A 72,089-nucleotide genomic window follows, 5' to 3' on the forward strand; every position below is an offset into this window, starting at 1 on the left:
TCACATTCAGGGGGCTCCCTGATGACAGAGGGGTTAAAGACACAGCACTATCAAGCTATTGCCAGCCACTACAACATGAGTTGGAACCCCGGCCAGGGAGCCGACCCACATAGTGCAGGAGGCCTCTCCTGTCTTGCCAGCTGCTCCCCTCAGCAGTGTATTTCAGTAGATCCACCTGTTCTGCTCCCCACTCTGTCTCTGATGAATCCTCTCACCTTCCCCCTACCCACACTATTGGCCTAAACCCCAGTTCTTATGTGCATAAATAAGTAAAAATAAAAATATTTTTAAAAAATCCAAGTCACCTTCAGGAAGCCATGGGAAAGGGGTCCTGAAAAAGGTCCAAGAACGTTGGCAAAAAAGGAGATATCACGTCAAGATAATGGTTGTAATTGTAAGCCTTAACATGTGTCTCTCACCTAATTTCTCTTTCAAATGTCAATCCATATCTTTCCTCCATGTGTCCCCTTCCATGTCTCCTTCCCAGCAGTACTAGGGTGCAAGTTGGGCCATGAGAATAAGAGTTCTCTTCTTCCTTTTCTTACCCAGAGACTACCTGCCTTCCACATTAGATAGCTGCTGAGCACTGCCGCTAGTTCCCAGTGGCAAGTCCAAGGTGGCTGTCTTGAGTGAGGGTGAGGAATATGGTATCTTCCCCTTTTATGAAGATACATCTGTAACAAAAATATTCCATACTTTCTCTCTGTATCTACAACTCTTGAGTATGTTAATATAGAAAAGACTCAGTCAAAACAAAAGTTAATAATTAGAAAATGGGTTAATGAATACTATTGGTTGAAAATAAAACAAGAAATAAAATTATGAGACTTCAGGAAGTGAAAAAATTCTTCATGATAACACGTATTGCAATCACTCCACAGTTCAGATAATTGGAAGAACCTGACTACAGAGGACATATTCATGCAAGGCTGTATTAACTAAAGAATGTGGAACAACAGGGAAACGAAAGAACAAACAACAGTAGAAAAGTTCAAATATTTCCAAACACAGCCCCCCACGGTCCTTTCTCCATAACACAGATCCTTGGTTTTGGTATATGAACCACCAAGTGATGTACAATATTCAATATTTAATCTAGAATCAGTTCGAGAGAAGACTATACAGGTGTTTATGGTAGAATATTTTATATCACACTTGTCACTTGACTAAAGTCAAACTCTGCATCTTTTAGCCAGGAGTAATTAGGAATAAATGATTAAGTTCCCTAAATAATGAAGATGTGTGGGTCGATCTTCCTAAAGGAATCAGACAGATTTTCTCAATACGCTAAGAGTAGGCCATTTCCAATGTGTCACATTGGTATGAGGGACTAGAGGTCATCTGAGATCCTGTATGCCTCTGAATATTACCATTACTTAAGTTGAAAGCACTGAGATCCCTGAACTCTGGGAGAAGCATCTGTCCTTGCCAAAGTTCTTCTCCTTCCCCTAGTGGAAGAAGAGGTCATGTCCTAAACTTTGCCTTTCACCTAATCAAAAAAGGAATTACTGCTCCTCCTTTTAGGATCTAGAAGAATATAGTTTGGGGAACTCATTGTTGTAAGTTTATTAGTGACATGTCCTTTCTTATAATTACATCTTTACTTTCTGAGTAAGGATTAAGTAACCCCTTTCTTGAATGTCATATGAAGTTTCCTCTTCTCTAATGTTGATGCCCCAAGTCCACAAACACAGTATAAATATCCCAACTCTGTTTCATATTGTAAATATTCATAATAATGTTGTTGAATTGTTATTCTTTGTTTAACCCATCCAATGTTGTTTTGGTCACAAGTACAAATGTTGAAGAACCCGGAGGATTAAATCATTCAGTAGCACAGCTCATTCTTCTCTGATCCAGTGGTCAGTGTCAGACTTACAGGCTTCCCCAGATACAAACATGAAACTGCTTCAGTCCAGCTCCAAATTAACTCTATACTTAATAATGTGATGCTGGAAGAATAATCTAAGCCTGAATCTCAGGATGGCAATTATTGTAGGTCCCATTATCCCTACTATGTTAATGCTGAGAGCACCTAAGAAATCAAAGCTAACCATTATATACAGGTAACATAGAAAACAGGCAAGTAATATTTATCTACAAATTCACAGCAGGTTTAGTATGCCTACATCTATTAAAATATTTACTGACAACCATGGTATTATTAATAAATAGTATCTACAAGCTAGTACAAACCACTTCAAAATTCCTCAGACCCATGATTACAAAGCAACACTACTAATCAGTGTTTCATTCCTTGATTAGGAGTCAATATTTTGGCATTCTTTCAACAAAACAGTTCAAGCCAATTGCAGATGTATTGAAATTAATCTTCACAGCACACAATTCATGAGGTAACGGACTTAACAATTAAAATAAATTATATTGAAATCACTGACTATATATGAAATGTATCAAATATCTACCACTTCTATGATCCTATGGTAAGCACTTTGCATTAATCTTTCCTTTAAATTTATTGCAACACTACATCTCTCCACTTTTCTGCTCAGCTTGCTAAAGTATAACCACATACAATGAAATTCAACAATTTTAAGTGTTCAGTTTGATGAATTTTGGAAATTGTTCTTTTGTCACATAACCATTCACAACTGAAATATCAGCATTTTCTCCACCGTGGAGAGTTTCTTTTTTGCATTCCTACTAAACTCCAGGATAAATAATGGATGATCTCATTTCTGCTATTAAAACTTTATCTTCTCTAGAATTTTATGCAGTGACTTTCATAGAGAAGTTTGTCTTTCAATGTCAGATTCTTTACATTTAGTGTAGTATTTTTGAGATTCATTCATGTACCTGTACTAGAAGTTCCTTCTGTTGTATTGCTGAGCAGCATTCATTTTATAGATAAACAGTCATGCATCTCTATATGAAATGATACATTATGAAAAATTAACCACTAGGGGATTTCTGCCTCTGAACTCAACATGGATTTTGTATGATTAAGGGCCATACTAAACAAAATTTCACAAGATAAATCAAGCACAAGGGAATAAATGCTATCAAGAAACTTGGTAAGCAGGAGATGTATGAGGCTGCTGCTGGTGTTAAATGTACATGTATGCAATAGTTATGTCATCATAAGGCAGTGAGAATTCTAGACTAGCACTGTATGTGCAATCTGTCCTTAGCCAGAATGTCATTATGTGGCACTTCACTATAATACAATATATTTGCCATCTGATGGACTTCAGGATATTTTTCAGTTCAGTCATACATCCAAATATAAATCAGAAATATAAAAACCAGAATATATTTCAAATTAACATTACAAAACTGAATAATTTTTTAAAATTTATTATTTCTACAAAGGTTCTGGAGTAAAATAAATAGAACTACAATGTATTCATTAAGATGCTCAAATTAACTAATGGACATGAACTTTGCACTTTAATTTAAGTCTCTGACTTTGAGACAATGTTTAAACTGTAGTAATAATAACATATATAAGTTAAAGTTCTCCAGAACTTGTGTGTGTGTGTGTATGTGTGTGCATGAGAGAGAGACAGATAGACAGACACATACTGAAAGGGAATGTCTGCACTATTGTTATTTCCAGAAATACTGTCAGAAATAAAATAAAATTCTACTGAGTCAAATACAAAAATTAAATTAAACCTTAATTGCTTTCATTAATTTTGCATAAAAATGTGGTTAAGCTTGGACAACAAAACAGTATTGAGTAATTTCTTAAGAATACTTTTAATATTTGAGAAATATATTTAATATACCCAATTGATAGGGTGAAAGAGCTATTTATGAAAAATTTAAAGCATTTCAAGCAAATTCTTAATTTAAGAGGATTAACTAGTTTGGAGGTTGAAGTGATGTTTTCAAAATTAAATATGGTGATTTGTAATGGAAAAATTAATGTTTCATAAAATATTCTATTACTGATTCTATGCACACAAAATCTTCAGTACACAATCTATAAAAAGTCTTCATTCTTTCATGCTGTGGCCTCATTTTCAAATGCATTAACTGCACATTTATAGTGAAGGATATTGTCTATCTCTTTTTGGGTGGGTGTGGGCTTGATGGGTATAAAGGACACCATATGATATCTTAGTTATGTTAATGAGACATAAGCAGGCTTAATTTGTATTAGATAAGATACAGTAAGTTTCTAGGAAAATTCTTAATATAAAACATTGAATTTATATAATTATTTTTAAATAATTTCAATCTTATCACTCATCATCGATTCCTTTATTTAGCACCTGACAATATATAAAATTAATTAAAAGTAAATATATATTTGACATCTGGAGAAGTTACTTTTTTAAATGTCACTGTAAGGTATAGAAAATCACTATTTTAAGAGCTTCTGTTATTAAAAAATATTTATTAAGGCATACTTTGGGGAAGTGTCTTCATTTTATTTTATATGATAAAGCATGTATTTTTTTATTTAGAAAGTAAAAACACTCTTACTTAGCAATATACTAAAGAACATTAAATGGAGTAATCTTGGCAAGTTTTCCTCCAGCAGTTACAGGTTTCATTTCCTTAAATTAAAACCATGACCAAAGTTAAAGTTTTATTCCATATTTATTAATCTGCCAATGTGGACTGTATCCAGAATCATGTAAAAACTTGGAAATAAACCTCAGATTCTTTAAAAAAAAAAGGTAAATTATATGTTTAAAAATCAATGAACAAGAATCATACACTTGAAAAAATTTACCTGATTTCATATGCTCAGCATATAAAAACAGTTATTTAGAAAGGGTAAGAAAACACTACTAGAGATAGACCTGTTTTTCAGCAACAAAAGTAACACTTGAGATACTGAAAAATAATTTTCATTGCACAGAAAACAGTTATTAGAACCCCATGTGTAGCATTTTCAGTGTAGAGAATAAATAGTGTAAATATGACTATTATCCAGATAAATATTTTATTCAGTATTATTGTAATATAATATTTTCTAGAATAATCATGCTATTTAAATTTAATCATGCTATTTGCTAGTACTTAGATGAAGTACAATTACAATATAAACCAGAAGAAACTGTTTCTTCCTTTTAAAAATGAACAAATTCAGTCATTTTCTTATTCACCTGGGAATTGACTAGTCATTCATCTGTGTTGAAGGCTCTAATTTGCATACATTTGCATTGTAAGTTTGGAAAAAATGTTCAAAGAGATTGTGAAACACTGGCAATACACATTGTTGGGAAATACTCACATGATGAATACTTTTTGTCTGTGGAAAGTGATGGACCATGATCTACTAGGGTTGGTGAAACCATACTAAAAAATAAAATGTGAAAACAGGTTTTTTGCAATGCACAACTATCTCTATTAATGCATAGTTCTTCACCACATCTAACCTTATATTTACGATTTTCCCCTATTCAAGTCCTTTTTTTGCAACATTTAGCATATATTTCACTCATACTTTTTAAAAATGTTAATTCTTTTCATCTTCACAGTTCTCCGAGGTTAGTACCTTTATTGTATCAATCTCAAAAATATGTAAGCTGTAGTACAAGGATAAAAAACTAGACCAAACAGTAAATTAGAAAATGGTAGCGTGATGTATAAACACAAACAGTGACCTTGGAATTTGTATACTTAACCTGAAAAATAGACTAAGTCCATCCTTAAAATGTTAACCTGTCTTAGAAATTATAGCCTTAATGTCAAGTGAGACAAGTACCAAATAAACAAATAAGCAAACAAATAATTTGAAAATATATATATATATATTTAGAAATTTGTATGATATGTTATAAATAGCACATTTTAAAAAATCTCTCTGACATAAATATAAATCTACAGTAGAAATTAATAGAAAATCTTTTTTTCAACTTTCTTATAATTTTAAGTTTTCTGGGTTTTTTTGATCTAAACATTTTTATGATAGAGCAAAATGAAATATTATTACATGTCATGTGCTAGGAATCCAGATATATGAGGGCATTGTCTAAGGCCATCATCTATTTTATCCACAGGCCCTCATTGGATTATGGACCAAGTTGAAAGAATGGCAAGGGAAGTAAAGACAATTTACTAGTTGTTGAGCTTTGAGTAATGTGGCAATCCAGATCTAGGGTACCATAGACTGAAGCATAACAGCAACGAACTGCATATCCTGCTTCCCAAGCTCCAATTTGAATCATAAAATTTTACAAGGCTTCAGATATCCGTGGAGGAGAAAGTGTCTGATCTCGTTCAAGGAAGGAGAACATCATACCCAGCTAATTTCTGGGAAAAGAGCCCGCAAATATTTCACATTCATAGTCCTGGAAAATGATCAATTTAGTTAAAAGTCTGGGAAAAACACAACAAAACACACTCCTCTCCCATCTTTGCAGCTTGGATGTAAGTTGAGTCACGCTCCCAATATTTTTTTTTTTAATATTTATTTATGCATACAAGAGCTGGGGCACAGGCCAGAAGTGCAGGGGGGTGAGAGGATCCACCAGAGACAGAGTGGGGAACAGAACAGTCAGACTGACCAAAGTACAATGCCGAGGGGAGCAGCGGGTGAGCCAGGAGAGGTCTGCTGCGCCATGTGGGCTGCTCCCTGGCCAGCCAGGGATAGAACTCGTGCTGCAGAGGCCATGGACAGCTTCACAGACTGCTTCTTAACAAAAACCCCTGCGCCACAAGGGAGGCCTACGCTCCCACTATTAAGACAGGCTACCTACACCTCTGTCTCAGCTTTCACCACCTGGAACCCCACAGACCAGAGATTCCTACAGATGCAAGCCCAGAGTATTTCATGTGGATACAGCTGATTATGGGCATGCTTGTTATATTACATTTTCTCTGTGTACAAGACAGTCCTGAGCCTACATTCCCCCAAGAAACTTTTCCTCAACCTCCTTCTTCTTGGCCTTCTGGATCTGTCTGCTGCATCTCCTGTACACTGCCCCTCACCTTAGTTTATGTTTTTAATCTTTTAACAGATGCCAGAAATTCACCCCAGCATAGAGCAGGAGGGAAAAATGTCATTCTCTGCACTGGGTCTAATGGGAATGTTTTTAACCATGTAAAGTAACATTCACAGGTTCTGGGGATTAGGATCTGGTTATCTTTGGGAGCCATATATTCAGTTGTGGGCAAGGCAATCAAGAGAACTGACAGCCTCTTTGATCTGAGAGCTGGACCAGGGCAACCAGAGGCTTCTCATCCTCCCCCTCTCACCTTTCCCATTGAAGTGTGCAATTCCAGAAGCCAGTCTAAGGGGACAGTCTTGAGAAAATGTGTTACAATGAAATGTGTTGTTGATACTATCTGGGCTTGGATATGTGACTGAACACAGCTGAAGCCTCTACTAAACATTTTCTGAGATTTGATAGTATGGTGGTGGTGGTAGTGGGGGGTGTGCGTGTGTGTGTGTGCGTGTGTACTTGAATTAATTAAGAGGTTACCTAATTGTGGACACTGGATGTCTGTTGAGATCTTTCTGACTAAAAACAAGGGTTCATAGTGAACATGAATTAGAATGTGCTCTATAAGCTAGGTTGCTTAATATTTTCTGCTCTTGTGTTTCCTGTTAATCTTCTACCTCTGATTTCATGGTTATGTAACTGACATCTTTGTCTTTTATAATTTGAAGTACCATTCTTACATGAAAGATGACACGATTGTAATTTTCCGTTTTATTCATTGAGTTTAAAATAAATTGTAGCAATTTAAAATTAATAAGAAATTATAAGAGTAAACTCTGAACTCAAATTGTTGGAACTGACAAACATTTTTCTCTCATTGTTCTGGAAGTTAAAATATAGTAAAAATATAGATGTTCTATGAGTCTTTCTTAACTCCATTGTACTGATTTTTCTCCTTCGTTAAAAGACAAGTATTCAATTTTAAGCACTGTACTTAATACTGATATCATAGACATATCATCATTTGCCAATTTTAGGAATTCTATCATGTAAAGAAAACACTATACAATTTATACATTGAAAAATGAAATACCTCGGGGTGTTCAAACACTAAAATAGAATATATGATTATAATGTTAATGACACCCACAGAAATATTCTGAACTACAGTATATATATTTTAGCATAAAGAGAAAATTTGAAAAATTTTCTGATCATTCAGGAAAAACAATGCAGTAGGTAAAATGTAATTGATTAAAATCTGAGCTTACCAACTTAAAAAGTCTAAGACTATGGACAAATTATACCATCTCTTTTATATTTTTTTCTAACCTATATTTAAGGAAAATACCTAAAATATAGACCTAAAATTAGAAGAGAAAGATCTGTGTAGAAGGACATGTGTTTAAACAATTCTGAAATAATTTTATGGATACTTCCCATCTCCTCACCCTTCTGTTTCTTCACATCCTGCTCTGTTTCAGAGGAAACTGACCTCCAAGGCCCACTTCAGTGTTTTCCTTGCACTCTGACTTTTGGTTAAAATTAAGCAATGAAAGGTGCCAGCTGAGAACTGGAATGAAGGAGAGGTTATACTGGCAACCTTTTCCTCTTTCCCTGTCAGATTTAACAGTGTTAGCCGTGTCATTCCACCAAAAGACACAACTTCTTTCCTACAATCATTCTCTCCATGTATTTGAGTAAGGCTTCCCTTCCACTGGTCCTACTTTTCAAGAGATAGTAATGGCTCCCACATTTTTCTAGTTCTCTGTTTCTACTTTGCCATCTCTTGACGTTCTTACCCCTGCCTATCTATCTATCTGTCTATCTATCTCTCTAATTTATATATATATACATAATTTCATCATTAAATCTTTTCAATCATTAGAGTGACTATGTACCATAGTTAGCTCAGGAAAGCTTCAGTTTATGCCTCTTGTTCTCATGTTTTTATACAGGGCAGACTGCTGGCAGGTTCACCTGTGAACAACCTCACTGAACGAGTATGGCATCTCTTTCCTGATGTGACCCTGATACAGGTCATTTCAAAAATACAAATTTTATTGAATAATTATTTAGTAAACAGTATGTGAAATATGAGTATTTTAGGTGATGATAAGCCGCTCACTAATAAGTTATATTTCCAGAAGTCACTGAGAAATTAAATCTGAGTTTTACATTCAATTTGGTATCTAAAATGACGAGAGGTCAAATTTAACTATTTTTTTTCAGACTTAACTACAAATAGGAGATGTTCTATGAATTACTTCAGCTCATGAAGTAACCTTATTACTGCCTACTTAATGAATTTTTATATTCTTTTATAGTCAGATTTTCTAGTAGAAAAATTATTAAATATTTTTATTAATATTATTATATATAATATATAAAGCTATTAAATGCATTATTTATCTTATGTTTCCACCATGGATTATAGAATGATCAGAATAACTCATGACAGGGTACCTGGTTTTATGGTTAGAAAATATTCAAAGATATTTATTTTTATCTTCACAATTTAAAAAGCAGAATCAATGGATTTGCTGATGTCCCCACATTATTCATCCAGTTGTGAACAGGACTTGCCTAGAAGACATAAGAATATAGTCTGTTTGTTCTACCTTTTAGGAGGCTGGCCTTGGCTTATTTTTACCAATACTTTTTGTTGCTTTGCGTTGCCTACTGTGACTTGGTTCCCTGGAGTTAATCATTTCACACATCAGAAATTTATAAGCTATTAATTTTTATAAATTAAACTATTTTCCAAAGTCTCTGTGTTTGTACTTTCCTTCATATTACAAACGACATGTTGGTTATTAGTTGTATTTTGTCCTCATTCAAAAAGGTGTGTTGGAGTCCTAACCACAAGGACCTCAGTCTATTACTTTATTTCTATTACTTTAATCAAATTACTGGCCATTAAGGTGCGCTCTAATCCAATATGACTGGTATCCTTATTAAAAAAGGGGAGATTTAGACACAGAGACAGATCATATAGAGTGATTGATATAAATGTCTCAAAGATAAAAATAGATTAACTGATGGCTCTTATATTCTTTCCATCTTTAAATGTCTATGTTTGTGGTCTTCCTACCACACTATTTGCAGAATTGGGTACACTGAGGCTGACATCTAACTTCTTCCTTAATTCTATGAAATTTAAAAATGATATTTTTTTTGGCCACGTTATTCAAGAGCAAGTAAATGACACATCAATGAATTTCTATTTTGCACATGTAATTGCTCTTTTTAAAAATTTAAATGTTAGGGAAACTAGAAATGCTAAGAGACAGGAAATACATGAATGCATACAACATACTTTTAGGATATTAAGAGTTCTATACCATTTAAATATTAGGGGACTTGGCAAAAAAAAGGCTTGTCACCACAAGAAGAAACAGGAAACAGTTATAAAATTTTCCCTATAATTTGTGTTTACTGACCTTAGAGTATTTATACTTATAGATTTAATAGTCTATAATATTTACTATAGTAAATTTGATATATATCTCCTTTAGTTACGTATAGTTTACTTTCCTTTTTTGCTAAGCCATATTTTGTTTTTATATTAAACAATTCCAATTTAATTGTACTTCAGCATTTATAGAGAATATTTAATATCTGTAGATCACCAATATACTGTAAATAAGCATAGTAATCAGAAAACAATATTCAAATCTATTCAAAACAATATTCAAACCAATACGTAAAAAAATTTTTTCATAAGCCACTTCCACTCATACCTTAATTTTCCTAACACCAAAGCAACATGAAGTTGCTATATAATGTCAGAATTTGATAACATATCAGCTCAAGTTTGATTATAAAACACAATGAAGTAAAGGTGCATAACTTTAATTTTAATCTTCAGATAAGAATCACAAATTTCGTGCCTCCTTGGTGGTGCAAGGGGTTAAGCACAGCACTTTGAAGCAATCACAGCCTTGGCAGCACAAGTCAGATCCCCAGCCAGCCAGGGAGCAACCCACATGGCGCAGCAGACTTCTGACTCGTCCGCTGCTCCCCTCAGCAGTGTATTTCAGTCAGTCTGCCTGTTCTGTTCCCCACTCTGTCTCTGGTGAATCATCTCACCCCCAACACCTCTGGCCAGTACCCCAGCTCTTGTATACATAAATAAATCTTTAAAAAAAATTGTAAGTTTCAAAACTAGTTCTGGAGGAGTTAAGCACTTTGGAAACTGCCAGTACCCTCTAGTGTACATTATCAATAAAAACCTCAAATAAAATGAACAACATTGCCTTTTTCTTTAACGATTACCATTTCTCTATACTCTGCTTGTTTGTTTTAATACTTCCAAGCATGCAATCAAACAACGATTACCTGAGGGAAAAATGATGAAACATGCTGATTATAAATATTTCTTAGCCATAGTGTAATACATAGGAATCTATTTCTTGGTTAAGGATTGTAATTCCTGTTCATGTTCATGTCAGTTGAAAATTTATATTGATGGGAGAATTAGACCTCAAAGTGGTTCTTATTCTCAAACTCTGTCATGGTTATTGATTTAACTGACATTTAAACTATCATAGTGTATCACAAACATACACAAATTCTTACATATCTGTCAAAGTCAATGAAAATGCAGGTACAGAAAGAAAAGGTTTCTAAAAAGTGAAGTGGAATATTACATTAAGTTAGCTGCTTTTAGGAATCATCTGGATTAACCAGAATTCCTATTATTTCTGGCATAAAGCCTGGAAGCTTAATTGTGCACAGTGGGACATCCTTGACATCACCCAGATGCTACAGCTAGTACATAATAAAATATTTTCCAAGCCATTGTTCTCAAATTTACACTGGCTCTCCTATATATACAGTAGCATAAGAAAAATCAAATAATATACAGCACATACCCATTTGGAATCATATGAAAAGATAGATGAAATCCAAACAGAAACCTCACTTCTCTAATTTATTGTAAGAGCCAATGACATTGGTGTTGAGTTCCTTATTTTAGAAAAAAAAATCCCAATAATGTCTGCATAGTTACCAGTTAATGTGCTCAGCTATTTGTCCTTTACTGTAACAATTACATTTTGTGGTTATTATGTAGGGTAATACTTCAAAAGCAAATTGGTTGTCAGAGGAAATTAAGTATTCCTAAAAATGTAGATTTATCACCTGAAAGAAATGGCTGTTTATTTCTTGCATATAAACAGATAACTATACAGTAGAGTGCTTTCATACAAGAAACCCTAAGCCATTTATCTTTTTTTTTTTTTGAGAAATTAATGCATTTTAAAAAGAAAACTCATGATACATTAACTATTATTCAAAGACTATAGCAATACAGATTGAATTGAATAAAAAAGTACTTTGATCACAAAAGTACATCAGTACAGAGTCTGGATCTTTTAAATAAGGAAAAGCTAAAATGAAATATCAAGGTTATATTGTGGTTCTCATTTAAGCAACTTTCCTGTACAGGATAAGGTTTGAAGGAAAATAATAATACATTTTATATCAGCTCTATTATGTCTAATTATAACTTCCTCATATATTCTTTCCTTTTATTCTGTTTTTCTTTCATACCCTCCATTGTTTTTTAAGTTCCATCAGCATTGCCAGAGATGTTGCCCTGAATTCCCTTTCTTTCTTGCTCCACAATTCTGCTGAGTTGAGACTGCCTTTGGGTCTTATTTTACCCTGGCATTTGTGATGTGTTCACATCAATTTTTTATAGATTTTAACAGAGATAGATTTTCAACTGCTGTATTTTCACTTGGAATAATGCGGGACTGATATCAGTGAGAAGTAATAGCTATAAAAGAGGACCTGGCTAGTGGACACCAAAGGATCACCTTTTCTAGACTCCGAAATTTGAACTTCCTGTGGTGCTGTGGTGCCAGAGTTGTGTGGTGCGGATCCAGTGTGATTCCCTTCTCCAGGTTAGCTTCTGGGTCTGTGTCACTTCCAGTCTCCTGTCCACTTCCACTCTAGGCAATTTTCAAGCACTTAGATGCAGTGCGGACATGGATTGATTGCAGTTGACATGGGGTCACAGGCTAAGAGCTGTTCTCTTTTCCTCCCCAACATGAAGTCTAATCCTGAGCACTACACTCCCACTCTTGATAGATGCTCCAACTCTGGTTTGTTCAGTGTTTCTTTGTGGGTTTGATGGGTGGTTGGATATCCCAGCCTGGGCTTCAAGCAGCAGCCTCTCCTATAGGGAAGTCCAGGCGCCCTGACTCAGTGAGGTGACACTGTTTTATGTTAGAGCCTCAGACTGAAGCCAGGAGTCCCTGCCCTGTGCCCTCACCTCTGCAGCTCGCCAGCAATGCTTGCTCTCTCTCTCTCTCTCTCTCTCTCTCTCTCTCTCTCTCTCTCTCTCTCTCTCGGCCTACTCATACACCCTTTATCCAGGGTAGGGCTGAGTCTTAGTGCCTGAATGTGCTCCCATCCACTGCTGTAAGGGACTACAGAGCAGCCCCTCCTCTCTCTTGTGGGCTGCACTGTCTCTGCCTCATTATCACTCTAAACAAAGTTCTCTTAAAGTTTTTCCAATATCTTTCCTCAGGACGAATGCTACTATTGTGTGCTGTAGTCATCAGTTTTCCCCTCAGCAGTGTTTTGACTTTGTTATACAAAAGTATTTATGTGAGTATCTGGAGGAGAGGAGCTGGGCTTCTTTACTGTGCCACAGTCTTGTTGGACCTCAAAATAATATAACATTTTAAAAATTGTAGCAATATAAGCTCAAGGCTTAAGTGAACATAAACACACAAACATGTACATGCACATACACAAGAAGCATTCCAGCTCCTAATCCTCATGGTAGCCAGAGAGGAAAAGTCACTGAAGAATTAGAAGAAGGGACAATAGGAAAATGGAAAATCTCTAGTTTTCTCTAAAGAAATGCTAATATTAACTGAACTTTACACACGTAATAGTGGATATACAGGGTAAAAGTCCATATCTGTCGGAAGTATTCAGTGATTTCCACACTTTTTATGATCATAGGACTCTGTAAAATTATATATTTAATAGTATAAGGAAATATCAGTTCCTATCCTATATTGAAGACATGGATCCAAATAATATTTTTTGGGGAAAAAATTGTACCAAATATGTTAATGCACTCAAATAATTAAACCTCAACACTGGAGAAGAAATTGAATTGATGAACTTTTGTTGATGATACTTAAAAGCTACCCTTCTTATTTTTTGTTTTGATTTTACTATTATTTGGAAAATGTAGTAAATGGTTAGACAGAATTTTTCTTTGTTTGGTTTCTGATTTCACCTTATAAAGAAGTACATGAAAGTTAATTTCAGTTATGTTGATTTGAACCATATAAAATTGTTAATGTTTAATATATTTGACCATTAAAATAGCAATATTACATAGCTCAATCTCATAATCAATAAAACATGTAAAATGGAAAATTATTATCATGCATGCTTTTTTCCTAGTGTGCTGATAATATATTTAGCGACTAAACTAAAAATGATAATTATTTGCTCTAAGAATTCTATGTCTGTACTGCTGGAACAGTCATTTGAAGGTGCAAATTACATCTTCTCTGCTGGATGCCTGCGGCTGCTTCTACAAAGATTACAACCTTTGCACCTTCCCAGACACAGGTCTTCTCCACAGTTTAGGGTGAACTGAATGGACCTCAGGGAGTCAAGAGGCGAAGTGACATTTGGTTAGGAGAGTTCTTCCTTCAGTTCAAGAATAAAAATAGATTATTTTCAAAAAAGTTAAGAGATGCATTATTTATAGCTATGTCCTTTATCTTCTTCCTTTTTACAATTCTTCTAGAATTGCTTATTGCTTTTAAAATCGAGAACCAAGCCTAACTGCAAACATTAAAAAGGTAAATATATTTTCTTATATTTTAAATTATATTTTGGCTGCTAAACATTCAAGATAATTAAAAACATCTTTTATCCTGAGCTGCCAGGATATGAGAGCTGTCAGAACCCTATATGTTGCTTTTGACAGGCTTTAAATATTTTATAATTTGTTTCTTCAAAAACGTGGAAAGAATTATCATTCCAGAGCATCTCAGAACAAAGAGAATGAAAATGTAATGTGAAGGTGGTTAATTATACTAAAATAAACTAATGTATTAAAAATAAAATTTGGATAGCTGTACTTAGAATCTAATATAAAAGGCTATAGATAGCATATGATGATATTTATAATTCAAAAAAATTAAAACTAATATTAATTAAGGAAATAAGTATTTCAAGTGATTATTATATTATTACTAATAAAATATTGAACAAGTTATCATCTTGTTAGGCAATTCATGTAGAAATTATGATCAGTATATGCAGTATATTTTGTGAAAGTCACAAGGTCTTAGTGAAGTGAAATTAGACATAATTAGAAAAGTGGTTGCAGTGATAAAGATATCCCAGTGCAACTAACACCTGCAAAAACCCTCACATTAAAGCAACCAAATCAACATGGGCTAAATTTGACCCTGTTTTGTTTACTAGCCTGTGAGTTAAGAATTTTTTTTCATTTCTTATATTTTGTAAGATTGCTAAAAGAAGAAGTAAGAGTAGGAGCAGGTTGTGGTCGGAGGAGGAGGGGGAGGGGAATAAGGAGGAAGGAGGGAATGTGATGGGGGGGGAGTAGAGGGGCAGGAGGAGGAGAGGGAGAAGGAGGGTGTTTGTGATCTACAAAACCTAGAACATGTTCTACTTGAACTTGACCCTTTACAGAACAGGCTGTAGTTTCCTATTCCAATTATATCAAACATTAAATAGTAATGCAATAGGAGAAAGACTAGTTGATATGCTTTGATAATCGTCTTACAAAAGGGCTTTGTCAATGTAAACAATTTGAATACTTCTTAAGCAGCAAAAGATTTGAATTTTCCCTGGAAGGGTTAAATTTATGAAGGGCATCTATGATGGACCAATTGGATTTACATGTTTAATGTGATCACTTAAATCTCAGGCATATATGAGATTTATATATTTAGATATAGAATATATCTATCTATCTATCTATCTATCTATCTATATATATATATATATATATAGAGAGAGAGAGAGAGAGAGAGAGAGATTCTACCAATATATATATTGGTCAGAAACATCAATAAAAAGTTGAGGTTCTTTTAGGCAGATAAAATTTTATCTGCCTAAAGCTAGGTGTCTGTCTCAAATTGTAAAACCTTGATTTTTTTTTAAAGATTTATTTATTTATGCATACAAGAGCTGGGGTACAGGCCATATCTGTTGGGGGTGAGAGGATTCACCAAAGACAGAGTAGGGAACAGAACAGGCGGATTGACTGAAACACACTGCTGAGGGGAGCAGCGGGCGAGACAGGAGAGATCTGCTGTACCATGTGGGTAGCTCCCTGACCTACAAGGGATCGAACTTGTGCTACAGAGGCTGTGTATTGCTTCATAGCACAGTGCTTAACCCCTTGCGCCACCAGGGAGGCCCTGAAAAACTTTGATTTTATAAGGTGAGTTTATTGCTGAAATGATAAATTATTTTCAAGAATGTCAACATTATATTTGGTAGAGGCTCTGCCAAAGGTCTAGACTCATAAACTCTGCAATAGCAAATTGTCACTTCTCTAGGAAAACTTGTAAGTTTCAAAGACAAGCAAGAGGAAATCTTAAATGGACTACTGAATAAGCCACACAGAAATGCGTTTTGCTCATAATGCTTTATACAATTATTTAATCTTCAGAGCAACTGGATTATAAAAATTGCAGGAGAAGCCCTGAAGCTTAGCTGTCAGAATGAACATTACAGATTCTGGGATATAGGTTTTCACAGCTCAGCCACTTATTGTAAGAGAAAGCATGGGATGAATGTCACTGGCATATTCTAAATATTTGGCATTTAGCCTTAAGATAACTTTTATGCTTTTATGGGCAGATATTTCATACTTATATATTTAATCTTTTTCTATAACACATAGTATTTATTGTGAATAAATATATAAACAACAGAATAATTTAAATTGTTTTTTGAGGGGTGATATCTGGTTAACCTCTCAAGTATAATTTCCTTCTAAGATTAAATGTGTAAGGGATTTGTTTTGTTCTGTTTTTTTAGGTGTCAATATTTACTTTTCTGAAACAAAGCAATTTATTGATATTTCCTGCATAAATGTGAGGATGACAAGTCTGGGTTTACAGTTAAGCACTTTAAACAGGCAATATATGGATATAAAGATAGAGATATACAGAAGGTGAAAATTCAGCAAGGAGGAGGCCTAAGCAGCAATTATCACAAATGACTAAATTTCTAAACTATTGTGATAACTATGAAGATGGAAGATAGGGTATGGACCATAATAAAAACAACAATAATCATTTTGTCAGAGAGAGTGTTTCAATATTAAATAGAGCTTTTAATCAACTGATATGAAATATATAAACATGCACACAAAAGAAATATTTTAAAATATTAAAAAAATGATGGTATATTTTGGAAGAATTTGTCATTTTTTAGTAGTGCCACATTCTGAAAGTTTTATTTCTAAGAATATTTTTATCTCAATTTTTTTAAACTTTTTAACTCTTTGACTCATTTACCTTTGAAAACCAGACAGAAATTCTCTTCTCTTAATAATCAAATCTTTGTATCATTAGGTATATGCTGTAATAATACTTGATTAGGTTTTATTTAACATTACTTTATGATCTTGGTACTACTGAAGGGACCCCTGAACTTGCTATTTGCCAAAACTAGATTTTCAAGCCATAGTAATTAAGTGATCACTAATCAACCTTATAAGAGGACAAAAAGTTTGGAGGGTAAAATACAGGTCAAAAAAGAAATGTCAGCAAATACTGAGGAAAATCAGTAAAATAATTGTCAAAAATATCGGGAGAATAACTCACTGGTAATTTTATCCAACAAAATTAACAGACAGACACAGTCTCAATAATATGTCCTATTACTAAGGTTCAAGGTACTCAGGAAAGTTGACAGTTGCCTTTAGCCTCGTGAAAAATTTAAGATTCAATCAAGACTCAGTTCTGATTACTAACATGAACTGGAATTTCAGCAAATGTCCTGTCAAAATCATGCAAAAGGATGAGATAATTTGAGACAGGTGAAATTTGAGAGGGTAGGCAAAAGCAAAATAAAGCATGCAAGTGGCAGAAATGAAAGTTTGGGTTAAGCTGTAAAGAGATTAAAAAGCCAGGGGGGAGAAAAAGAAAAAAAAATGTGAGAATATAGAAATGAACTAATTTTAGTTGGGAAAGAAATAGAATCCTGAGATTAGAGCTGGTTATATTTCCAAACAGTAGACTGGAATAAAGATTACAAGGGAGAATCTAGTTGTCCCCTCTCCTGGGCTGGTATATACTGCTGTGCAGGAATAGATGCAAGCCTCATACAGTATTCTATGGTATACACTGGAAACCAGATGGCTACTTCAATTATGGGATTATGTTGCCCACTACTGAATGGTTCATTTGAAATCAAATGACCTCACTTCAGGCATCTCTTATATCCCTTATTTATGTAACAGTAAGTGACAAAGATAACAACCAAATTAATTTAATCAAACAGAGGCTTCTTGAGTCATGTAATGAGCATAATGAAAATGAAAACTGTGGCTGATGCAGATGCCCAGACAATGTGGCTACTTTCATCTTGGCTCACGGACTCTCAGCGAAATGCTTGTAATAATTCCAGCTTGCCCTTAAGTTCATCTACAATAAGGGAGAGCACTTCATTCTCTTCCAGAAGTCCAAGACAAATCTTACAGCTCTTTATTGACTCCGAGGGGAAATAGACCCTGTATGAATGTGATGCACAGATGGGCTTTAGCTTCTATCACATGCTCATCACTCCTAAGGATCCTCTCTTACCTGAAAATGCTTTACTCAGCATTGAGAAGGCAGAGAGGAGTTGCCAAATCAAACATACTGGTCTTTTCCACATGAAATAGATTTTATATTGAAAAGGCAGATATAAAGAGGCCAATGCTGTCTCATTGGTAAGTCTGGAAATGGGAGATTAATTAACATTAACTCAAATTTTACTTAGCAAATTTGCCATAAGATAGCACTAGTTATTAGAGTTTATTGTAAAGGATTATATCACAGTTAATTGCTCAAGCACTAGAACTGAACTCAAATGATACATACTCCAATTCCTAACGATTTGACATTTAGCAAGTTATTAACATAAAGCATTCTTTTCTGTAAAATAGGGATCTACATAGTACTTATTTGATGGGGTCTGGTGATAAATGAAAAATGCATGAAAGCTCTTTATACAGAATCTAGCACATTGTTAGCATTTTATTAATAGGAGACAATATGAAGAAGGAATCATTTAAATTCAAAGATCATAGAGAAATCCTGGTGGGAGGTAAACATGTAAAAATAGTTTGAAAAAGCATATAAAGTGAAAACATCAGGTGCAAAGTGCTATTTCTAAATAATCTCATCACAAAAGGATGAAAAGAAAAAATATTGAGTTGGTTTGTTCATGTTAAAACAAAATAGCAGGGAAACAGATTTTATAGTCATACCTTGGATAGATAAAAAATTAAATTCTCTATTTTATGCTCATGCTTAGCCCTATACTCCCAATCCATTGAGCAATACAAACAAATTAGATTCTAGCCATTTCATGATTAACTCATTATTTCTTTGTTTCCTTGGGTTTTTTGGATTTGCGAAATCATTTCAATTTTTAATGCATTTAATTTGACTTTGAGGTCATGGTTTACATCACTGTATATGATTCAGAGTAATCACTTCACACCTCTTCAAATGCACATCACCCACCCACCCACCCCAGACTGCCCATATTCCTTTCTCATATATCACTGGGCACCCTCCCTCTTTCTTGCCATCCCACCATCTCCTTCTAGTAGCTTCACTTATATAGTCATATTTCTAGACTTTGTTCAGGTTTAGCTTATATCAGCTCCTTTGTTATTTTTTTTTCTTTCTAGCCCACATATGAGTAAAATCATCTATTTATTATACTTCAGCATAATCTCCAATTCTATCCATATTTTCACAAATGGCAGGGGTTCACGTGTGTGTGTGTGTGTGTGTGTGTCTGAATAATAACACCATTGTGTGTATATACCATAACTTCTTAATTCAGTCATCTAAGCCATTGGCACTTAGGTTGTTTTCATAAATTGGATATTGTATAGTGCTTCAATGAACATAATAGTGTGTATATCCCTTCAAATGGCCCAATTAACTTCAGTTAAGATTTTTAAAACTTTTCAAAACACTGTAAAGCTTGGGCAATGTCTGCAAGCAACCTGGTTGTACACAGGTGATGACTATTAGATCCCCTCTTCCCATTTACCAGGTTAGCCATCGGAGCTCTATAGGTTTGATGCTGTGTTGGATGTTCGTTTCTCTACCAGGACTTCTCCACCAGGATTTCAGCATGTAATGCTGGTAAGTGCTTGCATTCTAATCTGTTTCAGGGGGTTTTCCAGTGCATAATTGAGTATTCTGACAAAAATCTAATCAAAGTGGGCCTCCCTGGTGGTGCAAGGGGTTAAGACACAACCTATGCAGCTATCTGCAGCCACTGCTGCACGAATTTGATCCCTGGCCAGGGAGCTACCCACATGGTACAGCAGACCCTCCCTTACTCGCCTGCTGCTTCCCTCAGCAGTGTATTTCAGTCAGCCTGCCTCTTTTGCTCCTCACTCTGTCTCTAGTGAATCCTCTCAACCCCTGCCCCGATACCTCTGGCCTGTACCCCAGTTCTTGTATGCATAAATAAATCTTTTAAAAAATCTAATCAAAGCAAAAACAGTTCTTTGGGGCTCTTATGTTGTCTATATTTATCCACTTCTTTCCCTCAGTTATCTTTTCGCTTTTGTACTAGTATGTAATATAATTTAGTTCATTTAGCTCATGTGAACTGTTACTAAGTTGTGTTAAGTTATTAAAACTTCTTAAATGAACAGAATTTGGTCCACAAAACTTTAACTCAGAAATTTGGATTTTTTTCCACTAATTTCAGAATACTAGTATATAATTTTCTATAATTTCAGTCAATATTTTTAGAGTCATCCCTGTGTCCTGAATGCAGAGAAATAGTACAAAAAGAGAAAAAAGCAATACAATGATTTCACATCTGCAATTTAAAGCATCCTTTTTTTAAAAGATTTATTTATTTATTTATACAAGCACTGGGTACAGTCAGAAGAGCGGGAGGGTGAGAGAATTCACCAGAGCCAGAGTGGGGAGCAGAACAGCCAGACTGACGAAATACACCGCTGAGGGGAGCAGCGGGCGGCAGGAGAGGTCTGCGTGCCATGTGGGACCCTCACCCAGTGGCCAGGCATCTAACTGGCGCTGCAGAGGCTACAGGCAGCTTTGCAACCCAGCGCTCAACCGCTGCGCCACCGGGGAGGCCCTAAAGCACCCTTTTTTATATATCAAGCTCAAGGGGGAAAAGAGGAGCTACATTTCAAGATTAGATTTTCATCACATGTAACAGATGCTCCTAATCTAACTACTCTAACAGAAGTTAACATTATCAGAAAAGCTGCATCCTCCTACTTGTTGGAACTGGAGATCACTTCAAATTTCTTCTGTGTCATTTGGTTGTTCATCAGGAATTTTCATCTCTTAACATCTATCGATTTTATCTTCTCTTGCTCTAGTTCCTTTTGGTTAATTCTAGATATTATAGAGACTTGCAATTCAAAGTTTGATCCATAGAATAGCAATATCAGTATCATTTAGAAATGTTTCTCAAATGCAAATCTCCGGCCCAACCTCAGATCTCCTGACTCACAATCTTTAATTTTAATAAGAGCTGCAGGTGATTCACACACAGTTAAAGTTTTCAAAGAAATGGACTACATGATAAAAATGGGAATATGATGTCAATGACTAATTTACTGCCACTAATTTAATAAGAGGTGTATGCTGCTACCTACCACACCACTTCCTACCCGTGTTCACACTGAAGTTGCTCAGGTTCAGTGTCAACAGTGCTGATATTAACTTCTACGACAGTGTTGCCACTCTAGGGCAACAACAACACTGTCTCCTGCCACTCTTTAACACTGTTTATATCAATGTTATCAATGTGATGTGTTAAAGTAATATTTGTGTGTTTGCTAGTGTAGATTCTATTACTGAAGCAACTCTACTCTAGAACTGAAAAACATGAATCCAAAATGGCTTAGAGCATAATCTGAGTGCCAGAAATTGTACTTTATTTAGAATTATTTCCCATCTCAGATATTGAACAATCAAATGTACTCTTAATTCTATAGAAGATTTCTTTGTTTAGAAAGAACCCTGGTATTTAAAACAGTGTCCAATCCTACAGATATGCCCTGTCATACCTAAATTCTAAATTGATAAATATTACCTGAACCTAAGATCTTCGAGTATCTTAAAAATCTGAACTCGATATGCAGATTCACTAAATTGTTTACTTTTTATTTTGTCTTAAGGAGACATTGTTTTGCAGATTGATGAAAAACATTAAGTGTCAGAATACTAGTGTATAATTTTCTACAATTTGGGTAAGTGGCCTTTCTTTAAGAAAAAAGAATCTGCTATTAAATAGAAGTTTTAAAACTGTTACATTGGCAATTATATCAAAATAAATTAACATATTTTGGCACAGATAAGAACTTATTACATACTTTCAGTCTTTTAGGAATAAAGGTTGAATCAATATGTAAATTTGACAAGAATGATATGCCTTACAATGACAGATACGTACTTTATAATGACAAAACTCTTGAACATAAAAGGAAGTGATATAAATTTTAAGAAGAATATTGATTACACTTTAAAAGGTATTATATTTGATTATTAGAGAAATGAAAATGCATTTAGAATGGAAAGGGCTTTATTTTTATTTTGGTGCTAGTTTTCTAAAACCTTGGTTTAAACAGAGATGTTACTTCTCCATTGTCTCAATTTCTTTAGATTCTCTCTTTGTTGACACACTGCCACAATAGCAACTATTAGTTTTTAAAATGTGTTAAAATTCTAGAATATCTGATATAGTAATGATTTAAAGAAATTTTAATAATTGAAGAGACATCAATATTTTTGAACTCCTGGGGTAGCCTGGCTTCATTTCAAATAGAAAATTACAGTCCATCGATATTTCCTAGTATTTTCGTTTATTTGACTTGACAGTTTCTTTAAAAGCAAAATAAAGGCAAATGAAATAAAACACAAAGTACAACATTGTGCTGTAACAGTTATGCACAGAATCTTTTTCTATAACATTATCTTTGACCCGACAATGAATGTGTAACCTGTGCTGAACATGTACATATTAATATAAGACTTACTAAGTGGTTACTTTGATAGTCTTGAAACACTGATTTCATTTAAATAGGGAAATTGGGGTTTTATGATTCAGTTTAAGAACAGCTGTCTCTGTATATTTTTCTAAGACTAGAGAAAAAAAGCACAGAATGAATTAAACATTATGTAAAGTCAGCACTAGGATATACGAAGAGCCTGTCATTTAGCTCTTAGAAGCATATGCCTGACACCAAAATCATTCTTTCAACTCCCACCTGCACAGCTCATGTTATATATAATATTTTAGAATCAACTCTACAAACAGAAAGAAGCAAAGATTAGTTCTAGTGATAAACACTGAGGAAGAGTTTATTTTTGATAATCTCATATTACTTTCTTTTTATTTGTTGTTGTGTGCAAGCATTTCAACCAAAAAATACTAGCATTATACTCAATGTTAATGTTTTAATAGGAGGGAAAATATATTCATGTTATATCTTTATCAAATTGCTAAATATTCAAATACTGTTTTACTGTATTCACTCTTAATAAGAGATAATCTTCAAAATCAAGGACAGTTGAGAAGATTCTTTATATAATCATATATATAAAAAGGAATTTAATTAATCTAACTTCATTTGTGAATGTTTCCATGATTTCTAAGTTAATGAAATATCAGCAAAATATAAAGGGTTATTTGGGAAACCTCAAGCCATGGTGCGAGATTGTTTCTCTATTAGGAAATAATGACTCGAATGTTTGCACATCATGTGGAAAAAAGCAGGAAGTGGATGTGCTTTTACTTTATGACAATACAGCCTAGTATCTCTTTCATTGTGTTTGAGGAATTATTTTAAGAGATATTTCACTGAGCTATGAGATGTAGGCTATATTATCTTTCTGTTGAAAAGATGAGGGATAGTGAAACTGGAAGGTTAAATGGTTTGCTCACCATCTCATGCTAAGTTATTGGCAAAGGAAATATAGGAGAATAGCCTCTGGACTTTAAATCTGTTGCTTAGCTACTGATCCACAAAAGCTCCCAATTGACTTGAACTACACAGTACTACAGAATTTGAAGATTCAAAAAAGATCATGTCTCCACTGAATGAAAAGTGGAAAATTCTATCAACAGCTGTTCTAAATACAAACCATTTGATCACTCTCATCAAATACATTCTTATATTTGTAATTTCAATGAATTTTTGAATTTTTATATTGTTATAAGTAAATTCTTAGGTAATATTGTATTGCAAATATCCATTAGAAAATAACTACCCTAGCTCAATTCAAATGATCTCTGTGAAATATAAGTAGGTACAGAAAATTTTATCTTCCTATTTACTTAACCTCAGTCATAGTAAGTAAAGCCATTCCAGCTGTCAGATGATAAATGTTATTATGCGATCCATTCCACTACAAGGGAAAATTGAAATAGAATTCAGACTTTTTTCACGATTCAAATAGTAAATATATTTTGATTTAAAATACACAAGTCCGGTAAGATTTGGTTTGATCACAATAGTCTAATAAGAGAAATGCCATAATACCCTACAACCTCCTACCAAAAAATAAAAGATGATTTTAACTGATTCATTGATATTTGCTTTTATTTCACTATCCACTTAAAAGAAACATCTCTATCCCTTTCTATCATCTACTGGAAAATAAGGGTTGATAGCAGAGAGGAATGTGGAGAACTCTTGCTTATACAGGTGATATTTTGATTTCTACTATGACCCATTTAGCCCTTCCTCTGACCCTCATTCTATTTTTCCAAGTGAAATGCACGAACTTCCTGGGTGATGATGTGGACACAAAGTCCTTTACACCACAGATGGTAAGATTGCTCCGTTCTACTGCTGAGCTATGCCCTTTTGAGACCCTGTTTCTTTCAGTGGGAGATAATGGTCACCACAGCAGTAAGATTTATTACCAACACTGAACTGAGCAAGCTCAGTGGCTGCAGACATCATCAGGACTCAGAAATCCTCTGGAATTTGCAGACTCTATTATTTTTATACCTGCACCAAATACTCTCTCTCATGACCTAAATCTTATTCTACAATAAAGGTTCCCCAATTTCCTTCCCAGTACTATTTCTAGGATCAAAATTGACCATACATTTACTTCATCTGCAAGCATGTTTCTCAGTAGCATGTTATGGAAGCACCATTTTCGTTCTTAAAAATAATCTCCACTTTGGTCAAACTTTTTTTTAGTTTTATTTATTCTGGAGTGGTATTTGCAAATATATAAGTATTCTATAAAATTTACTTCTCTATGTCAGTTTTTTACCAGGTCTTAATGCATTCTCTACATTTTATGAATTCACTGACTATCATGCATATATTACTGATATATCCTAATGATTTCTGATGTTATGTATATATCTTTTTCATTTTTCCTGGTATGATAACTCTCTGTCAACATATCCTATGAGACTGAACAGAAGAAATAAGGGCCTGTTGTTAAACTCATACAATCAAAATAATCATAAGGAGAAAAACCAGTAGTAAGCCCGTTGTACTTTGATACCATTTCTATAATTCTTTTTTCGCTATAACAAACTACTGTGTTTTTTTGTAACTTATGTTAATAGTTTCATTCAATGGAAACAAAAAAATGAGTTAGGTGGAGATAGATCTTCACTAAGCTAAAGAAGCCATTCTATAATGGCCATTCTATAATTATGTAGAAAAACTTCATTCTCAGCAGGAGAATCTTAAGTAAAATAGTACACAGTTGAATTTTAAGACTACACTAAGCAAATGTAAGCTTTGATAAAATATATATACTTTTTGACAAGTTTAGTAAAATAACACTACAATTAATACATTGTTAATTTTGTAAAATATGTTGAAAGCCAATACTATGGGATGTTGTAATTACAAAATTAGATTCATTTATATAATCACACTTACAATTTTTATTTTTAAATTTCTTTTGAAAGGATGAAAGTGGATTGTCTTTATTTCTATGTTTTTGTACATTTATTCAGGAATAGCATAAACATTTGAAATAAATTGCTAAGATTATGGCAGCACATAAGGGTAGCTAAAATTTCATAAAATATTTATGTCATTAAGTTTTAAGTTAATCAAAAGGAAATAAGTCAAAAGGAAATAAAATACATGTGTCACTTTTTATGAAATCAACACATTCATTTTATCAACAATAAGAGAAATATTGTCATTATGTGCCTCTGTTCCTTGTACTTTCTATACCAACTAGAACTGGAACGACTTACAGAAAATGGAGACTTTCTTCCTTTTTTTTTTTTTGGTTGGTTTTACTTCTAAGGAATTTATATTTCTCAATCTCTCTCTTTTAATATTTTTTCTACCTTCTGACCTACATGTCTGAGTTCCAGAGCTTAGTCACTCTCTAATACACTATAACTCCTGAGAATGAAATGGCCAAAAGGCAAAGAAAAACATTTATTTCTGATAGAAGTAGGAACTGTGGTGTGTGGAAATAAAAATTCTAAAGAAATAAAGTACAGTAAAAGTTATAAACCACACTGTAAGTGCAAACTATCAAATATTTCATAAAATACTATGAAATTATGATTATGATTTTGTCTTAAAAAGCAACAAGTTTAGAATATTCCTAAAAGTGACATTTAAAGACAAGCTAAAATAACATTTAGTGGGATTAAATATCTTACTAAACAAAAATCACTGATACATTTTTTTTTAAACTACTGATTTACTTCAGAGAATGTCTGATAATGATACATTGTATTTGGGCAAGCAGTATTATAGTGTCTTGAACTTTCCAAAGACATCTAATTCACATTCCTCTGTTACCAAAACAGAAGACAGGAGAAACAATTGTTATTAATTGATAAAGCCATAATCTGAACTCATATTAGCTAATGTACACCAGTATGAATCCTGGTTGAAAGACTACTTGATAGATATTGTCACTCTGTTATTAAGGAATTTAAAATTTGTCATAAGAAACTGTCTATATTGACAAGTTATGAGAAATCATTCTTTTAACCCTAATGAAGTACATTTCATGTCAGAGCACTATTCCTAGGTCCAAGTCTCATTCAAATTAGTACCAACAACTTAGAGGAGTATGAAGTACAACAGCTAGGCAGGATATTGGAGAAAATAAGGTGAAAATCCTTATGGAAAACATCACTGGAAATTGTTTTCTTGGTAGTGTATGGAGTATCATTTATTTTTTAATCAGCTCCCCTAAGAATTACATGAATCAGTAAATTACCAAAATAGAAACATGGCACTGCAATTATTTTAAATTTTAAGTGCCACTTGTTCATGACTAGTATATACAATTAGATTTCTTTTGTTTTGAACTTGTGTCCTATAACCTTAAAAATTCATTCAGTAGTTCTACATGACTTTTGCAGATTCTTTGAGATTTTCTGTATAGATAAACAAGTTATTAGTAAATTTAGGCAGTTTTCCTTTCTAATTTGTATATATTTTATTTCTTTTTCTTGACTTCTAACATTGATTGAGAATTCCAGTGCTATTTTGACTGAACATAGGAAGAGCAAGTATCCTTACTTTCCATTTTAGCAGGAAATTAGTCTTTCATCATCAAATACAGTGTTAGGGGACTAAATTAGGTGTGAGATGAATAAATGTAAATGAACTCTAGAATTTTTTTCAGGTTCTATTTATCAGTGGAATACATTTTTTTCCATCCTACTTTGCTGGGAGCTTTTATCATTAATGCTGCTTTTTGTCAAATGTTTCTTCTGCATCAATTGATATGATTTGTGTTTTTTAGAATTTTGTTAACATAGGGGGTTACATTGGTTATTTTTATAATATTGAGCCAGTTTTATATTTTTGGACTGAGCTACACTAAGTCATGGAGTATAATAACATATATATATGTATATATGTGTGTGTGTATATATATATATTTGGATTTGATTTGCTAATATTTTGTCCAGTTTTTGCACATAAATACATGAGAGATATTGGTTGTAGTTTGCTTTTTCATATGATATCTTTATCTGGTTCTGTAATCAGGATAACTACGGCTCTCATAAAATGAATTCTGGGGCTCTCTTTATCTTTTATTTTCTAGAAGTGGTTACGTGGAATTGGTACCAAATTTTACCTAAATATTCTGTGAAATTCTTCAATGAAATCATATGGGCCTGTCTTTCTGAAGAAACTATCTGGGTTTTTCAGAATTATTTTAATTGTAGATTAAATTTCATGATTTGGTGAGAAATTGGTATATTTCATCAAAATAATTGAATTTATATACAGAGTTTTCCTTATTTAATTTTTAGTGGCTATATAATCTTTTGCTATATTCTTTATTTTGTTTCTGATATTATTAAGTTGTATCTTTCTATGTTTTATAACATATATCCATTTTATTTATTTTTTCTAATGAACCTCTTTTTGCTTGTTTCTGTTTTTCTATTGAGACTTTTAAAAAAAAATATGTCTTTTGTTCTATGTTGACTAGATGCTATTTTCAACTGCTGAGACAAGTGTAGGAAAGTAAAATGCAGAGTATAATGAAGGAGGGATAATTAATCTTTTAAAAACAATTTTTAGCATTTGAGAAGGACTATTTTTAATTTAGCTAGTAGAAAACCAGGAATGAAAAAGATATTTAAGAGGAGAAGCTCAATGGTGTATTTTGCAACATCTTAATGCTAGCTACAGAAAATAAGAAAAGGCTAGGGATGAGAATATTAAATGATTTAATTATTCATGTGAGGATTATTACTATCAGAGACATGATTGAGTTACATATAGGGAACTCCAGGATTTTGCCTGAGGTATGATTTAAAGGCAAAAGAGAAGATTTGTTAAAAGAGTGTATGTTAGAAAGATATATGAAAGCAAACACATATAATATTAAATTTATTCATGGATTTTATCTTTAACTACCAGTCTGTCAGACCTATAGCAAAGTCTTAAATATTAATTAATCCAGCTATCAGTTTAATCTGGCACACTTAACTTTTAAAACAAACTAAGAATCAACAATGTTTTATGAAAATGATTTTGAGATGCAGAGAAATTTAAGGAAAATTTTAAAGGAAATAAGTCTTTGAAGAAAGTCCCAGGGAAATTAAAGCAAAAATTTACAGCATTAAAAGTGCTCAATGTTGAATAATGCATACAAAACACTTTACAAATGCAGACAACAAGGAAAATGAATTTTCCAAATGTGCACTTTCTCTGACCCCTCTTCCTTCCAAGTGTTGGGACACTGGAGTTTGTACACCAATACTGAAATAGGGGAGTTATGTTAAAAGTCATATTCAGTGATTTCATTTCTTAATGAATAACTTTCACTTATGCCATACCTTTTTATTTTCTTCTAGCTTTTTATAGTTCAAGACAAATTCCTCTTAGTAACAAAGTACTGAAAATTAGTGATACACATCTGTGTAAATATCTTCAAATATTTAAATGTGTATAGATTCAATTTGCATTAAGAAAATGCTCAAATGAACAATGATGTAAGAAAATAAATAAATGAATTTAACTATAGAAAAAGCATATAGTTAGTTCATGATGTATAAACTTCAAAAAATTGCATTTGTCAGAATAGAGGAAATGAATAATAGTATCTTACTATTTTCTCTAGCCTTAAATTCAGTGAAATTTCTTTCAATATAGTAACCGTTTATTTGGTAGACTATGCCTTTTAATTCAATTTACTTTACCATGGAATCCCCCTACATCATTAGACATCACTGTATATATATATATATCTAGATCAAAGACAAGACTGAAAAAAAATTATACATGAGATAAAATAGGAAACATGGGTTTCTCATAGAATAAATCCATATGAAGTTGGAGGATTACAGCTGATAGTCAAAGAGAAAATGGAAAGCATATGATGCAAGCAATTTTTTGGTAAGTAACCTCATCTGTAAATTTTAATATTGAATTTCTTTTTTCAAAATGATAAGATCAAAAAAGACAATGCTTTTTAAAAAGAATCTATATTATTAAATCCCATCAAACAATGCAGGTTTTACAAACTTGATTAAATTATTTCATAGTAGAATAGAAATTAATCCTTTCTTTAACATAAGGTCACTAAAGTGCTAATATCATGATCTAATTTTTATATCATTCATCCTGAGTTTTGATTATTAATCATTTTAAAGACTGTGAGTGTCAATAATTTTTTAAATAAAAACTGTAAATGCAATATAGCCAACATCCCTGTGACCTAAACAAATGTTTTAGTTCTAAGCCAAAATAGGGTGTTAAGGAAGCAGGGTGTGGTGCTACCTTATTAAACAAATCATATAAAATCCCATCTATACCTGTACAACTACACCTGATAACTACTTTTATTTTACTGGAACTAAGGTCTACTGACACAACAGAAATCGTCTTCTAGGCCTTTCTTTTTTATATTGTTAATTCCCATTTGTAGTCAGTTTCCTATATTTAAGCTCTTCTATGCTATTAAAGGTAAAGATGTATTTATGAAAGCCCTACACATTTATGAACACTATCTGAAACCAAATCTTGTTTTCTTATTCTCATCAATGCCAGAGTCCAAGTGAGGAATAGAATGCAATATATTTAATGCCTATCTCAATGTAACTGGCTACTGGTAACTAACTCTTGTATAGGAGTAAAACTTCTAGAGACATCAATCATGTACCAATGTTATGAAAAGGACTGACAGCCATCCACCCCAGTCCTAACTGGATATTACTGTGGAGTTAATCTCACTTATTCCCTGATAATGTTCTCTCCTCTCGTTGCAGTTTATTTTTAATTCCTCATTAGCCTCTCGATATCACTCCAGTGTACTGTAGAAAAATCATGTTTCCCAGGCTACATTGTATAATTTGATCAGAAACAAACCCATACCTGTCATACCAGGAAACAAATGATACTCCCAAACCACAAACAACCAATACAACTTTTAAAGTCTACTCTATTATAAATATGCTCTCTCTCAAACTCACAAAAGCAACACTGATAAGACCTATTTTTCTTGCCTCACCTTTACACAGTCATCACATATATGTCCATATATTGACAATCTTAACACTAATATTCCCTCTATAAAATTTGGTTTTATATTTGATATCATAGAAAACTTAGATTGTATGGGAACATACATATCTTTTTTGTGTTATTTTTATGAGGACTAATGTGCTATTTAATAATTATCTAGATCTCTCTCATGTCACTTTATTCACTTATAAAATACAGGCAAAGGCATTAAACCCAGTCTCCTTTATAACAAAATCCTTTGTATAAAATCCATTGCTGTCAAATTATGTTAACTCTTCACTGCTATTTATAAATTGCATACTAATTTTATATTTCCTTTCTTCCTATCTAAAATATTTTATCAATTATAGGGAAAACTAAAGTACAGAAATAAGAGAAATGATACAATTTAAAGTAGTTTTGCTATTAAGAGTTCAAATTAAGGCCTCCCCGGTGGCGCAATGGTTGAGTGCTGGGTTGCAAAGCTGCCCGCAGCCTCTGAAGCGCCGGTTCAATCCCTGGCTGCTCCCGGCCACGGGAGGAGGGTCCCACATGGCGCACAGACCTCTCCTGCCATCCACTGCTCCCCTCAGCAGTGTACTTCGTCAGTCTGCCTGCTCTGCTCTCCCCTCTGGCTCTGATGAATTCTCTCACCCTCCGGCACTTCTGACTGTACCCAGTGCTTGTATAAATAAATAAATAAATCTTTAAAAAACAAACAAATAAATAAGCATTCAAATTAAAATTTTAAGTAGAAATCGGTATTTTTTAAAAGCTTTATTTATTTATGCATACAAGAAAGGGGGTATAGGCCAGAGGTTCTGGGAGGGGTGAAAAGATTCACAGAGACAGAGTGGGGAGCAGAACAGGCAGACTGACTGAAATATACTGCTGAGGGGAGCAGAGGGCAAGACAGGAGAGGCCTGTGGTGCCATGTGGGTTAGCTCTCTGCCTGGGGATCAAACATAGGCCTCAGCAGTGACAGTGCTGAGCCACCAGGGAGGCCCCAGAAAAATAAATTTTACTTATTTTTAATTAAATTACTTTTACTGAGCAACACTGTCATTACTCTACACTCCATGTTCAAAGCGTGTCTCTGCTCTGTGCATTGTCTGTGCAATCTGTGATGATCTTTGATATCATGAAGTATTCCATTTTTGCCCCAAATCATGGGACTCTCGGGTATATAGTGTTGCTCCCATTAACTCTTAGATGTACCTTTAGGGAGTAAAGCAAGGATGTTCCTCTCCAACCATCTTGGGGATGCCCTCTCTTACTCATGATCTTTAAATCTTTTTGTCAGAAGATTAAATTCTTTTAAGAAAATGCATTCCTTTACTCACTGCATCATAGGTAGGCTGCTCTCATTCCCTGCCATTGGTAAGTCACCTAGACAGGGAAGATCATTGTGACTGGGAACCCACTAGTAACTACAGCTATCATTGCTGCCTCTTGACTACAGGAAAAAATGATTGGTTGGTGAGATTAAGCAGCAAGACTGTAAGTAAGGTCCATTAAAGATTTTCTTAGACCAAATATGGGAGAAAGCACAAAGAGCTACTGGATTTTTGGGAACAGGACAGAAGCAATAGATACAGCAGTTTGAACCTTGTCTTTATCACATAGCAAAATATCTCACAGAAAAGTGGGAAAAATTCTCAACCTATTGCTTTCTTTTCATTTATTGAAAAGCAATTTTAATTAAATTAAGTTTCTAAATATAGTATCTTGCTGTTATTACTGAGACCCATCCAGAATTTTTTTTTTTTTTAAAGATTTATTTATTTATTTATACAAGCACTGGGTGAGAGAATTCACCAGAGCCAGATCAGGGAACAGAACAGGCAGAGTGACGAAATATACTGCTGAGGGGAGCAGCTGGCAGCAAGAGAGGTCTGCGCGCCATGTGGGACCCTTGCCCGGCGGCCAGGGATTGGACCCGCGCTGCAGAGGCTGCAGAGGCTGCGGGCAGCTTTGCAACGGAGTGCTCAACCACTGCGCCATCATGGGAGGTCCCCATCCAGAATTTTTGACAATATTCTCACTAGCTAACGTGAACTGTATTGTTCAAACCTTATTTAATGAGAAATTCTTTCAATTTTTTTCAAGATCTCATTAAATCTACAATTGGTCTACTTATTAATGAATTGATTTTGCCCCAATGTCATGTCCATATATTTTCTTTAATATATATTTAACAAGAGTTGCCCCATGTCACTGGAAGGAAATAAAAGTTAATTTAAAATCTCCATTGTTTAAATATTATTTATTTCCCCAGAAAATTATTTCCTTCTATGTGGACATTCATTCTGCCCCCATTCCTTTAATTGCCCCTTGGCATAAACTACCTGCTTCTTCACTCTGCATGTCTCTGAAACACATGCAACGTTTCATTGTGCTCAATCCTGGATTTTAAGACTTTGACTTTTAAATCATAAATGCTGAACAAATCTAACTATTCACTTTCTGGGTCTCATAATAAAATTGTTGAATGCTTTGAATAAAATCACCCAGATGGCTGTAGTGACACCGCATGAAATACACTGTGAGAAATTTCATCTGGTGCTTAAACAATGTCCAGAAATCCTTTACTATTATTCCACGCAAGCATTTTATAATGTTCATAATAGTCATTTAAATATTTTTTTTCTCTAAAAGCTTCTGAAAAACCCAATACATCACACTGTTTTTAGAAAAATGATGTTGTCTTTTACTTCAGAGAGAAAAAAAATCATCAGATGTTTCTTAAAATATTGTGATATCAAATCTGAAAAAATATATATAACTGCATTTGTAACACAGACACACATATATGTGCTTAATTATATATATATATTATGTGTATATACATTTACATATATGCATATATTTTTTGTATACTCTGTTATTTCTTTCTTCCTTTCATAAACAAAATTCTATCACATTCTAAGGGCTGATCTTCTGATTCTAACTTCTACTTCTTTCCCAAGAAAATTTCATTATCAATTATCTTTTATCTCATATCTATCTTTAACTCCTCCCTCTCATATTAAATTTTAAATATGGTTAAGTTTATTTCCTTACAAGACATTTTTTTCTATCCTCTTTCCCTTCATTTACTGCCTCCTCCCTCTCCTCTTCACAGCTTAATGGCCTGTGTGAGTTGTTTACACACATCCAAAACAAGTGTGGCATTTGTTTGATTCAGATAACAAATACGATGATACAGGATCAACATCTTACCCAATAATGTAAGATCTCGTCCAAATCATTAATATATTGAAACTGTTGTTATCTTTTCTTTCTTTCCTTTTCTTTTACATTTTATAAGGACAGGTTTATTAAGAAAAAGAGAAAGGATAAAAGAGAGACACCTGCATAGTTACACTGAGAGGAAAGCTGCCTGCTAGCATTTTCTTTAAAGCATACAATTATCTTAAAATTTCTTGTCAGATGTATGATATACAAATATCATCTCCCATTCATAGAGTGTCTTTTCCTTTTGATGCAAGTTTTGTTCACTGTGGAGAAACCTTTCAGTCTGACATAGTCCCATTTGTTAATTTTTGCTTTTCTCTTCCTAATTGGAGCTGAATGTACAAATATAGCTCTAAGGATGATGTCAAAGAATACATTGTCTATATTTTCTTCTATGTGTTTCATAGTTTCAGGTCTGACATGCAAGTCTTGAATACTTCTGGAATTAATTTTTATGTATATTGTTACCTAGTGATTCACTTTCATTCTTTTGCATGTGTCTGCACAGCTTTCCCAACACAGTATATTGAAGGGACTTTTCTTGCTCTACTGTAAGCTCCTGATTCTTGTCATAAATTAGTGATGCATATGTATTTGGTTTTATTTCTGGACTCTCAAATCTTTTCCAGTCATCTGTGTGTCTGTTTAATATCAAGCAGTATTAATTACTATTGCTTTGTCATACAGTTTGAAGTCAAGGAATGTAATACCTTCATTTTGGGACCTTTTTCTCAAGTGTATTTTTGCTGTTTGGGGTTTTTGCATTTGCGAATAAATTTCATGATTTTTTTTTCCATTTCTGTGAAGAATGCTCTTGGAATTTTTGATAGAAATGGTACTGATTCTATATGTTGCTTTAGGAAATATAGCCACTTTAAGAGTCTAATATATAAAATTCAGAAGGAAATCATATATCTCCATAGTTATAAACTAATAACCCAATTTAAAAATTAGTCTAGAATATAAACACTTCCCCAAATAAGTAATAAAAATGCCTATGAAAGTCATAAACATTGATATACAATGTTATACAATTGATATACATTGATATACAATGTCATAAACATTGATATACATAAATTGATATACAATTTATATAATGATAAATTCTGAGAATACATTAGGTAATACAGAAAAATAATCAGTAAAAACATACAAAATAAAAAAATCACAAATCAAAAATTTCACCTAATTGACATAAACTGCATCTTGAAGCTCAAAGGGCTCTATTTCACAATCTTTTAAAAAGCATTCAAAACATTTACCGAGTTATATTGAGCTATAGAGAAATCATCATGGATTTAAGACAACTGAAATCACTCAGAGTGTATTTTTCAAATGCAACGGAATTAGGATTAAGGTAATTAATAACAAGAAAATCACCTATCTGTTATTATTTTAGAATTACATTTCTAAATTAATCCAAATTTTATAAAAATGATTAAAGTTGAATTAGAATATATTTTAAATAGGAAAATTATAAAATATCTTTACATATGTAATGTAAAAATCACTATTTAGAAGGCACTATACAGACATAAATACATTAAAAAGAATAAAAAGTATATATAAATTATGCTCCCCATCTAGGGAAACTAGAAAAAGAAAAATCAAACCAAAACAGAGGAATGAAAATAATATAGACAATAGTAAAATTTAATGAAAGAGAAAACCAATGGAATGGAAAATAAAGCAAAACCAAATCTGGTTTTTAACCAATGTATAAAATTATTGGAACTCTGTACAAACTGATCAATAAAAAGAGAAAGTAAAATTCAGATAGCAAGATGGCCTTGTAAGCCAACTGACCATCCCAACAGCTGCCAACAGTTTGTCAAAATACAATACTCATTTATGATAAGAACTACTAACAGAATAGGATTTCAGAAATCGTACTTATCTAATAAAGAATATCCACAAAAATTCTATCATAAATATCATGTAAAATATTATGACATGAAAATCCTTTTCACTGGGATTGAAAAGGAATAAAAGGACCCAGTCTTATTATAATGTATCAGGTGACAAAGCCAGTGCAATAAGAATTTTTTTAAAAAATCAAATCATAAAGATAGAAAATGTAAAAACATTTTTTGCAGACGAGAAGATTACATAACATTTTTTAAAGACATAATATATTCAATTAATAAGGTATTTTGGCAGGGTTCTAAAACCAGTAACTATATACAGAAATCAACTATATTTTTGTATACTAGGAAGAAATGGTAAATGAACTTTAAAAAGACATAAAATTCCTTTGAGCAAATCTCAAAACTGTTACATATTTGTACATTGAAAACTATATAAAAGTATTGAGAGTAATTAAATTAAGGAAAAATATTTATCACTAAGACATGTAATTTAGACATGGTAGTATTTCTCAAACTAATCTGTATATTTGCAGCAATACTAAAAAAAAAAAAAAAAAAAAAACACAAAAACCCTAGCATTATTTTTCAGAAATTAAAGGTCATTTTAGAAATTCAAATCCATAGGTTGACTATTCAAGTCAAAATAGCATAGGAATAACAAAGTTGGGGGCATATTTTATATATATATATAATAAACAATATATAAAATATATTATCTTTAATATAAAATATATATTATATTATATATATATCAAGACCTATTTTAAAAAACAACAATTAATAAGGGGTAATATTGATTGTATGAATGGAAATCTAATAAACCAATGGAGTAGGAGATAAAGTGCAGAAAGAGACCCTCATATGTTGTGCCTCCTATGACAGCAATGACACTCAGTCTAGTAAGGAAGAGATGGCATGTTCAATAAAAGCATTTTTTTGCAGTACTCCCCATTGAATTTATGTTTTCCCAGGCTTGAATTTGGACAGGACCTGTGATCTGCTTCACCAATCGAATGTAATAGATCTAGATCTCAACAGATTTTGAAACTTGCATCAGGTGGAAGTGTTCTGGTAGTGAAGTATTATGAGACTGCTATATAAAAGCCAGTCATGCTTACTGGTACAAAAAAGCCACATAAAGGAGAATAGAAAAATCTTAAATGAGAGTCAGCACAACTGCCACATATATCAGGGAGAACATCTGGGACCTTCCTATTAGTTGAATGATTCAGCATGAACAAGCTCAGTGGTAACTAGTCAAAAAGCTCCAAGGTAATCCACAAAATTTGAATAATAAGAAATGACAGAATATATATGTTTTGTAGAATTGATTATAAGATTACATACATATATTTTGCAGTGATTTATATTGCAGCAATAGATACCATATATAATTAGTAACAAGAGGAATACAAATAAAAAATATAATGCAATATAAGCACACAAAAGCAGAATGATTAAGAAATGGAAAATAACAAGTGTTGGCTGACAGGTGTGTATATTGTTTCAATCACTTTGGAAATGTTCTCAGTACCTACTGAAACTATCCACATGTGTCCCTGTCAATGATTCATTGCACCCTTAGGTCCACACATACCAAAAAAAACAAAAGTGCACACAAACATTGACCAAAACATATGTGCTATAAACATATTTAATTAATATCAACACATTTCATAACAGTCAACAATTGTAAACAACCTAATTTCTGAGACAATACAGTTACTTTGACCTATTAATGCAATTAGTATAGTACTAAAAATATAAAAGGCTACACCTACCCAACAGAACAAATGATCAATACAATGTTATTTAAAGAAGCCAGCCACAAAAGATTACATGTTGCATGATACCATTCTCAGAAGAAAAACAACATTAATATATGCTATTAGGATTGAGAATAATGAGTAACCTTGGGGGTATTATAGTTGGGAAATGGGCATAAGGGAGAATTCTAGGTTACAGATATTTTGTTGTTTCTAGATATGGTCATTTAGTAAATGTGGTTTTAACTGACACTTTCCTAATGACTAATGAACTTAAGCTTTTTCTGCTATAATCTCTTTAGGTCTGCTGAAAACCCAAGTCTATATTTTAGTGGTTTATTTGGCTTGCTATTATTAATATTTTAGTAATAGTTTTTAAATTTCAAAATGAATCAATATTTTTATTACAATCTAAATTAATATTTTATGAGAGCTATAATACCAATTATTTAAACTTATATTAAAATTTGCGGTGGAAAGTGTATTTATTTCATTTAGCAATTATATTAAGAAAATCATTCCAAACTGTTAAGATACATGTCTATATATTCCACTCTTACTATTTACTTTTATTACATATTGAGTATTGTTTTTCTACAACAGGAATTATTGTTTCCCCAATCCTGAATTTTTTTTTAAATTTCCTTTTATAATATTTTAAAAGATAATATATAAGGTATTGCTGCAAAAATTGTCTGATATATTAGTTTAATTTATTAAGCTAGATATTATTTTAGCAACAAACTAAGCTTACAAATTTCAGATATCTTAACCTAGCCTGTGTCTAAAATGTATTTATGATGCAAGGAGTGATATAATTTTGCAACATATTCAATTATTAATTACCATGCTTTCACAATTTTTTCATTATTAGAAACTATGTTTCATAAGTTACTGTTCTCTTCTGGAAGAACTGAGTAATTGAGGTTGAAATTAGAAACATGTGGGTTCTTAACATGATATGTAATATGAAGGTTTTAAACAATCCTTTTCAGGCCAAATTTCTGTCATAACAAAAGCATGTGGTGTTTTTCTTATTTTCACTCATAAATTAAACCTAACTGAGGACATGCTTTATATATAATGAAACAATATACTAAAGAATACCCAAGATATAATCTACTTATGTAAGTGATTACACCTCAAAGACCAGAATGCATAATTATTTAAAGACCATCAATATGAGTCATATGCATTGTGCAACTTTTTGGGAATATTTTTGAAAACCATTGGCTTGCTTGTGAGAATTTATTACTGAAATATCTTTAATGAAGAATCAATTTAGCAAAATTATTAACATTAGTAGTGAAATTGCTCGCTGTATCGCCATTAGGGAATACCAGTAGCTATTGTGAGAAATTTATGCTTCCTATATAAGACATCTTAGTAGAAATAAGTCTGAAATAAATTTCAAATCAAGTAATAGCTATTTTAGCTTATTTGAATTCTAGGCAAAGTAATGGACATTCTTTTTTAAATTAATACATATGTTGAGCTAGTAACAAAGAGATACCTGGAAAATCACAACAATACTTGAAAATTAAATAACAACTTATCAGTAACACACAAATCAAAACAAAAAAATCTCATGAGAAATTAATATATATTTGGGCAGAGAAAAAAATCCAAAAATTTGTGGGTTGTGTATAGGGAATTATTAAAGGAAAATTGTATTATCAATGAATGCACATAAAAAAGAAGAAAGGTAAAATTTAAAAAAAGCTTTGCTTCTAGTATAGAAGAGAAAATTTTATCCAAAATGAGAAGAATAACAACAAAATAGAGCAGAGTTCAATAAAAGTCAAAATGAAAAAATCAAAAACTGTTTTTTTTGGGAAGGGCAATAACATTTTAAACTTGAAGACAGACAAAAGTAAAAAAGGGAAAACAGACGTTATTGTATTACCATCACAAATGAAAGAGAAGTCACCACTACTGATCTCTAGAACTTTAAAAGGATGATAGTGAGATTATGAAAAACTCCACGTCACACAATTAAAAAACAAAATAAACCAATTTATGGAAAGACATAATCTACCAAAATTTATACAGGAAAAAATAGGTAATCAAAATAGAACTATATTTATTAACAAAATTAAATAAACGAGTTTTCCAAAAGAGAAAGCACCAGGTCTAGATGGGCTCACTGATAAATTTTACTAACATTTTAAAAAGAAATGATACCAATTCTCTATATTTCTTCTAGAAATAGCAAAGGAAACTCTACCTAGCTCATTTTATGATATGTAAGATCAAAACCAGTAAAGATATTATAGAAAAGGAAAACTATAGACCATAATCTATCAATAACGTCAATGCAAAAAAGCCTCAACTAAATACTAACAAATAGGATCCAACAATGTGCAAAAATAATCATACATCACATTCATTTGGGATTTATTCCAGGTATACAAGGATGAATCAATATTCCAAAATCAATAAATATATTTCACCACTTTTATCAGGGTAAAGGAGAAAAGTTATATGATATTGCAATATCAAATAGATACCAAAAAAGGCAATTTACAATACCCAACTCCCACTCCTGACCAAAAAAAAAACAAACAAAACAAAACACAAAAACAGACTCAGTAAATTAGAAACACAGGGAAACTTTCACAACTTAGTAAACACTATCTACAAGATACCTACAGTTCAGCTCATATTTAATAGTTAGAAACTTAAAATCCTCCCTCTAAGAATTGCACAAAGCTAGACTATTCCCTTCAAAATTCCTATTAAAGGGCCTCCCTGGGGGTGCAAGGGGTTAAGCACCGCACTATGAAGCAGTCTGCAGCCTCTGCAGCACAAGCTCAATCCCCGACCTATCAGGGAGCAACCCACATGGTGCAGCAGACCTTTCCTGTCATGCCCGCTGCTCCCCTCAGCAGTGTATTTCAGTCAGTCTGCCTGTTCTGTTCCCCACTCTGTCTCTGGTGAATCCTCTCACCCCCTGCAGATCTGGACTGTACCCCAGCTCTTGTATGCATAAATAAAGAAATCTTTAAAAAATTCCTATTAAATGTCATACTGGAAGGGCCTCCCCGGTGGCGTAGTGGTTGAGCGCTGGGCTGCTGCGAAGCTGTCCGCAGCCTCTGCAGCACGGGTTCAATCCCCGGCTGCTCCCGGCCACTGGAAGAGGGTCCCACGTGGCGCGCAGACCTCTCCTGCCGCCCGCTGCTCCCCTCAGCAGTGTACTTCGTCAGTCTGCCTGCTCTGCTCTCCCCTCTGGCTCTGGTGAATTCTCTCACCCTCCCGCGTTTCTGACTGTACCCAGTGCTTGTATAAATAAATAAATAAATATTTCTTAAATAAATAAATAAATAGATAAATAAATGTCATACTGGAAGTCTACATAATTTAACAAGAAACTAAAAGTAAATAAAATATATATTGATTGAATAGGAATAAATAAAACTGCAAATGGAATTATATAGAAAATTTTAAAGAATCAACAAAAAGTTACTAAAACCAATAAGGGAATTTAGTAAGGCTATAAAATGTAAGGTTAATCACACAAAGTTTGCTTTTCTATATATGGGCAATGAACAATTGCAACTGAAGATAGACAAAGGGAAAACAGACATTATTGTATTAACATTGTAGAGTAAATGATTTTCAGGCTTTTCTGCCCTCAGCCATTAGGATTGTCCTGCCTGATGGGGCACCTGCATTTTGTTACGTTGCTATGTTATGTTGTTTACTTCTGTGGGCCATGTAGCAGTATTGAGATATTCGCCAAGAGAAGCGCAGGCAGGAGAGAGAAGGGGAGAAAGAACTCCAGAGAAGCCCAGAGGGAAGACTTGCAGACGGCAGACTTGCAGAGGGCTCCACAGCACCCCTGCCTGCCTTGTACCTGGTTGCTGTACTACACCTAAAAGCTCAATAAAAGCCTGAGAGAGCCACTGAGGGCTCCAGGACTCTCCTTTAACTCATCTGCTCTGTGGCCATCCTGCCACTATAAGATCAAAATTAAATTAAAACCCTAGAGGTTAACACCCCAAAAATGAACTACTTAGGTATAAATCTAACAAAATATCCAAGAACTATATGAGGATAATGAGAAACTCCTGAGGAAATAAATCAAGATCTACTACCTCCACTACTTGGAATTTTTCTGTAAATCTTAATTACCTTAGAATGAAATTTTTGTTGTTGTTTTTAAAGACTAAAAGCCACATGTATCTCAGTATAATGAAGCAACATCAAATAACATAATATTTCTGATATGAATAATGAAAAATAACATGAAATAATTATTTGGGGTATATTTGAGGTAAATTGATTAGTTTCTTAGCCATCTTTTCTCTCTAATGCCAAATTACTGCTGTTTTTTTCAAATTTTGAAAAATGTACTTTATACAACATGTTTTTTTTTTTTTTTCCATTTCACTACATTGCATGCAATTCTTCAAAAGTACATTTAATAGGGCCTCCCCGGTGGCGCAGTGGTTGAGCGCTGGGTTGCGAAGCTGCCCGTGGCCTCTGCGGCGCCGGTTCGATCCCCGGCTGCTCCCTGGCCACCGGCGGAGGATCCCACATGGCGCGCAGACCTCTCCTGCCGCCCGCTGCTCCCCTCAGCAGTGTACTTCGGTCCTTCTGCCTGCTCTGGTCCCTGCTCTGGCTCTGGTGAATTCTCTCACCCTCCCGCGCTTCTGACTGTACCCAGTGCATGTATAAACAAAAACAAACAAACAAACAAAATAAATAAAACATGCCTCTATAAAAAAAAAAAAAAAAAAAAAAGGTACATTTAATAAATGATTCAAAATTGCCAGGTGAATCTTCTGTTAATCATGCTATCATGTTTAAAGCTATGGAACATTTACATGCATATTATTTTAAGTATTTTTTTTCTTCCATTTTTTAAGATAGAAATATTCACGGGGCTAGGATAAAAAAATTTCTTTTTGCTGTGGCTTTAATTAATAATTAATAATTTCTCTTTCCATATATCTGTCATATATATCTGACATATATATCTGTCATATTTCCTCCTTCACTTCCAAATGTCTTCTTTTATTTTTACTGTAAGTTTCCTGCCATTCACGTTTCACTCACAAAAGATACACAGAATATAAGCAGATTAAATTTGGCAAAAAAAAAAAATACTCCTTTGTTTTATATTTCTTAACACTCAAGCCATACTTCAAAGATCTACTACTATTGTGTCATATTTCTTTTCTCTTTCTCACTCCTGTCAGACCAAGTACAGAAAGGAAAGCTAAGAGAATGGTCTGTTTAGGTACTAATGATTTGCTACTGCTAGTATTATAAGAATAATGAAGAGGGGTTTTTTTTGTACCTTACTCTTACAACTTCCCAAATTGTTACCCCCCCAAAAAAAAACTTAAAAATGAATTAAATTTGGCATTTCCAAATTAGAATATAGTGAATTATAGCATTATTATTTGAGGGACAATATTTTTAACTTGAAAATAAACTAAGACAAAATTTCACACTCTATGGTAAACATATTTCAGTCTTGGTCTACTAAATATGCATTGAGCAGGTCAATCTTCACATGTATGGTTTTAAATAAAATAGAGTATCATCTTAAACAAGATTGAAATATTATAATGTCAATCTCATAATTAAAATTATGGTCTGAAATGTATTAATATTTCTAAAATTCAAGTAAGTCAATTTACTAGAGACATAATATTTTTTTCAGAAATTTAAGCATATTTCCTTAATTTGTCTATAAAAGTGAGATAAAGTAGATGAGTCTTATTCAATTAACTGACATTTCAAAAAATACAAAATGCACTAATTCTTCATATTTTAACATCAAAGTGAAGAAGTAACTGAAAATAGAAGATAAAGCACAATTTGATAAATAAATATAAAAATTACAGTTTACATCTTTATAACACTTACTGCTTTTGTTGTGTGCTACAAATTACTGAACTTTCATTAAGTACCTATAATGTACTAGGTACTGAAATTAATTTATTCTAGAATAAAAATATATTTTAAACAAACTCTCATAGCTAATTTTAAAAGGAAAAGACATCTATATTCACCCCCTTAGGGAAGATGACAGGAACGCAACTACAGAGGGATACAATATGGAAATTTATGCAAATATATTGAATATGTGAAGAGCACAATATTAATTTTAGGAAATGAAAAGACAGGTAAAAGTTAGAATTCTCAATAATTTGTGCACTGGGAATTGCACCCCTTCCTGATCACATGAATTGAGGACTAGCTGATATAGGTAGCAATTGTGCATATGTCGTTTTGAATACTGCACAGATATTCACAGCTGTCAGCAGCAGGTATGCTACTATGTCCCTAATTTCTATAGTATATACATAGGACAACTTCAGTAATAAGATACTAGGGCAAAGTGGACACTCAATAAAATTGACTCGTGTTACAGAAAATTTTAATGGGTTTTAAAACACCTAGTAGAAGCTAATAGATAATGATTCTACAGCTATAATATGAACTTCTGGCAAATAAGGAAGAATTTGCTAAGCTGAAAAGCAAGAAATCAACTTTCACATTAAAATTTCAATTTAAAGCAGGTGATTAGTATTTAAAAGTAATATCATACTTCTACTTAAGATAATTCACTACAATGATAAGAATAATGGAATCCATGGTAGCATGGAATACAGAACAACAGAGAATTTTGTGAGAAGCTAATTAAAATAAACTAATATTGTGGATCATTTTCTTTCAAGGCCTTGAACTCAGCCATTGCCAAATATTTTTTTCTCCTATTTCTGTTATTTCCTGATATTTCATAGACAATTAGATCTAATAGAATTCCTGAATGCTTTTTTAAATATCAATTTTCAATGGACACAGAAAGATTAGATATTGAAATGCTAGCATTTTATTACCAGAAATATTATTAAATGAAAAAGAAAAGATTGAAACACTGTTGTGAAACATTTCCGAGTGTGTTACAAAACTTTTACTAATTGAACTTATGCCTCCCATTATGTTTCAAGGATAACATGAAGTATATATGATGAAAGAGTATCAAGTATCCTACACTTTTACAAGAAAGAGATAATAGCATTTTTACTCAAAGTATATGCTTTTAACTATTTTTTTTTAATTTGAATCATCTTTTCCAGGTTTTATTGTCTAGGCTGCTTTGTATTTGTAGATATTGTGGGGTATTTTAATGGTGTTTTGTGTGGTTATGAAAACAGAATTACCTGGCTAATATTATCCTCAAATCTCTTTTATTTTTATTAAGTCAGTTAAGTTTAAAGAAAAGCACTAGTTCTACACAAGAATATGTATCTAGAACAATTTTTCTGTACATCTGCTATAGAATTTGTAACTGTCATTACAGCAGAATTGGATAGATTATTTTGCTGTCTTATAAACATAGTCCACATAGTGACAACAAATACAATTTTCTATGCTTTCAACTTTAATAAACTGAAGAAACACCGTGAAGCAAAAATATTTTATCACTTTCTATCTGATTCAGCTGGTCATGCTATCTGAATGGTACAAGTTGATGATTAGATGGATGGAAAATGGATTATGGAATAAGATGAAAAGATAGATTTTCAATCAGTAAATATGTTATTTATGAAGAATAAATACATTTATTTATGAAGTTGTTCCAAGGTAATAATGGGAATTAAAGTGTATACACTCATAATTTATTTAGGGAATAATGATATTTTAGATTATTTTACATATGTTTTTATTTTGCATTAGTGCAGATTTTAATAATTATAGACATTGGAGGTTGGAGCACAATACCTTAATTTACTGGGTTTTAAAGAGGAAATAGTTGCAATGTGAATCTTTCCTAATTCATAGACACTCGGCAAACTATCTTAGGAAATATCTTCAGGTGCTATTAAAAGATAACATGGTACTAAAAACCATCAGCTCAAGAGAAAAATTGTGAATTCTTAAAGGCACAAAAGAAAATTATGAGTCGTGGAATAGCCCTCAATAAGGTCTTTGTTTCCTTTTGACTTTTTTTTATTGGTTTTGTTTTATGGAAACTCTAATATTGGTATCTAAAGAGAATGTTAAATTAAATACAGTGCCTATAGGAAATCTTTTTTATTGAAAAAGGAACTTTCAATGGCTTGTAAAATCGTGAAATGAGTATTACAGTATTTTCTACAAAATTTAAAGAAAAACATAACAGAAAAATAAACTTCTTTTAAGGTAAGGATCCCTTAGGTAGACAGTTTGTCAGATCTCACAAGGGGAAATTCATTATTTTGTTGAAACACAACTCACATTTATGTTGTTCCTGCTTACACAGTTAGAAGTATAGCATTGTAGGACCTGTCAGCACAGACTCACAAAAGTAAAATGTATGAGTTATTTCATTGACTTACTTAAATTCTGTTATAAATATATCTAAAATCTGTCAGAATATTCTTTTTCCATGGTCAGTGAAGTCACTTCCTATAGCTGGATGCAAAGTCATTTTCTATTCTTAAAGTTTTATATGATCAGGGCCTCTCTGGTGGTGCAAGGGATTAAGACGCAACCTATGAAGCTATCCACAGCCATTGCAGCACCAGTTTGATCCCCAGCCAGGGAGCTACCCATATGGTGCAGCAGACATCTCCTGACTCGCCCGCTGCTCCCCTCAGCAGTGTATTTCAATCAATCCGCCTGTTTGGTTCCCCATCCTGTCTCTGGTGAATTCTCTCACTTCTGGCCTGTACCCAAATTCTTGTATGCATAAATAAATAAAATCTTAAAAAAAAAAAAGGTTTATATGATCATAGGATAAAAGTAAAGTAAACTAATTAGATTAATATATGTGTGATAGTATCCATACAATACATATGTGTGATGGTATTCGATATCAATATACGTGTGATGGTATTCATTTAGAATATTTGACCAGCATATATGAAGACTATTGACTAAGACCTTATGGAATAGGAATGATACTATGATTTATAATAAGAAATATCTACCTGGTCTTTAGTAATACATGCCTGGCACAGAGCTCTTAAAACCCTTGGAATTTTCTGAATAAAATCTATAAAGGTGTCTTTTGTTATATTAATGATGTGACTTTTGGACAGCCCTTATAACCTAAGGATGAGGAATTGCTGCCTGGCGAACCAACCATGTGATGAGAGGGTTAGAACTTTTAGTACCAGTCCTCTCTGCCACCTAACCTTCTGAGAGGATATAAGTGCTAGAGGTTGAATCAATTGCCAAGGGTCAATGAGTTAATCAATCATGATTATGCAATGAAACCTTTATAAAAACTCAAAGGACAGGGTTTAGAGTGCTACCCAGTTTGACAAACACATGAAGCTATTAAAAGAGGGACTTGTCTGGAGAGGACATGGAAGCTCTGAGTCCTTTCCCCATGCCAAGCCCTATAAACATCTCTTTTGTTAGTATAGATATTAGCTTTTTAACCTCTGCCAAATTGAAGACTGCAGTGAGAGCTGTGAGCAGCCTGCTGAGCTGATATGACTTGGGGCAAGAAACCTGATTCAATAATCTCAAAGAATTATTTATCTTGGCTAGTGGCCTTTAGTGGCCTCTACTATATATTCATGTTATGTTATAATGCCAGTATTTCAAACTGAAAAATATATATCTACAGAATTCTGATTTTACCTCAGAAAAATAATTAAAGACAATTTAATTTATACTCCTGAACAATAAATCTACAAATATTTCCTCTTCTTCTATAGCATCATTTTCTGCTTCAAGATCTTTTTAAAATTCCCAACCCCTACAATAGGAGTCTTTTCTTTCTCACCCACTGTTTTTACTGTCATTTATCACCATAAAATTAGAACCACCCAACAAGCAAAAATTCTATTCCCTGCCATCACTTTCTTCAATATGTTCATCTGTGACATAAAGTTAACCAAGAGGCAGTTAATTATCATGAGTTCCTGGGAATTATAAATATTTAAAATTATTGTGTCAAATTGCTATGAATAACCAGAAAAATCTTTTTTTCTTGTTCTTCCAGAATTGAAACTTCTGATTTCACCAGGTAAATATTTACTTTATATATCATATATATATGATAATATATATATTTCTTTTAGCATGTCATAAAATTTTATTTGCAATGTAAACTTTTCACTAAAGGACAGACTCAAAGAGGATATAATCTTAGAGTAAAGCATTGGAGTTTGGACATATGCTGCCAAAATTATGCCAAGATTATACAAAATTGGAATAATTTTGAATAACTTTATAAATAAGATACAAAATGATGTTATATATAATTTTGCCATTTGGATTTATCAGAGTAATAGTTTTAATTTAAAACTTTATAAACACAGGCTTAATGCTACTATTTTAAAATTTATACAGTAGGTACTGAGATATTAAGTTATCATTTGTTATGAAAAGCAAATGTTTGAGGGCCAAAGTAAAGTACATAGAGAAAACTGACACTTTAATTAATAGAATAAAATAAGAATACTGAAAGAAGCAATACGAAATTATTCTGCAAATAAGTTTTTATTCAGCATTAATTTCGTCTCTCACTATGAAGTAAAATGTATTAACTTAAAGAAGCAATACAACATGGACTGCTAAAAAAATTCTATGCTTATCTTTGAGCCAAAATTAACATTGTTAAAAGAATTCAAAACAAAGACCAGTATACCAGAGCAAAATGATGCTAATTGGACTAGTTTGAAAATATGCAGTTTTTGTTGTAACATTTTTCTTTTTTTCATATTTGGAGTGAGAAAAATAAAATCCCATTTTTACTGCAATAGCTGACATTTTATATGAGTTTAAAATTATATATATATGCAACCTGATTATTTTAGGATGTATTGGAATTTTGAAATAGGAAAACTTTGGAAAGTATATGACATCTAATTCTATATGCTAATGTGTTTTGTCAACACTGATATAAATTCTTTCCACCGAATAATTTTTAAATGACAAATATTTATCACTATACATTTTTTGTTTAATAAAAGTATTTCATTTTTATTCCCATATTACATTATAATTTTGTCATTTTTACACTTTGGCTATATGATGGGCAAAACTGTATCTTGCTGAGACAGAGGATTGGCACTCCATCATATCATTCATTAGAGCTCATGTATTAATTATGTAATTTGTTTCTCCAGAATGTGCTTCCAAATGGCACTTTATTTTGTCTTCATATGACTCTCAGGGATTCCACTAAATCATTAATTTCAACTCCATCCATTGCTTTGATAGGGATAAGATCAATGATCAGTACAATAGGATCAGTATTAGGTCATATTATAGTAGCTGTTAGGTAAAAAGAACATAAAATTTAGCAGAATATCAAATAATTTAGGTTTGTATTATCTTGAAAGTCATTTTTGTTTCCATACAATGTAAGGTCATACACATATCTGAGCTTGAAAAGACACATGAAAAAGATCTGGAAAGGAGCATGGAAGATAATTGGTTTGTATTTCCTTTTTAATAACCTTTTTAATCAATTTATTTATTTAGCATAGAATAACTGGGGTGTAGTCCAGAGGTGTGGGGGTGAGAAGATTCACCTGAGACAGAGTGGGGAGCAGAATAGGCAGATCTACTGAAATACACTGCAGCAGACAAGACAGGAGAGCTCTGTTGCACTAAGAGGGCTAGCTCCCTGGTCAGGGATGGAACTCAGGCCATGGGGTGACAGAGCTGAAACTTAACCCCTATTCCACCAGCGAGGCCCCTGGTTTGTACTTCTGATGGAAGCTAAGAGTAGAAAATTTGGGAAGGAGGCATCACAAAACCAGAAACTGGTGCCATAGACCAGAAACTGGATGTGGGGGTAGAAATGATTAACATAGTTGTTAAACAAGCTGTAGAAAAGTAAAGTATCAGGAACTGAGGTGCAGACCTAGGTGTAGACTGGAGATGAGCATATGGAGACTGGGGGGCATTGTTAAAAAAAATCACTGGCCCTTTCAAATCTACCTACTCAAACTAAATATAGAAAAAAATCCTTAGGTGTCAACCATAAAAAATATTAATTAAATAATTTAACAGCAGTTAACAATCCCACCAAAGAATGACACCCTCCCAAAGAGGACTATGTAAGTGTCATTTCTGCATTGTCAAGATGCAGCTCTCCTGCCCGCCCATAACTGTGCAGGTGCTTCGCTTCACCTACCTTCTACCTTTGCAAACCAGTAGAGATAGATTTCTACCCAAGAATGTCTGCCTAGGGCCTCCCCGGTGGCGCAGCGGTTGAGCACTGGGTTGCGAAGCTGCCCGCGGCCTCTGCAGCACCGGTTCCATCCCCGGCTGCTCCTCGGCCACCGGAGGAGAGTCCCACAAGGCACGCAGACCTCCCCCCCACCCCGCCCCCGCCCGCTGCTCCCCTCAGCAGTGTACTTCGGTCCTTCTGCCTGCTCTGCTCCCTGCTCTGGCTCTGGTGAATTCTCTCACCCTCCCGTGCTTCTGACTGTACCCAGTGCATGTATAAACAAAACAAACAAACAAATAAATAAATAAAACATGCCTCTATAAAAAAAAAAAAAAAGAATGTCTGCCTATGGCAGCAGTCTCTTTTAGCAAACCTGTCCCTTACAAGCAAAAATTCTATTTGCCTGCCATCACTTTCTCCAATATGTTCATTTCTGCCCACTTATGTCTATGCAAGCATCCTTTACTTCTCTTCCCTTTTCATATTAAACCTGCCCTTTGGATATAACTAAATATCTCTGCCTCCTGGGGAAACTTGCCACATGCCACTGAAATGGGAGCTCTCATGGAACTTTTCTCAGATGTAACCCAAGGACACCACTTTCTGAATCCAACAGCTTTCAAATCAACATCATTTCTACTTTAATTTTGAGAAATCTTTAAGGCTCCTCAGTCCTACAGGTGGAGGTAAGTACTAGACCATAAGATATATAGAGAGCTGGTAATATCAATTTGGTGGTTAGAAGATAAAGTGGCACTTAAAACTAGGGTTTGGATTAAGTTAAATAAAATATCTATTTCAAATGAAAATAACATGGATTGAAAATCAATGTATTTGGATGCTTAGAAGATAATTTTGAGAAGTGTAAGGCAACAGGAAAGAAAGTAGAAGACAGAGGAGAATAAAGTTAAAGGAAGGAGTGATTAATAAGAAATACCAAAAAGAGGTAATGCAACAAAAATGAAAATTTACCATCAACTTATGCTTTCCCTTAACTAGCTGCACAGAGCAGTTTTGTTTAAATCATGAGGGTGGAAACTGAATGGTGAGATGAAGGATAAATAGGAGTGAGGTAATTAAGTAGATTGGTAAGCACAAAATTTACCTTTAAGGAGTTCAACTGTTATGAATGTCAGAAATTATAGGACAAGAACTAGAGAATCATTTGAGGTTAAGAAATTTAAAAATATCCGAGTGTGACTATATAGTAAAATGTTCTGGGAATAACTCCTCCCTGCTATGATAGACAAGGAAAAAAAAAAAAAAAAACAGCTATTTGCATAGACTTGAAATCTACAAAATGGCTATGCAAAATATGTTGCCTGCGGATAAAGCCAGTCTTTTCAACCCTGACTAATAGACAAGGAATTGGATAAAGAAAATGTTAACAATGGGTATCCAGTGCATTTTCACAGTTCATTCTTTAGAAAGGAAGAGATGAAATTCTAGCATTGTCTTCCTCTGTACTCAGATAGCATCAATATGTTTTAGATGAAAACAACCAGAACCAGAGCTTCCCTGTCAAGAAAAATTACATTTTAACATCAACAGATCACTATTCCTACCTATGTAAACTAAATTCAAGCTTGTATTTGTTGGAACAATTATCATAGGTTAAAATCTGTTGGACTGCTTCCCAGGTCCAATCCTTACTTTGATTAATTAATAAACTCTTTGTCTAACAAATGTTGATATTTTTATTCTGGTTAATACAAGAAAATGTTGAAATACATAGCTTTGAAAGGAAATTTTGAAGATCTTAAAAAAGCACAATTGAATGACAGAAGCAAGGTCACTGTGAAGATAGCTCTTAGTAAGAACAGGGATAATTTATCAGTCTTTGGGAAGAAAGGGGAAACTGCTATTTTAGGTAATGGAGGATAAGACATTTTTTCCTATAGGGGGCTTCCCTAGTGACTTACGGGTTAAGTCTCAGCACTATCACCACTGAGCCCTGAGTTCGACTCTTGACCAGGGAGCTAACCCACATATGGCACAGCAGACCTCTCCTGTCTTGCCCGCTGCTGTCTTAGCAGTGTATTTCAGTCAGTCTGCCTGTTCTGCTCCCCACTCTGTCTCTAGTGAACCCTCTCATCCCTTGCACCTCTTTGGCCTACACCCCAGTTCTTGCGTGCATAAATAAATCTTTTTTCAAAATTACACTTCTTCTTTCATATTTTCTAATGTTCAGTACCTCAGAAGGTGTCCTTGTTTGAAAACAAGATTTCTACAGAGGAAAGTAAGCTTTGTGAGGTCTTTAAAGTAGTCCTTAATCGAAAATGACTACTGTCTTTATAAAAAAAGGGAAATCTTGACAAAAATCTGTGCGCATAGAAGGAAGATGATATGAAGAGACACATAGAGAGGGCAAATAGGTAAAGCACAAATTAAATTAAATGATTATGTTTAAATTATTTGTGAAGATGTTCCATTTTTTTTATATAAAAAAAGCTAAAATTTGTACCTAGGAATGAGGACAAATGTTCCAAATTTTTCATTTTATGTACTTATGATTATGCAACATAATGAATATGTTTCTCACTTAAATTTATCTGATGGCAGCAGTACTTAACATAATATACTCTGAACTAGCTGAAAAAGATTCTGGATGCTGGTTGCAAAATAAATCATCCTAAATACCACTCTGGGCAGGTTGTTTAAGGGATAGATGAGTAATCAAAACAGCATCAGATGGTTTCCATAAGTATGGAAAATACACATTGTTGTAAATTCTAAGGAATAATGGAGCAGACCAGGAATATTTATTGTGTTTTAGGACCAAGGGCATGAAGGAAAGAAAGGGGTAGACTTCACATGACAGGCAAGAAGGAGGTGACCTCCTCTAAAATAAGTAAAGATGCGATTTGTAGATAGGAAATGTTTACTAATAAATGTAGAACCACATGATACCTGCAAACTACATTTTTCTAGGTCCTAAGAGAAAAAGCAGTAATTGCTTCTTCAATTAGGAAAGGGACAGGAAGCTAGACCACATTGATATTTTCTTTAATTAGAGAGGGGAGGACACAGGCAACCACAGAATGATCTCCCAGCTATCAGGGTCCTCACTGCATTCATCCCCAAATAATTTGCTTTTTTAAAGTAAGAGTAATAAACTTTCTGAAGTTCCCTGAGTCTTGATTGACTAGTTACTATACTGATCTTATAAGAGGTCTACTCTGGGCCTATTAAGAAAAGTCTATTTCACCCCTTTCAGGGTGGAGTTTCACTGAACCCACAGGGTAATAGTCCTGGCTCTACCACGCAATGTCTAAACAATAATCAGGAACTAAAAATAAATAAAAGCATTTTCTTCACAAATTAATTGGATGTAATTATACCTGCCCATCTGCTGCCTCTGTATATCATAATAATAATGTGAAAATGATATATTTGTGCAAACTGTGTAAAATACAAAGGCATAACTAATGCTAGGTATAATTTAATAACAGTTTTTGTTAAAAGTATTTTACATATATTAAATACAGAAAACACAACTTGGCATATTAGCCAAAACTATAGACTACAAGTGATGTCTGTAATCATTAAAAAACTATCTAAAAAGGGATGAGTTTTAGTGGCAAAGTTTTAGTTTTATTTTCATATTAGTTTAATTTAAATGACTATAAACAGAAAATAAAAGTCATTTAAATTCTGTACACTTTTAAAGCAGGGAGCATCTGTCAGCATAATAGACCCTTTAGCCTCCTGCTGGGCAAACCCAGCTAGTAGACATTTTAAAATTGACTGAGCTTGAGACGAAGCAATTTTTCATACAAAAGCTGGCAGTTAAAGAGGAAAATGTTTTTATCCTAATTGGATTGGATTTGGTCACTGGGATCTTTTCTCTTCACCACAATAAATTTAGAAACCTTTTGTACATGTATACCAGTCAAGATTTTCATAGTTACCTGATAAGTTACCTAACTCAGCTGTTGGTGCTGAATCTGCTCTTACTTCTCTAATAGTTTTCTGCACTCTTTCCCTTGTGGGTTCCTGAAGAATGTAAAGAGAGATCTAGATTTGTTTGTCAGCTGGTTGTCTCTGCTAATGGCTGACAAATGGGCACCCCTTGAAGATACTTTTTGCTTTGCTTCTCTCTTAACTCATCCTACTTATTTGAGGGTGTATTTTGTTGCTTGAACCTGTCAGGTAAATCGCACATTCTCAAAGAGATACAATTAGCATCCATTATAATGTTATGTCAATTGCTTATTCTTGGTTTACATTTTTAAAGCAACTGGAATAATGCGTTGCAAACATTGATTGTGTTTTAGCAATCAAACATTATACTGTGATTAAATTAGTACTAGTACCTAAATGGTGGAATCCATATTTAAGCCTGTAATAAAAATGATAATACTTAGATATACTTGTTTCAATAGTTATTATTAATTAATTTCCCCTTAAAGTACAAACACACTCATGTGTACCCAAACACATGATTATTTCCATTGGTTTAATTAGTGTAGAACCTAGTAGAATATATTTAATGCTGATTTTCTATTTGTTTCCAATTATATTTTACCTGTTCAATTGCTTACACATACTCAGATATAGTGCTAAAATAAGTAACGCAAAGATCCCATCATCTAATAATTAGTATATTTTTGTTATAGAAAACATTTCTGTGAAAGGGGAAAGACTATCACAGCACAGTGAATAGGTGCTATTTTCTCCATTCCCCCCACCACCCTTAACAGCAGCGGCATTGGACTACAATTCCCAGCATGCCATGCTCAGGGGGGAGGCAGCCAGGAAGGTGTGCGATGAATATATAAATCGAAGTAGACCAGAGGAGGAAGGAGAGAGGTGGGGAAAGACACATGGAAGACACAAGGAGGAGGAGAGGCAATTGTAGAAGAGAGACCTGAAAAAGAGACATGTGAGCAAGAGACACATAGGAAGGCTTCTCCTCATCCTTGTTTCTGGTGACTTTAGTGTTTCAGTAGAGAGAATGGCAGATGTTATCTTGAACTTATAAATTATATGGTACATTTTGAATTTTGTGTCTCTCCCTTCTGTCCCAGGTCTCTGCGAGCTGCCTAATCCCTTTCTTGTGATTCCTGCTAGTATTTGCTTTGAACTTGTTTTGGTTCTTTGGGGCCGCATCTGCCCCACTGTGGGCTGAGCCTGTTTGGCTGAATATATGCCCACAAGGGAATATATAATTTTTGGAGTTTGATGAGGAGTCCACAATTTGAAGTTATTTTCTCTTTCTCTGTGTGCATACCAATAAGATCTTTCACACTAAGAACATGCTTTCTTTGCCTTTCTGTGCACAGATGGTTTGATAACCTCCTTTAGAACTTAAAAAATGGGGTTTTCCCCTTAGTTTGGGGTCCTAAGTACCCCTCAGCCACGTAATTACATTTTCATATAACTTTGAATGACATTTTTCTATTACTTTGTATTGAACACCAGCACTTATTCAAGGTTAAAAAAAACACTGAAGAGTCAAAATTTTGAAGAGTCAAAAATTGGAAGTCTAGCCTCCTGAATGGGACTAAGTAAAAAGAAGTAACAATAGCTATGTTATCCAGAAATTTTATCCCTATCTCTATACATATCTCCATAGATCTCCGGGAAGTTGTATGTGCAGAATTCTAGAGGAGGGAGAAGAGAATGTTTAGAACCATCCGAAGAGTAGGGTGTTAAAACAAAACTAAAAAACATAATAAGTGACAAAAAAATAGCAAAAAACTACTAACAAAAATTGAAGACAGTGGCACAAAAAAAATAGCATATCACTCGAGTTAGATTTAGGAAGCAAAATTATTGACCAGTTATGTTCTTATTTATCAAGGAAATGGAGATTAAGAGAGAGAAGACAAGGTAAGAGAAAGTCTCAATGGATCTGAGTCCATTCCCAATACCTGCTTGGGCAAGATTTTGTATTTCCTGTGACTCAGTAATAGTAGGGGGAACAACTAGTAGCCAGGGCCCAAAACCTTGTTTATAGCTTTGGTGACTAAATGATTTACTGTTTTGTATGGGATGGCTTTGAGAGTGAAATTATAGTGATTAATAATTACTTAGATGTGATATAAACTGGGAGAGAACTTAGCAAACCAACCAGGTGTAATTCCCCTATTGCTTTCCCATTTCCTATCATCTGCTTTCTCTTGACCAAACTTTACCCAGACTTTTCTCCTCCCTGTAGCTCACAAAGTCTGCTTACCCTGAAGCCTGAGCAGGTACTAAAAAGTTTAAAATTCTGCTTTAAGTACAGTCCTGTGAACTGGCCAATGGAGCCATACAATTTTCCTTTTAGACCCTGCTGGTCATTTACCCAACTTTCCTTTACTTATCGCTTACTCTTTACTGGAAAAGAAAATACTTTTCTGTTTGATTTTGAGAGATACTTCCTGAGTTCAGAGCATCTTCCTTATTATGATAGGTCCTTCTTATTGGACTCTTTTTATATATGTCTAGATTTATTTTAATTTGAAATACTCAGCAATTGTCAGAAAAGCTATATTACCTTGCAATGGAGTGGGTCTACTTAGGCACTATGAAGAATACTTTCCTATGCTTTCCTACAGATATTTAACAGAGAGATGTTAGGTAAGTGAATGAGTGATCACATTTGCCAACTTGGATAAGCAAAAAAATACCTTATTCCTTTAAAAAAGCCAGTAATTCAGATCTCACTATTTAGGTTCTCTGAGTGAAGGAGTAAAACATCAGTCCACACTGGGCAAGTCTCCAGAATCAGCACTTATTCCCAAAATCTGGCCGGTACTAAGGGTAGTGGGTAAGAGTGGCAAAGATAGTAAATGGGGGGTGGGGGGAAGGGATCTGGGATAAAATAAATGGGAAGTGGAAGTTTACATTGAAATAAATTGAATTGGACTTTATACATACTCTAATGATAATAGAGCTATAAGTCTGCTCAAGATATACCTTAGGAATCCAAACTGAAAATCAATACTGTGTGGTTAAATGTAGTATTTAGAAATCATTCAAAATAATTTCTATTTGTACTCAAGAGAGTTTGGTAATTATCTTTACTTGTTATATCAACTAGAATCTTTTCAACAAAAATGTCTCATGATAACTTAAAAGGATGATAGTTTTCCTAGATAACAAGAAGTCTGCAGGAAGAGAGTTGCAAGGTCAGATCAAAGGCTTAGCTCAATACAATTTTCAAGGACAGGGCGCCTTCCTTATTTTCACTTTGTCACCAAAGATCTTAAGTGGTCACTTGTCATTCATGGTCTTAAAATAGCTACAAAACCCACAAATAAAGTCCCTACATATTACTATGCAGAAAAACATGAGAATTTTTAGCTTCTGATTTAGGCACAAGTTTTTGCCAAACTGAAAAAGTCAGGTAAGAAATATTGTTAAGTAATAAATTAATAGTGCTTGCCCTAGGAGCTTTTGATTTTGCAAAAATCAATCTAACCTTTTCATAAATGAAGTGAGATGCATAATGGCATCAATTTTATGTAGATTTCACATGAAACAAGTTGGGAATATATAGATATATATATATGCATCTATATGTCTATATACTGCTTAATTTAAATAAAGATCTTTTATTTGGATACATTATATTTAAATTATTGGTCAAGCTTTTGTTCACAATCTTAGTACTATGTAAGTAAAACATTATTACTCCCCACCTATTTCAGATTTTCCCTCTACCTCCTTTGGTTCCTTTGGCTGCTCTGATAATAAATTGACAGAATAAAGACTAGTTTAATCTTATGCACATGAAGTTCAATAAAATATGGAATCTAGCAAGTAACTGAAACAGGCAATGTACATAGCTTTCAGACAAAGTATTAAATCTGTGAAAAATAAACAGGCCAAAGAAATTCTTGAACTTTTTGGTTTGGACAACTAATTTTAGTTGCTTTTTCACGCAGCTGCTTGTCCCTGATTCTTGTCTCTGACTAAAGGAGGGAGGCCTCTCTAGCTCTCTGTTATAAGGGTCATTTTCACATAGACCTTTATTTCCTGCTTTCAGTGCAAATAGAGGAGGGTCAGAGAAATATCCTGCTTTTAGAAGAAAGGGAAGTTTATAATATCATTCATTCACTAACTCTTTAATTAAAAAAAAATGAATATGCTATTTTGGTACATTTGGGGTGGCCTACCCTGAGACCTGACAATAGCAGTTACATCATAACTCAAACTACAAATCATCAGTGATTCTTATCTGTATGGGCAATCGATTATTCCTACAAAATTTATGTTCTAAGTAGTTCCCTAATATCTGTGCCTCATCCATCGATCACATACTATTATTTTGATTTGAGAATTTATGTTGTCTTATCAGAATTATTGTAAATAGTGCTCATTTAATGCTTCTATATTTGGTCAGACACCCTCCATTCTATCCTTTTTGCAATCACAAGTTTGGTTTATCTCAAATAAGATGTCTTATCCATTCTTAACCCCCAAATGTTGATGTTTCCTAATTGACTGTTAGATAAAACCCAACCTTCTTGTAAGGGCAACACTCTATGCTAATTCCAGCAATTGTGGTTTATGATTCATTTCATATTACAAACTATCTTGAAAGAATAATCTATTGTGTCTTGAATCATTTTGTCTATATTTTTCACTTGGAATGAAAGTGTTTCATTATTCTCCTCATTAGATTTCGTCTAGAAGTTTTTCTCTCTTAGATTGGACTAACTGTCCTTTCTATCATTGTATTTATTACATTTTATTGTAATATGTGGTTATGAATTTTTATTTCTTATACAGGTTGGCACATTAAAATGAGTGGATATATTATTTATATTCAATAAAAGGTTAACATACAATTTAATAAATACTGTCCCAATGAATGAATAAATGACAACAGTGCTGTGGAATTGCTTTTGTATTTGCAGTAAGTGTACTATGGAGATAATTCATATATCCAAAATAACGTGAAGTCAAAAAATACAAAATGGTTTGAAATTTTAATCATATGTTTAACTTTACTTCTTTTTTTCCTCTTTACTGAAAAAAGAACTTTTCTAAGATATCACACTCTGATGTCACTGTCTATGTCAAAGTCATATTTTTTGAATGAGTCTCCTCTGACCTCTAAATATAACAGTGCTTCAGGGCTTGCACTCTTGGACTTCCTTATCTATCAAATCCTCTGCTTTGGTAATCATAATCTGCACAATGTCCTTAATGATTCTGTACTGTGTATTTGTCTATGTGTGTGTGTGTGTGTGTGTGTGTGTATAATTGCTTCACCAATATTTAGACTTTGAAAGGAATTCTACTTTGAATTCCAAATTACTGCCTCCTTGATAACTCTAGTTTGATTTCTAGTAAGCATCAAACTTAAAACATTCAAAATAACATTGTTGTTTCTAACACTGGATTAAAAAATGTTCTTTATTCAGTTCAGTAAAAATATTCCCTTATTCATTGACTTGAATATACTAAAAATCTGATATTTAGCCTTGATTCTTCCATTTTCTTCACATTCCACATTCAGTAAATCACTACATCATGTCAATTCTACCTTCAAAGTTCAATTGAAGTATCTACTTCAATTTGTTTTTTATCTCAACTCTATCAACTTAGTCTTGTTACTTTATTCTTTTTTTTCTGAAATAGTACTACAATAACTCATTTCTTTGCTTCCAATTTTATCCCTATGAAATCCATTCTATATGCAACAGAATGATTTTCTTTTAAACCATAAATCATATGAAAATAATTTCCTCGCCTGGAACATTTTAGTAGCTTCTCAGTGCACATTGAATAAAATTGAATCTCCTTATCATAGTTTTATTCCTGACATCAATGTTTCATTGCATACATATTTGACCTCATCTCCTGACACCTTTGTTCTCATATACTGAGTATTTGACTTTCTTTGGTTCCTCAAGCTAGTCAAGTCAGCTGCTTCCGCAGCACATATGTTTGAAATTTTCTGACTAGCTAAAAAGTCATCTCTTTAAATAGGGGTTTCCTCTGATACCTTGACTTACCACTCCAATCATTTTTATGTAAATTTTTTAACTTTACCACTCTTACTTGTTTGAAATTACTTTTTATAAATACCATTGCTTATTTTTTTATCTTTCTCACCGCACATAAGTTCCCTGCCAATAAGAATGTTGTCTGTAATAGTCACAACTGAACATCCCATATAGGAATGACTTTTCCATATTAAGGAGATAAGATTTTATATATAACATAATTACCATGGAAAATGGAATTATGCAGATAAAAACTCTGGATATATCTATGCTCTAATATTTACATTGTAAATGATGAAATGAATCTTATGATGTAAATGGTGAAATGAATCTTATTGTTTTCCCAGATTAATTAGTATATTTGTAAACTAGTAGCAAATTACTTCTTAGCTGATTCAATAAGTATAATAAAGAATATATGAAAGAAAAGCTGCAAAATTTAAATCATTGCAGTTAATCTTGGAGATGACTATTGGAATTACAAAGCTAGAAGACAGATCTCACCAATTGCCATAAAAATTTCATCATTTTTACCAAACTGACCCAGTTAGAAGTTTGGCCATCCAGACTATTCATGGCAATTTTTCAGAAATTGTGGAATAGTATATGTTGTATGTTCTGTGTTTTAAAACTAATTTGTTTCCAATAATCCATCTTACAAAAATGAAAGTTGGTATTATCTGACCAGCAGAATTATCTAAATGAATAAACTTTAAAAAAATAAGTATTATAAATCTTGGCAGTCATTTAAATAGTTAAATTCAGGTAAATGTTTTTATGATTTTTTCATGGACTGATCAAATTGGCAAAATATTAGAAATCAATGGCCATTGAAAATAACTGGAAAATGAAAATAAAGTGATTTTAAAATTAGAATATAAATAAATGTGAACATATGAGTCAACTGACAGAAACTGAATTTTTAGAAAGCATCTGTTCCAGAGAGTATGCTGCATTTGTGGATATTTGGCTAACGATCTAGAGTACTGAAAGAAATATTGTAGCCAAATTCAGTGTAGAAATTTTTAGTTCTGCCCACAAAACTTATGGAGTGTGTGTGTGAGTGTGGGTATGTGTGTGCTTATTCAATCAGTTACAAACAAAAGAGCTGATGATTTTATAAGGACAAAGGGAAAGAGGAAGTATAGCTATAATAGTTCCTTCACTGATCAAATGAAGATTTACCTTTAAATAATTAATTTTGTTTGGCATATTCAGAGAGTCAATCCTTTGATAATTATTGTACAAGGCCCCTTTGTACTAGGATTTATAAAAGTGAGCAAGGTAGAAATCATCTCTGCCCTCTACAGTTTTAGAAATTGTTGGAAGGGAGGGTGAAGATACAAAACTGTGAAACATAGTAAGTCATAACAGCTTCCAAGACGGGATAATGTAAGGTTTAAGAATACTATGGGTGAAGAATTTAACTGAGGAATGATATGAGGACAAAACTAAAATATCCTCATTCCAGAATATAACAGCTGTAGAGATCATAGAATCTACTGGAAGATTGGGAAATATTGAAATGGGAGGTAGTTGGCTTAGTTGGTGAGAGATGAAACTGTACAACAGCAAGGGTCAAATCTGGGAGAACTCTGACCAATGTTAGGGGTTTAGACTATCCTAAAGCCATAGAAATCATGGAAGACTTTTAAGCAAAAGAATGTCATAACTGGATTTTTTTTTTTAAGACAAAATGTTAACAATAGGGTGGAAAATGAACTGAAGAATGGAAACACTGGATCAGTTAGGGTTTACAGTGTCTGTTTGTTTAGTTTTGTTTTTTTTTTTTTGCAGTAATCTAAGCAAGGAATAATTACTACTTGGGCTAGAGTTTAGATGTTGTTGGAGAATGAGGGACTAATTAGGTATTTATGTGATAAGATTCAGAGAATAGTTGAATATTATGTGTGAAAGGGAGGTCAGAAATAAACTCTAAAATCCTAACTTAGTTCATAGGAAACACAAGAATAAAATTCACACTTCATGAGAAAGGGCATAAATTCAGTTTCAACATCATTAAATTCAAAATGCTTTCTTTGGAAGGTGTTTGTTTTTTTTTTTTTAATTCGAAAAAATTTGTATTTGCCAGAGTACAATTAGCCTCAGAATTCTCAGATGAACAGAATGAGTCAGTAAGTCAGATTCTGAACTTTATTTGTTTAAAATGGGCAGCAGCCTACTACTCAGCTTATTAGTAGAGAAAAAGAAATTTTAGATATCCCATGATAATCTGATAGGGATAATTTAGTAAATTTTCTAAGACAATTCCAAGAAACAAAGTTGAACAAGTATTTCTCTAATACAGAGTATTAAGAGGGAAAAGGAAAGTTTTTGAACATCTTGTTATGTTTTTAGAGTAGTTTAGTCAAATAGGAATAAAAACAAGAGGGTAGGAGCCTCTCTTAGTTTTATCTCTATCTTTCATTAGTGCAGTGTGCTGAAAAGAAAACAACTGCTTAGCACAAAAAAGAAAAATGTATCACTGATAAATATTTAGAAGGCAAGTGAAATATTATTTCCCAGTGTCTATAAGAAAAAATATTCATTTATTTTACAACTTTCACATTCACTTATTTTGCTATTGCTACAGAAAACCTAATAATTAGTAAATTATAATTATTACTGCATAATACCAGAAAATCAAGTTACAGAAGACAGAGAAAAATGTTCTTAAATTATGGGCATGGTTTCACTATGCATATTAGGTATACATTATTTAAACAATTAGCTCCTTCATAAACACTTTCCATGTAGTGAAATTTTGAATATATATGGCCAATATATTAGTAGATTTTATAATCAATGATCAGTTAGCAAACTAGTTGCCTGACATGTTCAATTATTTAGATATTTAGCTTTAAGCCCAAAGTGATTTCTTTTTATTGGTAAAATAAAACAAAACATTATAAATCAATATAATAAAACATAGTTATTGTCTGAAATTATTGGAAGCTTTTAAATATTAAAAATACAGTGTCCTCAAATTTCAAAGAAAGCATTATCTTTATACTGTTCTAAGTTAAGTTTCTATGCTTTAATTCCCTATTCACTTTCTGGTTAGACCAAATTAAGAAACTGTTTGAAAGTAGCATCTTTATGAAATAGTTTGTTCCTTTGGAACTTACTATTCAATTCAACTGAAATGCCAGCATTGTTAGAAAGAAAAAAACCAAAACAACTCAAAGGAAAGGAAAAAGAGAATGCCTAAAATATGATTTTATAAACCTTTTTCATCTTTATAGATTGTAAATCCTATTCTGGGAAATCTTCCAGTACAAATGACCTAAAGGACAGAAAAACTAACTGTAGTCAAAGTCCCTTTGTGTAAGTACTTATGAGCTATAAGTTTTTTCCCTTAAAGTCCTCTGAGGCTTATTGTCTTTTCAGTCTGTGAAAATTTTGCCTGCTCATCTGTTTCACCTGCCTGCAGTACTAACATCATGCCAAAATTGTTATTGCTGCATAAATAATTGAGCGCAAGTTACTGTACGAAGTTCTCAAAACTCTATAATTGCACGCGGTGGGGAAAATTACCACAAAAATTGTTTTAGTTGGTTGTTTTTCAAACACAACCTGAATGTTGTTGATATACTTCTGAAAATAGCTAGATCTGATATTCAGATTTATTTATTGTGTTGCTGTTTATCACTTGGACAAAACAGCTGTTTTCAGTACCAGGAATTATAAATCAACCCTTTGTTTATTTACATTTTAAATATAGATATGGATTAATAGATAAACTATCACATATTAGCTCTGTTTATAGAAAAGGGAACACAACACATATTATGAGACTTATTATAATATATATTAAAATATTTGAGAAATTAGACACAATTTAATTTCTGAATTTCAGTACATTGTTTTCAGGCTCCAAACTGAAAGTAATCTTAAAAAAATACAAAGTGATGATAAACTGATAACTATGAACATATGTTTAGAAGAAATCAAGAGCTACCTATAACTTCAGAACCCACTGTCTTTTTCCTCCAATTATGGAGTTATAATGGATACTACACTGTGTAAGTTCCTTGCATAATATGTTCATTTGATAAATCTATAAAACTGCAAAATATTTTTCCATCATAATATTTGTTATCATCACCTTTTCTTCTCATACTTACTTTTTTATATGGTGAGGACATTTAAGATCTCTCAACAGCATTCAAATCTAAGCTATAGATGATTAACTATAATCATCTTACTAATCTTCTTGTATAATGTACTATCCTGTACATTAGATTCTCATATTTATTAATCTTATAGCTAGGATATTGTACCCTTTGACCAATATCTCCCATTTCCCCTTACTTAACTACTAGTAACAAACACTACTTTTTCTCTGTTTTGACTTTTTTCATATTTCACATCTAAGTGATATTATTCAATATATGTATTTCACCATCTGACTTATTACACTTGGCATAATAACCTCAAGACAGAAACACTGGCTTTCATATCATTAGCTTCCCTATATAAGATCATATAGTTACTATTCATTCAGATAAAGTATTCAAGCTTTCCCCTTTACATGTCAAAGAAATGTATTGTTTGAAAATAGTTATCTGTCCCTCTTCCTTGACTATGCAAAATAATATTTTCACTTATATTATTTTTTATTGAGGTAACATCAGTTTACAACACTGTATGTGATATAGAGGTATAGGCTCACACCTCTTCAGATACATGTTATCACACCACACCCACCACCAAGGCATTCATAATCTGACACCCTAGTATATTGGGCCCTCCACCCCCTATGTTTCACACCCCTCACCCTCCTCTTCTGATAGCCTCAAGTTTATGTTCTAATTCCTAGGGTTTTCTTTGGATAAATTTTGTCTGTTCCTTTGCATTTTTTCTTTACATTCTATATATTAGTGAAATCATCTGGCACTTCCCTTTCGCCTTCTAACTCATATCACTGAGCATATCCCCTCCAGTTCCATTCATGTTGTCACAAATGACAAGAGTTCATCTCTTTTTAGTATATGTACCTGAGTAGTATATCATTGTGTATATATTCCCACCTTCATAATACACTCATCTGCTATTTGACACACTTAATTTTATCCATGACATGACTACTATAAATAGTGGTGCAGTGTATGTAGGAGTGCTTGAATATTTTCAAGCTAATGTATTTGTTTGATTTTCTCTCATTCTTTGGGTAAATACCTGGAGTGGAATTGATCTATTTTTAAAATTTTGAGAAACCTGCATACTGTTTTTAATAGGAGCTAATATTCTTAAATTTAAATCTGGACAAATATACTTTCTTTAAAAGTAGTGTTTTGAGTACACTGCTATCACTGTAAGGGCAGTGAACTCGTAACAAATTAGTGAATGTTGTTTTGTCTTTCTGGAGTTTTTTAGTTTTTTATCATTAATATTTAGAAAAGTGATAGACTTTTCACTATGTATTTGGTGTCTCTTTACATTTTCTAAATTCTAAATCTGTGCTGCATTTTACTAAGTTTCTTAATATCTACTCTCAGTCCACCATTCTCTATTGAATGTGCTATTGTAACACAGTATTTTAAGTATCGTTATATTTTCCTATCATGGATAGTCTCTATTATATTGTAGATTGTGTATACATTATATTATGTGAAGATTTTATATATATATATACAAATTATATTAATATATAATCTATTTAGCTAATTTTCAGGGTTCCTGTTTAATGCACTATACTCTTTTATTACTATTTCGACAATCATTTCTTTCATGATTAGTCTTCATCTTTAAAAATATTATATGCAGGAGTCTCCCTGGTGGCACAAGGGATTGAGACGCAACCTATGAAGCAACAGGCAGCCTCCGCAGCACAAGTTCAATCCCCGGCCAGAGAGCTTCTCACTTGGCACAGCAGACCTCTCCTGACTCACCTGCTACTCAATCTGCCTGTTCTGTTCCTCAGTCTGTCTCTGGTGAATCTTCTCACCCGCCGCACTTCTGGCCTATACCCCAGTTCTAAAAAATAAAATATTGGGGCCTCCCCTGGTGGTGCAGCGGTTGAGTGCTGGGCTGCAAAGCTGCCTGCAGCCTCTGCAGTGCGGGTTCGATTCCTGGCCACCGGCAAGGGTCCCACATGGCATGCAGACCTCTCCTGCTGTGCTGGCTGCTCCCCTCAGCAGTGTACTTCGTCAGTCTGCCTGTTCTGTTCCCCTCTCAGGCTCTGGTGAATTCTCTCACCCTCCCGCACTTCTCACTGTACCCATTGCTTGTATAAATAAATAAATAAATCTTAAAAATAAAATAAATGAGTGAATTTGAACTCCCCGAAACAATTATCACTCCCCCTTTAAAAAAATAAAAAATAAATAAAATATTGTATGCACGGCTATTTCATATCACTGCAATGTTATATGCACTTACATATATTTGCAGAGATATGTAGAATTAAGAATACATCTGGTGATTCTTGTTAATACACCTGTTTTCTTGTGCTGTCTTTAACTGCATTATGAGCTGCTTATTTTCTTTGAAAATTACTTGATGATATTAAGTCTATCATGATGCTTAGTATGATGTTCCTCTAGAATTCATTTTTGCTTACTTCTGCCACAGACTTGAGATTTGCCCCTTTCAATTTGAAACAAAATTCATAGTTTGTGGGTTTTTGTTTTTTAGTGGAAGGATAGGTGTTCACACAGACCTTGAGCTAACTTCTTTAAAAAATTCTTGAGGATTAGTTAATGTTCTCCTTTATTTACTCAGTGAAAAGTTAACTTTAATTGCCTTTGTCTGAGTGTACTAGGGGTTATTTTTGTTTTAACTTTTCCCTGAGAACGCTATTCACTGTTTTCTAGCTTTATGAATTATGGACTTCTAAATTACTTTTCCAAGTTGGCCTTAGGCTTGCTTGCAGTTTTTTCATTCTCCTTTACAATAGAAGTCCATGAAACCAAAGATCATGTGCAAGATATTAAACAAATACCCTTAGGCAAAATAACTTTATATTGCTTATTTATTTTTAGTCTCTATTTTCCTTGCTTTTATGTAGATTTTATGTATAATTCCTTAAAATTGTGTCTTGTCTTTGGCACTTTTCAAATCATTATTGCCCTAATACTTAATATTTAATTAGTTAACCCATCAATTTGAAAGACTTTCAAGGCATATGGCCAGTCTAAATATTAACAATGGAAGTCCATATCAGTTTATTTTTCAAAAAATATCACAAAATACTCGGTTAATTCCATGTAAAGATAGAAATAAGAATTATATTTTCAGGTCACAGAATGCCAAATCTTCCTCATCAGCAATGCATGGTACAGAGAATGAAATTTAAAAAAATGCCTTTATATGAAGTTTATATTTTTTTGTAATTTTTCTTGGCAATATGTACATACCGATTTTTAAGGTTTGTGTTTTTAAAAATGCTTATTTTAACATTAATAAATTTAACTCTATGCTTAGTTTATTATATTTAAAGACAGTGAAGTCTACTCTTTTTGTTATCTTAACCTTTATGCAACCTTAAATTATTTTCTAAATATATAAAAAAAGGGTGTAGGGAAGATCCATATGCCACATTTTTACAACTTTTCCTCTTCTTTAGATAAGTATCATTATGTTATCAGTTTTTACTTTTTTTCAGGATTCTAATATTGTTTTAATCTTTTATATTTCCTCTTAAAACTTATTTGAGGGCCTCCCCAGTGGCGCAGCGGTTGAGCGCTGGGTTGTGAAGCTGCCCGCGGCCTCTGCGGCGCCGGTTCAATCCCCGACTGCTCCCCGGCCACCAGAGGAGGGTCCCACATGGCTCACAGACCTCTCCTGCTGCCCGCTGCTCCCCTCAGCAGTACTTCGGTCCTTCTGCCTGCTCTGCTCCCCGCTCTGGCTCTGGTGAACTCTCTCACCCTCCCTCACTTCTGACTGTACCCAGTGCTTGTATAAACAAAACAAACAAACAAATAAATAAATAAAAAACATGCCTCTATTAAAAAAAAAAAAAAAACTTATTTGAAATGACAAATAGTAATGATTTTATTGGTAATTAGTAAAAAACCAAAATAATTTAATTACCATGTAATAGTGAGATTGCTGCCATCACTGAGAGTTATACTGATAAACATGTATAAAAGAAAATGAGTGAATTTAATAGCTAAATGATTAGCTTTCAATTTCAGTAACATTTTACCTCTCATATTTCAATTTCTATCAACAGCTAAACAGTAATCACAAATATAAAATTAAGTACCATAAACTGGATAATGTTGGAGGTGGTTCAAGGGAATGTGTAATAAGTAGTTTAGAACTGAGTGGTAAATATGCCATTGCTTAAGCTGTACACATTGATTACTCATTTCAGTGGTGTCAGTATTGTCTGAAATTGACTGGGAAGTTCACTCTGATTTATCTGGACAGTGAGTTAACAGATACAAGATTTTTCTGTCTACTGCCTGTGAAGGAATTATATTTAAATTCAGCTTTTCAGATGTCCTAAGTCCAGCAGGTGCTGGGTACTCGGTGTTTTTTTTTGGGACAACTTCTATAAGCAGTTAGCATCCCAACCCATATTGCTTGGTATCCAAGTAGCCTGCTTCTCTTCCTACCAGTACTATTATTCTCATGAATGTATTTAAGAATGGAAATGAAGTGAGTACAGTATCTGTGGCTGGAATGCAGCTTCTCATTGCAAATCCCCAGCATTCTTAATTCATTCTATGTGGAAGGAAACTGAGGCTCTCCGGAGAATTGAGGGCTCTCTCCTTTTGCATAACATTTCAATGTTTTGACCAGTATATTTGCTGTAACTATTTACCTTTTATGTGTATCCATCATCTTTGTGCCCCTTTCTAAGTTCCTGCTCTGACCACATTATACAATTGAATAAAGTAGTACAGAAAGATCAACTATAGTTCTATTAAATATTTATTTCAGGGAAAGGCTATTTTTTTCCTATCAAAACCTAGTTTTTACACCTCAGATAATGTCTATGTAATTGTAGGCAACTATTTTGTTAAAAGATAAATTATGTCGAGGAACCACTAATTTTGTCTGCAAATATGCCAAAATTTCTATTTCATTTTGTTTTCTTTTCTACTGACCAGCAAATTGTTTTGACATTATATAGAGAGAATTTTAGTTTTCATAAATCTGTCAGGAAATAAGGCTGAGTTATAGATGGTAAATACGACTGAAACTATGAAAAGAGGTTTAAATTGCTTCAAAACACAAAACAATTCACTCGGTTCTCTGTATATCCCCCTACTCCTTTCTCCCAGAAGTATGTAGATACAATCACTCCTATTCCTCAAACTGTTAACTCTAAGCTATGGTTCATTCTGGCACTGCAACAACAACACACACATTTCACTGTTTTAAAGAACTATTAGTTATCAAAAATGGAAGCACTACAGATAAAAATAGAAAGCTATAGAGAGGAAGGAAGTCTACTTAAAGATGCAATATATGTATAAAAGCTGAAATTTTTTTTTTCCATGTGGCATTCTACTGTAGCCTAGTCAACTTTTTTTGAATAGTTGACATAACTTTCAGGTGAATTGCTAGTGGTTAAGAATCTGAGAGTACATATTAATTAGCTGCACTTGTACCATTTAGAGCTATTTGAGGTGTACATTATCCCTCTGACTCCACAGGAGCCATTATTGCTTTAAGGCTGGAGCCTACACATGGCAGCCAAGAGTTTGACAGAGACAGCAGGGGCCCACTCTGAAGCTGCTGAGTCCATCTGTCATAACAAGGATTTTAGCATTTACTTTAAAATCAAATTTCCATTCCAAAATGTAATTTCTTCAACAACTAACTATTGCAGCACTATATATTTTTACTCTGTTGCTATTTCTGTAGTTACTAGTCATGACTAGCTATGCAATAAAGTTTGACTGAAGATGTGTATATTATGTATTAAATCTGCGGGGACATTAAACATGATACTATTTAAGATCAGGGAAGATAATGGTTTAGGAAATTAAGTAAATGCGAAATTTTTATGCACCGTCCAAATAATATGAATAACATATCTCTCCCAAGAAATTTATAAACTTATATAGGTAATTTTTTTTCAATGTTCAGCAAGAATAGAGTTGTAGATTTTATAATGTTTAATATCATCTATGAAGAAATCACTGTATATGTTAAAATGACAGTTAGAAGCCATTTTCATTGACACAGAAATTAACATCTAGCTATTACAATTTCTGAACAGGTTGAATGTACATGTATAATAGCATGTGCATAGTGTATGTATGTACATATACACAGTGACATGTACTAACATGCTGCACCTCCCCCTGCAGTGACCTTTAGGGCTAACCGGCCCTAGGTCCGGCTGGGCAACCAGCTCGCAGCGGGAGAACAGCAAAACCCTACATACCTGCTGCACCTCCCCCCGCAGTGATCTTTAGGAATGGCTTTCGCCATGGTCCCTAGATCTGGCTGGGCAACCAGCGCGCAGGGGGAGAACAGCCTGAAGCAGAGGAAGTGCAACGGAAGTTCCCTGAAAAGGCAGAAGCTTATCAATAGATAACGACCACCAAGAACCACTACAAGAATGCTAAAAATCTTTTCCCCGTCTTTCTAGAACTACAAACTTTAATCCCTTATTTGTCTTTCTAAACTTCCTTCTTTCTTCCATAATGGTCATTGCTTGTTATGTAGATCACCTCCCTGATAGTGGTAGACTGAGCCCATGAGCAAGCTAATTTCCTTGATATTCATTCGTGTGCTTTTGGAAAACATATATATACTGGTCACAAATTTAGAGAAAATTACACTCAGATTTTCACTTTTGAAGTGTGTCTGTTTGTCATTTCTTTCGCCGACGCCCTGACCACCCTGCACGCTTCTCTCAACCCTGAGGTGGCCTCATCGTCTACTGCCTACTGCTGTGCTGGTCCGCGGCACTAACACATTTATGCACATTATGTCATGTATGTAGGTGTATATATATATATATATTTATAGTGCACTATATTTGTACATTCTCACACCAAAGTAAATCACAAATGTAGTCTACATGTGTGTCTGTTTTTAGATACATCTCTCTTACATGTGTATTCATATATGTATAAATTCCCATAGGCATGCATAGTTTTATGATATAAAGTCTATAGTGCTTATTATGTGGCCATCACTATGCTCTTGGCTATACAAACAGTTTCAAGTGACATTTATTTTTTTCTTCTATCCTTTAACTGATTCCAAGAATATGATATGCTATAAAGAACATAAGGTGCTTGTTTGAATGAAATTGAAGTTGATATGTGATTGAAAGGATTGAGCTGGTAATGGAGTTATATATTCAATCAATGCCTGTTAGTTGAAGATAGGTGTTTTTTAGAATTTTTCCTACCTTTTCATTCAACAATATATTATTTCTACTAAGAACAAAGTAAAAAGTGATGCAATCATTTGATGGAATGTTTGTTCTCTCTGACAGGTAAATAGTCTGTGAAGAGAACATTAATGTTGATCTCATCAAAGAAAAACAGTTTGTTGAAAATCAATCAGCTCTCATATACAGGTAAGAAAGTAAGCCATTGCTCTACAAGTCATCAAATGCTTTCAGTAAATGTCTAAAACTACAAGATAATTAAAATGTCAACTAGCATTTTTATTAAGGATTTTTATAGATTAAAAAAGAGATATAATTGATAGCATATTTTCCTTTCTCTATATATGGTCTTGTGTTCAAAAGTAAAAGTGTGCAAGCTCTTTCAGAGTTCAGTTTTAAGTCCAGGCAATTCAACATCACTCCAAGACTTGAGTAGACTTGGGCCTTGTCTTCCCTGGTAGCCCTAGGAAAAGTGCCAGTGTTAACAAGACAGCTTTGTTGAGGGACTCTGTTCAACCATCAACAAATTGGTCAGAACTAGGATTCACTAAAACATAGGATTCATTAAAACATAGCCAAAACAGTAATTTCCAAACTACAATGGACCTGATTCCTGACTTTTAGTTTTTAATGTGGTGGGTGTATTATGCTGACCTATGAATATGAATTAAATACTTCTCTGCCCTCTAGGGTGTAAGATGTTAGTATTAAGATATAGACAATAAG

General features: G+C 33.4%; 2 long non-coding RNA genes across 2 annotated transcripts; both read left to right on the plus strand.

Annotated features, from left to right (window-relative positions):
- The first annotated feature begins 6,156 nt into the window (after positions 1-6,156).
- Positions 6,157-20,196, plus strand: LOC129146645 (uncharacterized). Its single transcript, XR_008553610.1, has 4 exons — positions 6,157-6,351; positions 8,825-8,905; positions 14,656-14,710; positions 20,172-20,196. It is a non-coding gene; the product is annotated as an uncharacterized LOC129146645 (long non-coding RNA).
- A 2,123-nt stretch (positions 20,197-22,319) lies between these two features.
- On the plus strand, positions 22,320-49,347 carry LOC129146646 (uncharacterized). Its single transcript, XR_008553611.1, has 3 exons — positions 22,320-22,362; positions 47,925-47,948; positions 49,296-49,347. It is a non-coding gene; the product is annotated as an uncharacterized LOC129146646 (long non-coding RNA).
- The last annotated feature ends 22,742 nt before the right edge of the window (positions 49,348-72,089 follow it).

This window comes from Talpa occidentalis, unplaced genomic scaffold (genome assembly GCF_014898055.3).
Source record: "Talpa occidentalis isolate TD23 unplaced genomic scaffold, MPIMG_talOcc4v2.1 talOcc4.3, whole genome shotgun sequence".
In the NCBI taxonomy this organism is placed as follows: Eukaryota; Metazoa; Chordata; class Mammalia; order Eulipotyphla; family Talpidae; genus Talpa; species Talpa occidentalis.